The following is a 72,089-nucleotide window of genomic DNA, read 5'->3' as shown; positions in this document are numbered from 1 at the left end:
ACCATGACTAAAAATAGAACATGGGGGTAAAATGTAGATTTTGGCTTGTATCTTGGCTACATATGGATTTTAAATCGGTTCAAAAACCAGCTTGGCTGAAATTTTCGGAAAACATGTTGTTAGGTTGCTGCCCCTTAATTGGTAATTTCCAGGAAATTTTGCAGTTTTTGGTTATTATCTTGAATTTTGATTATACATAGAGATGAACTGTAAACAACAATAATGATCAGCAAAGTAAGATCTACAAATACGTCAACATTGTGAAAATGTTCAATTGACCTCTTAATAGATAGATATAGGAAGATGTGGTCTGAATGCCAATGAGACAACTCTCCATCCAAATTGTCATTTATAGTACATTTTTGACAATTTTTTGCAATCTTACAAAGATCTTCTCCTCTGAAACAACTATGCCAAATTTAACCAAATTTGGTCACAGTCATTAATAGGGTATCTTTTTAAAAAAAAAATGTGTCCGATGATCCTGCCTGCCAACCAACATGGCCAACACGGCTACAATAGAACATAGGGGTAAAATGCAGTTTTTGGCTTATATCTCCGAAATTAAGCATTTAGAGCGACTAGGTTAAAATCTTTATGTCCTGAAATTTTCATACGAATCAGACAAGCCGTTGTTGGTTTCTGCCCGTGAAATAATAATTTAGAGGAAATTTTGCGGTTTTTGGTTATTATCTTGAATATTATTATAGATAGAGATAAACTGTAAACGGCAAAACTATTCAGCATAGTTAGATTTACAAATAAGCCAACATGACTAAAATGGTCATTGGAAACCATAAGGGGTTATTGCCTTTTAAAGTCAATTCTAACAATTTTCGTAATATTTTGTAATCTTTTACAAAAGTCTTCTCCTGAAATAACCAAGACAAATTAAACCAAACTTGGCCGCAATCCGCATTAGGGTAGCTAGTTACAAAAAATATGTCTAATGACCCTGCCTACCAACCATCATTGCAGAAATGGCTAAAAATAGAACTTAGGGGGAAATGCAGTTTTTGATTTATATCTCTGAAACCAAAGCAAAAGTATATATGGTTGCATAATTTCATAAGTCAATTGTAAATAGGAATATCAGGTGAGAGAAACAGACTTCTTTAGAGCCTTTAGTTTTCTAGCCTGTTTGTACTCCAAATGAAAGCTGTTCTGTGTTCGTCTTTTCGTCAAACGATCATGCCCAGGGATGACAAATATATATTTCCATCACGTGAACCAGATCAAGATTCAACGTTTGGAGTCGATGAGTTTAGTGAACGATAATCAACACAACACCTTAAATTGAAATTCAGTTAATTTTTTATTCCGGTTAATATCGTTTGAAAAAATATGTCGAACGTCACCAAACTTATCATGGGAAAAACCAAGACCTCCAACCGATGTATTGGTCAGTAATTCACAGGTCAATACTTATTTTGCATCATTAAACATAAATCGTCAACAGACGCTTGTCTCAATAACCAAAGCAAAATTTGCCAGACTAAAAACGTTTCCTTTCAATACATAAAAAATGCCAACTCACTCGACTGGATGGTTCTCGATTTTTCAAACCAGAATGACCACTGCCAACTAACATAGTTGTTATTGAACACTAAGATTTATAGAGGTTTGCTTAAATACAAACCACACAAAAATTGGCTTAAATAGCAGGAGTTACTTAGAAATTTAGAAATGCATACTAGTACTGTGAAGTCGTGATTTAATTATAAAATTGAAAATGGAAACGGTAAATTGACAAAGAGACAACAACCCGACCAAAGGACAGAAAACAGCCGAAGGCTTCCAATAGGTCGTCAACTGTTTAATTGATAATATCACCTCCTTATTAAAATAAAGGCAACAGTAGTATACCGCTGTACAAACTCATAAATCCATGGACAAAAAACAAAATCGGGGTAACAAACTAAAACTGAGGGAAACGCATTAAATATAAGAGGAGAACAACGACACAACATTACAATGTAACACACACAGAAACAGACCAAGCATCAGACAAAATCCCACGAGAATAACAAATATAACATCAAAACCAAATACATGAATTTGGGATAGACAAGTACCGTGACACGTCATATCGCAATTTACACTCAAAAATAATTTACACTAAAAAAAAAAGAAAAAATAACCGACGCAACGTTAAAATGTAACACACACAGAAACGAACTATAATATAACAATGGCCATATTCCTGATTTGGTACAGGACATTTTTAAAGGAAAAAATGGTGGGTTGAACCTGGGTTTGTGGCATGCCAAACCTCCCTCTTTTATAGCCATGTGAAACATAACATTAAAATGACAACTCAACACCACAGGAGTACAATATATATAAATTGGAGAACACAATTGACAAAGAAACACAAGAACAACAGCCAACAAAAGGCAACAAGTTCAAAATTTTAATACGCCAGGACCTGAAGGCATAAAACTTTGCTCAGTGCTCGGAGCACAAAAATCATGCTCGAAACATGAAATCAAGCAATTTGATTGGTTGATTTTCGAGTCCGAGTACAAAAATCATGCTCGAAAGTTTTATGACCGTGAGGCCAGAAGTGCATTTTGTCCACACAAGATCTACTAGTGACGCCCAGATACAAAAGTTTGAAAGCCGAAACAAGCACAAAGTCGAACAGCATCGAGGACCAAAGGATAAAAAAAAGTTGAGCCAAAAACGGCCAGGGTTTTCTTTTAGTTACCAGAACACCCCTATTATTTAAAATAATTTATACTTTTGCAAACAGTAAATTTATAAAATTACTATACAAAAGATGTACATGATAAAACTGAAGTATTAACTAATTACAGGAAACAACTGAAATACATTACATAACCAGACATTTGCAACACAAAATGTAGACACATCCGAATAAGTTTAAACCTATACGCCAAGTGACGTCATATTTGAAATTGTAAAAAATGACAAAAAATGACGTCATTTGAATTTGTAAAACAGATCATCAAAAAATGAAAAATGACGTCACATTTGAATGGATAAGATATAATTAGGATTGATTTAAGATTATATGTGAACTAAATACTGATATTGCATTTAATAACAATGCACATTTTAATACTTAATAATAGCAAACTAAGGTAGCAATTAACTATATTATAAAGCTATGTCCGGTTTGTTTTGAATCTAACTTCATACGTAAAATATCGTACCGATTACGTTGAACAAAATCAAATCTAATAAATGAATGCGGTGTTTAATTTTCTTTACCATAACGCATAAATATAATAGAAAAGACGTTAACACATTTGACAAAATCCGATGAGAATTACAAATATAACGTTAAACATTTAAACTAAATACATGAATTTGGGATAGACAAGTACCGTAACACGTCTTATAGTAATGCGAATTCACACTCAGCAAAACAGTCACAATCGGGAACAAGTCACGTTTGGTATTTAAAAGATTAGACGACATAATGACAAACCACAATCTACCATGTGGTAAAAATGTCCTTAGCTAGTTTGGTCAAAGACACATCGTATGGATCCACCAATTCGTGATGGTGTCCATAAAATTTACGGAGTGTCAATTTTAATCTGTCCTCCTCATAACTTTGTTGGAGCAGTTTCTGCCTAAGGAGCACACTCCTGTATATGAAGTCCGTATAGTGTGAACAAGCACGAGAATAACGTATCAATTGTGATATGTAAACACCATACGAAGGGGCAGAGGGTATGTTACTGCTGAGAAATGGGAAATTGATAATTGGGAAGCTGAAATCGTCCCGTTTATCATAGATTTTCGTGTGAAGTCGTCCATCTACGTCAATATTGAGGAAAAGATCAAGGTATGAAGCAGTCCTTCTAGTATCAGTAGTATCCTTAATTTCAAGTTCACTTGGATATATGAGATGTAGGTATTGGCTGAAATATGGGTTATTCAATGATACAACATCATCAATATATCGGAAAGTAAAATTAAAGAATTTCGCAAGGTGCTTTTTCTTTTTGTCTTTTAGAAGGTTCTGAATGAATTCTGCTTCAAACGAGTACAAAAACAAATCAGCCAGCAGGGGTGCACAATTAGTTCCCATTGGAATACCGACTGTCTGTTGAAATATAAATCCTTCAAACTCAACAAATATATTGTCGATCAAAAAGCATTTTGATAATATCATCTTCAGTATATTTTCTGGAAGATTCAGTGTGATTCTTCACAAAATATGAATTATTGTAACCCAAAACAAGAAATTTGTATCTACGATTCCTATTTTTATAGAAAAAGCTGTTTTATGAGATGGTGAAGTCGATCTTTCAACTGAGCATTGTAGTATATAGCGTAGAAAAATCAAAAGTTTTTATGTTGCTGCAAAATTGCAAAGATTGTGATCGAAGATTAAGCAGTAGATCTTTCGATTTTTTGAGAATCCACATCTGGTTAACACCACTGGTAGAATATATCTCCTCACAATATTTTTGAAGCCCATCTTTAACTGTAGAAAGAATAGTAGTCAGTACTTTAGAAAATGTTTAGTCGAACATTTTGAAGACCCAGCTATGTATCGTTCTTTATATGGAGTTTTGTATAATTTAGGTATCCAGTATAATGAAGGCAAGTTTTCTTCGTTTTCTTTGATGTTGATACCAAAAGAAAGAAGGACAGATTTATGATTTATTAAGTGTAAGCACATAGCTCCTTCTATAGTTATCAACACACAGCCTGAAAATTTCACAGAAAGATTGCACATGCACATATATAAAGTGGTGCATCATTTATTATGAAATTGTTGAGAATAGTCCTTTATTTCACCAGACATAAAATTTTTATAGCGTTATTTCCTCATTAATCTTATATCTTTCTTAAGGATTTCAGATTTTAAATTGGTGAAAGGCCTTGGCAATAAACTTCTTTGTCTTTGCTTGTTTGTGTGTGTCCATCTGTATAAGGTCATTGTGAAAGTAATTCCTCTCACTATGTTTTGTGTTTTAATGCAAAATATACTCAATCTAAATAATCAATTAATTTGAAGAGTTGGACATTTCACGACTGAGTAGCAATTTTGTTTCGATTTATATGCTCTTCAAGTCAGAGATATTCCAGAACATTTGGTCATACTTTGAACAGTTTGTAGTGGTATTTCTGTACTTGTAGTTCTACTTGGATGTAGTTTTCACAAGTGGAACATGTCCGTAGATATCTGTGACACAGGTATTGAAAATATGTCAAACAAATCATGATATCATCCATAAAACTTAAATACAGAAGTAAACTTAAAACCTCTAGTCTGTTAACATTTGATTTTAGAAACACCTGAAGTGTGTGCTAACTAACTGACGCAACTGTTGCTTAAACTGCTTTGATAAAAATACCAATGATTTAATTTTATTACATAAATATAATAATCTCATCACAAATAATCATTACAAAACATAATATGAACATACAGCATTTTAAAAAAGAGGTTGGCCATTTTTACATTTACGAAGTTAAAATACACTTCAAACAAACTACTTTGTACATCATAACAAGGAATTCAGAAATTTTAAAATATTTTTGCCCTTTAATTAAGCATGGTAATTGTTCAATGTTTAACATTTACGTTCCACCTAGGGGACAATTCTATACTGTTAAAGGATGTTTGTGGCATTGTAAATAACATTTCCCAATCAGCATCATATTAATGGCAATTACTTATATCAAGTACTTTATAAATAAAAAACTTAAAATTTAAAAGAGAAGAATTAAACCAGATGTATATACATGCATTATTTAAATTATAAAACAGATACAACTACAAGTACACAATACATTTTTTAATCACAAAAACTTTTCAAATAAAATCAATTATTTTATTTTCTCTTCAATACCTTTCAGTGATGATTTGCATGGGAATTATATTTCTTTTCCTAAAAAAAACCCAATCTTTCTTGAGCTTCACACCACAATAAATTAACAAATGCTTAGGGAAAGATTGTTGATCTATAAAAACAGTTATGCAAACATCTAACAATGCCCTTGCTACTATTGAAAAAGTTATTGCTTTAACATTAGTACCCTAATCAGAGACATTTGATCATGCGTGAGCTTTATCAAATATGAATGACTGTTATGTTTATGATATCATAGTTTATTATTTAATTGCACATAGAATTAAAAGATAATAATAACAAAACATTTAGTATAAAAAATCAAATAACACATAGCTGAGAGGGTAATAGAGCAGATTGTTACCCCTAAAGAAAACATTGTCAACCTTGGCTAACATGACAATGTTTTTTTTTCTGGGTAATAATCTGCTCTATCACCCTTGTTCGCTTTCAATTTGTAAAAAAAAACACCAAAAAACAGGAAGGAATCGAGGAAGTGGGAGGGGGTCCTTGCAAGCAAATGTTTGAAGTGATACTTGATAGTTCTATGCAATTTTAATATATGAAGTTCCATAAGTAGGCCTGCCACCCTACTAAATCTACATTTGCAACCTATGTGAATAAAAGCAACCAATGAACATAGAATTTTAAAAAGCTACACCCACCTAATAAATAAACACTATATTATACATTGTTCATATATACTTTGTGCAAACTGTTATTTTTTAAACAATTACATTTTTTATTAATTTTAAAAAGTAATTGACATTATATTTATTGTAAATCATTGAATAATTGATAGAAATATGTTACAATAAATTATCATCCCATGATATACATGTATAATAATAAATATTTTACAAGCTATCGATTTTGAAATCAAGAATCTACATGTAAATTTCAGATTAATGAGGTGTGATTGATTTCACATGGAATGATACATGACCGTTTTTATCTAACTAGACAATTCTAGCCTAAGTTTTTTTATTAAAATTTCACTTTCAGATTCAAAATGTATTAAAATAACATATATATTTTACAAAGACCTACCAATTTAAAAATTGAGTGCTGTATTTTTAAAAATTTAAACAAAATGAAATCAAGTGACAATCACATGTTAGCAAGAAGTGCTTCATTTGCACAGTGCATGATATAATGTTATAGGTTAGAGTATATAAATTGGTGATAAAAATTAAAAAAATATTATACCAACTTTAAAAATCAAATCTGGACATTTCCAGACAGTTCTTTCATTAAACCTGACTTTCAATTATTATTGAAACACTGCATTTATTAGATGGTTACATTAATTTTACAATTAAGTTTCCACATAACATACGAATATTATGACAAGACTGGCTGCCAGACTATAAATATTAATGGTATACTGGACACTAAATAACATGTCAATGATTGTGGTATTCAATCCAGATTTGGTAACTTTCATATTTAAACAACAAGGATATTAGTTAATTTTTGTTGTTGCTTCAAAGAATAGAACTCAATTGTATTATTTAGTTTTTGGGAAGTCAATTGGTCATGTTACAATAAATTAGTCCTGTAACAGATTTCTATGAGATTTTTCATACACCTTCAGCATATTAAACTGAATTATTTTTGCATCATTTAAACAAAAATAAACTATTTTTAGTTAATCTGTGGTCTTGCTTTTCCGAATTTGTTTTTTTTTCTACTTATTGGGACATTATCAGTATAGACTATTTTTTTATACTTTTCTCTTATTGAATGAATTATGTGAAAAGGCTCAAGAAAATTTAAATAATAATTTGTGTATACCTTCCAACAATCAATAAGACAAATTTTTGTTTATACAAAATAAAATTAGTATCATAAAAATAACATATGCATAAAAAATGGATAAAAACAAGCAATCAAAAGCTCTGACACTTTTAGTATTATTACTGTTAGTTCAGAAGCATTTTAATTATTATATAAAATTTCAATGGAATAGATTCTCCAAAACATACAAACTCACATTTTGAGTTTTTACGTTATTGTTAAGTATCATTTCCTGAAACCCCTATAATCAAACTTAAAATTGAGAATGGAAATGGCGAATGTGTCAAAGAGACAACAACCCAACCATAGAGCAGACCATAGCAGAAGGTCACCAACAAGTCTTCAATGCAGGGTCCTTCAGCTGGCCCCTAAACAAATATATATACTAGTTCAGTGATAATGAACGCCATATTTTGTGTTACTTGTTTAACAATTGAAATACATTGTACCAGTAATTAATGCACACCACATTTTTTTTAATTTGCAGTATAATTAATTAAATGAACTATCAATAAAAAATAAAAAGTCTACTGGGTAATCAAACCTGTTTTACAAGTTCTATACATTATAGTATGCAATCACATTATCTTTGACATTACAAAATAAAATAATAATAATTGAGCACCATTCAATATTTTTAGCAGTATTTAATAATATGCCAAAAATAAACACATGTATGTGTTAATCATAATTTCACAACCTTATAATTAGTTTTGAAAAAGTAAATAAAAAACTGTTTTTTTCTCCTTTAATTTATTGGACCTTTGCCAACTGGTGATGAAAATCTTGAATATTGATGAGGAATAAAAACAGTGTGTTTCTTAATACAGATAATAGCAACAATAACAGCCAATACAAAGACAGTCCCTGCAAGTGTGCAAATAACAATAACCATATAACGGGGCACATGTGCTTTAGGTCGTGGGGTAGTATGGGGATGGGAATGTGGTTCTGGATTCAAGGTTGGGTTTGGTTTATTTAAACAATCATTGAAGTCACTCATCCTAAGTTCTGTTATAGAACAAACATGGACTCTCTTGCATGTTTCATTACAGTCAGGATTCAGGTTCTGGCTGACAGAATTATACTGAATGTACTTCTTGAAAAGTTTTGGATTATTCCTAAATGATTTAGCTGCCTTCATGAAATCTACTGGGGTTAAGCTTGTGAGTCCATAATCTTTCTTGGCATCATATTCCTTTTCCCATTTATCTTTATTGGTTGTAATAACTGCAGACAAGTTAAGGAAATACTGATGGTAGTCTAGTATTTCTCCAGTGTCTCTGTTATATTCATAAAGTCTTATTGATGGGTTGTTGGAACCCACACCTGGTAGAGTACTCTTCCATGGAGTTACTGCTGGACTTAGAAACAACATTCCTGAAGGCGTTCCTAGAAATAAAGAGGTATGTTTCAATTAGATAATAGATCTCTGTTTTGGTTTTATTATGTTGTCCTTTTGCTGTTTAATTGACAAACATCCCTATTAGAGCTTGCAATAAGGCATTCATTATTGGCATCATTGTGGTGATTTTATAAAATGTTGCATATATTTGCTCCACTTTGTTTAAAATGACATACTAGGTATGTGAAAAAGATTTGCTGTACCTTTTTTTATAAAGATATATGTGAAAAAAGATTTGCTTCACCTTTTTTCAATGTAAATTTAACTGTCCTGAGTGTCCCAAGAAAGGTGCAGTGTCAGTAGTTGTTCTTTATTTTCAATTTTTATTTTATGAAACTGAGTGCCACTTGATGGCAGATCTTTAGTAGTCTCAGCTAATCTGATAAAAAATGTTCTAAAAACTGAGAGATTTAGAGTTTATTAAGCAAAAATGATATGATATGACAAATCTAAATTTCAAGTTAAGGCTACAAGATTAGAAGATGCCACTTTACCACTGCTGTCTTTAAGGATCCTAAAGCTATCTGTATGTTCATGTCCATATATTTGTGCTGCTATAATCCCACTGTACTGGGATACTAAGTGGACATATTTCTCATTGAAATTATTACTGAACCACATTAATCCTGACGACAACTCAAATAAACCTGGTGGAATGTGAGATATTATAATCACCTGAAATAAACAATTTATCACTGAAATAAACCTGGAGGAATGTGAGATATTATAATCACCTGAAATAAACCAATTATCACTGAAATAAATAAATTATCACTGAAATAATCCAATTATCATTGAAATAATCCAACTATCACTGAAATAAATAAATGATCACTGAAAAAATCAAATTTTCACTGAAAAAATCAAATTATCACTGAAATAAACAAATTATCACTATCACTGAAATAAACAAAATCACTGAAACAAACAAATTATCACTGAAACAAACCAATTATCACTGAAATAAACCAATTGTCATTGAAACAAACTTGTCACATAAAATCGCAAAAATTAAATAATGTGTTTATTAAAATATTGTCATATAAAGTTTGCACACACAAATTGATAAACATTGATATGAATAAAAAGGGATATGGAATGTAGCACTTCAAATTTTAAGAGTTATTTCAAATCATTTTTTGATTCTGATGAAAATGAAAGATGTATGGAAGTTCATCTTCAATAATGTAATTGAACAGAAACAAAGAGTCTAAGTAATTTAGAAGCAGATTTAATAGTTTGGTTTAAACGACATTAATAAATGATATATCAAATTTAATTGTTGAAGTGTTTAAAGAAAATAGCACAGTTTAATTTAACAGTGAATCTATAGTCCATTTTCTGAAAATGTAAGTTTCAGTGAGTATCTTATACAAATGACGCAAAAAAGCATTTCAAACGCTAGTAAATGTAATGTCATTTTACAAATTTTATGGGAGATTCAAATATTTTAAACTATTTTATTACTTTTAATCCTAATTTACTGAGAAAAAATTACGAATTCTTCTTTCAAAACTTTCTCTGTTAATAAAATCATGGACCAGTCAATCAAACAGATAAAATAGCATATTAGTAGAAACAGATATGTTTACTTAGCAAATATCACCCAATATCATTAATAGGATGATAATCATCTAAACAACATTAGCTAATTTCACAAATTTTATTGTTTATGACATTTAAAATAATTGCTTGATACTAAATATAAAAATATTAAATCAAATAGTACAGTTGTAATATTTATGAAAGGCTATAACACTGTAATGACTATACTATTTAATAGGCTTTATAAAGAATCTATTTGAGTGATAATAAGGAAAGGTGTTATAACTACAAATTAGCATGACTATTATAAACTGTATAGTCTTCTAGGTGATATATGCTAAAATAAACAAATCCTTAAAAACCAAGGGTACCTCATATCAAACATGCTACTGAAATTTGTCACTTCAAAAAAAATCTAAATAAATACTTGAAATGTTTATGCAAAGAGCATGTAAATTCTACAAATCTACAAGTAAATCTAACAAAACTTGCAAGCTCCACATGTACATTTAAAAGAAGGTGCACAAAGGCATAATATGGTGAAGATTTGGAGGAGCAGGGAGAAGAAATATATACTAGATGATTTAAAATTTAATATTTACTACAGTAAACTGCAAAAACAATTCTGATAAAGAGCAAAACAAAAGTTGCATAATGAAAATATATGGTTAAGAACTTTAAATTGTGAGAAAGTTTGAAGAATCGAGAAAAATAGGACAGAATGAAGAATAAACAGACTAGGGGAAAACTTAAACTGCCAGCTTTAGAAAGCTGGGAATAATAATGGCTTATTATATGTTTGTAAGTCATTGCACAAATTCTACTGAGAAGATAAGCTATTTTTGGGGAGAGTAAGATTTCTCCTTAACATTTCAAGAAAATAACAGATGTATAATGTTACCTTTTTTTGACTGATCTGAGCTTGTTTTAACTGTTTCTCTAACCATTTTAATTGACCAGAAGGATCAGTACTATTTTGAGTCAGTGGATTAAAGCCATAGTACAAGTTGGTGTTAAGTCCCAGGACTAATAAGTTTGGATTTAAGGAACTGCTATAGTATCCACCTGTAAGTAAAGAAATTACAAGAAGAATGTAAATGATATATTGAGTTTTACTGTAAATTTAGAAATTATTGCGTGCATTAATAATTACATTAGATGTAAGTTTCATTGTAATACGCTATTCTGATTGGCTAACTAGCAATTTCGTGATATTCCTTAATCAATTGCATTACACAATGCAACTTTTCATTCATGATGACACGAGGTCCCACAATAAAGTGCATAGGTAAATGAAATAAAAACTTGATAAAAGGCGTGTTTTCATGATCCCATAGGTAAAAATGTAATTATAAGTATTGAATGCCTTTTTTATAACTTTATAGGGTTGTAAAAGCGTTGACCGTGCGCACATTTTTAGTATGAAGCGCTTCCGCGCTTCATACAAAATGTACTTCGGTCAACGCTTTTACACCCCAATAAATTTACAAAAAAGAGCATTTAAGTCATTTTAGACAACATTTCATGTGGTTTTAATTTTTGTGTTATTGAGAAAAATCCTGTTTAATGCATATAACCAATTTCATATTCTAGTTTAAATTATTGTGATTATCATGATTATAACCCTATTGCATTTTTTGCAATAATTAAAACATCCAATAATTTCTGAATTTACAGTAGTATGATATGAATAAATATCATATATATTAAGGAGAGCAATTCTAATGTAGAAGAATCCTACAAATCTAAATAAATGTGGTGTTAGTTTTAACTTTACAAGAACATTGTCAAACAAAAAACAGAATATTTTTTTTTGGCTAACTTGAATTTGAATGTACAATGTTTTTATCACAAACTACCTATATCATACATTTTTTGAGTAATATCCTCCAGATATTCAGAGTAAGTTGAATATCAGTAATAATATCTCTGAAGTGTGTTGCTTCAAAGGACTACAGACTTTATTCATATCAGGAGAAAACTGCTAAAATTACCTCATTTCATAACTTTTCATTTATATTTACATATTATTGAGCATGATAAGCAAAAACCTTTTCTAAAAAGAAAAACTTTTCTTAAAAGATATCTATTAAGTTTCTTGTACATTTATCAAGATGTCAACATGAGTGAAGCATAGGTCCTTTGATTTTCATTTTCCCCATGTGTGTGAAGTGATTTTGTGCCATGAGTTAATAGATATAGTGCCACCAAACTCTTCCTTTTCCATTTTATTCATAAAAAAAATATTTGTAATGTCTATCTTCAAAATGTCTGTACCAAGTCAGGAATATGAGGTTGTTATCCATTGTTTTATGTGTTCGAGCTTTCCATTTTGCCATTTGGTTAGGGACTTTCTTCAGAGTTTGGTATTTCTGTTAGTTTACTTCTCCTATAACTTAGAATGTTTTACCATTCCCTTAGTATAAATCCTCTTTTTCTTACTTCACTATCTACTGTTTACCTGTTTTAAATACTGTTGACTCATTCTCTCCGAGTAGTTTCGACCACTGACTTACAGACAGTATATTTGAGTAGTAAGATGTGGCACCAGGTGGGAAGGCATCTTTGGGGTACTCATCATGGTTCCCTAAAACTGGGTATATAGATGTATTTGGAAATACCTTCATCAACTTTTCAGTCACATTACCAATGTTGTAGTATATTTTAGTCTGGTCAAGGTCAGTGTCGTTTACATGAGGAACACTGTCACTTTAATTAAATAATAAATCTTTAATTAATTCTGAAATATTTAACTACATGAACTTAGGACACATTCATATATCAAAATTTAATAAAGATCAAAATATCAAATGAATTATAAGTAATCTTAATGTGTCTATTTCCTACATACTATTTAGTACATTTTGTGCTGACTAGTTTGTTTTTTTTATCTTTCATTCAACTTTAGTTTTTAAGCTGCATTTGAACCATGAAAATCAGTTCATGGACAATAGACATATGCCAAATGAAATATTTAGAACACCAGGGCAGGCATCTGTTTATAAGATAAATAAGTATCCAGGTGCTTTAAACTTTAAACAAAAAGCTAACATCAGTGTCGCTTCTAGATGTCAGACTTTAAATAAAAAGCTAACGCCAGTGTCAACGAATAAGGATCCTGGTTTTTCTCATTCAGCAACATTTGTCCTAGCTAGACAAGACAAAATAAATCAACTACAGTCAGCCAAAAGCAAAACCATGGTAAGAAGGGGAGATAATTACCACACAAATTTTTATATGTATTCTATAAAATTTCTATTCTTTTTACATTCTTTATGTTAAAATTTCACAAAAAAATTACAACTAAGATTGATTGTAGTGTAATGGTGGTCACTTTGTTTGCTTGTCTATATTCTATTTATATGGGGAAATAGGTTAATGTTCATATTGCTTATACTAGTTCGGTAACTCTATCTCCTGAGACTGGCCATGTAATTATTGTTGTCTGGACTTCCTGCTTCTTGCACATGCCTGACATCCGGCCGGGCTGGGCTCGTTGTCCCTGGGAACTATAAGTATGACGTCACTCACCAGGTTCGTGCAGTCTACACTTCGGATTTGAAATGAGCAGATGCTCATACAATTTGGCTTGCAAAGATGGAACTTTATAAGGATAAGTAGACTAGCCACTAGTTTTTGTGAAACTGACTCCTGTATTGTAAAAAATAATTTGGGATGATCATGTGTTTTAAATAAGTATATATAAAATATTATACAAAACCCATCTTTATTAGAATTCAAATAAACCTACCCAGTCCAAAAAATAAAATCTGGATTCGGATGAATGCTCTGCATTGCATTGATAGCTGAAATAATGAGTTTCATTGGTGAATCACAGAGATAGTTTCCATAGATACTGTTGCTATGACTTTTGCCTCTATCAGAATGGCACATTGTATTTGGATCTCCATTTGTACTATAGTTAGCATCATAATGGAAGTCTGTCACTTGCCAAAAGTAACCTGAAATAAACACTGCAGATAAAAGGTACACATGATACTGCAGAAAAAGCAATATCTTAACTGTCTTTGTAAATGCTGTCTAGTACGCGTTATGATCAGTTTCACATTTTGAAGATGAATATATGAGTACTGTTGATTTTAAATGTTCAGCGGCAAGTCAAACATATAGTTCTACAGAATGGCCATTTTATTAACTACATTGGTAAAGGCTGACTAAGTACACCATTCAGTTTGATATACTGATGGTGAATAAGCGTAATTTCAAGGATTGACTATTGTTTCTTCATGTCCAGTTGCAATTATTACAATTAATTTTGTAGAAATACTAATGAATATATTGAAATAAACAAAAATGTTAACTGATCCTTCTTAAAAGTTTTAATAGTTTTTTTAATCCAACATAACTATTGGCGTTATTAATTCTGCTTTAAATATGTGCTGTTAGTTTTAGGTCCTTTGGAAAAAAAATCCAAGCAAACAAGATCCTTTCCTTGTTCATCTCATCTTCATAACTGATGTTCTTATCAAAATTTCAATTTGCCCTTCTTGATACATACCTTTCTTCACGACGCTGCCGTCACTGCTGCAGATGAAAGCAAAGAAAGCAAGATAAATGATTAGGATCTGCATGGTCACATCAGGAAATATTTCTTTGTTCAGGAAGTTATTTGCTTTTTAACTTTTTTAACTGTAGTTTCACTTTCTCTTTCTCAAAGTCCAAAACAAACGACGTTTATTGACTTCATTTGTAAAATTGAAACAAGGGGAGATAAAAAAAAAAGTTATAGTATTGTCGTACCCTAACTGTTTCGTACCCTGGCAATAACCATTTTGTACCCTGATATTTCGTATCTTGATACTTAAAACATTGGAAACTATAGCAGTGTTCTGTTCATAGTTACATAGTCCTATGTGTGTTTCTTAGGATTTATATACAATATAAATGTTATTTTAAAATTATTAGTAGAGTTTACTACCGCATCTGTTAAAATAAACTATACTGCAATGTCTTATGTATCATGTTTCTCATTTCTTTATTATGTGACCAAGCTTAAAGATGTTACTCGCATCATTTTGGACTTCAGCTTAAAATTCAAAATTTTGACTTTTTTTTATCAAATCATTTGTTTTTATAATTTCTTTGATATTGAGGTTTCTCGATATTACATATTAAAATATGTTTTGAGGTGCTCATTTGAAATCCTCAGTTTGGACATCGAGTGACATGTTTTACACCGTAAACATAATTAGCGACAATTGACCTGTATTTATAACTGTATGTTCTTAATTATTGTAATCCGCGATTATCAATTCGCATTTATTCTTTCAATTTCTAAAAAAAAAGTATAATCTTTGACAATGAAATATATCACTCAATTAGATTGTCATTTGTTAGGATTATTCTTGTCAATTTAATTTTGTATGAATACCACATCTTCTTACTCTTGTGTTGTTTGCCGGAAATTTTTTATACAGAAGATTGGACCCGAGATTGAAGAATGTAAAAAAAGAAGTCACTTGAACGGACAGAAGTTATAGGACCAAAAAGTCACATTATGGTTTTGAAATTATTTTTCTTGGAATCAAAAAACTCTAATTTTTGAAAACTTTTTGTATTTTTCTTGACATAAGAAAACATTTATTTAAGGATTATGTACCCTTGTGTTGATTCAATGCTAAACATATGGAAATTTTATAGAAAATCCACACCCTTTGTCCTTGTATTCTTATATTTGACAATTTGATGACTGATAGATATAGGATTATTGCATGCAGTGCTAGCATTGATTTCATTAAAACAAGTATTTTAATGTAGTTATTGGTTAAAACAAATAAAAATATGGACCAAATCAAGTACACCTTTCAGGGTGCGCTCGACTTTAGTGACTCAGCACGAGGTATTTTGGTATTTACAGGTTGGTTAGAACTTTTTGTAGAAAATAAACACTAGCACATCATAGAAAAGCAAGTTATAAATCTATGCTTCAAATTTTATAACAAAATTCTCTGTATTAAAGGCTGTGGATTTTCTATAAAAATCTTGGTTTATTTGCCACAAAGTACTATTTTTCTAGTAAATGCAACGATGGTATATGTACTAAATGGCATATCTCTATTATTCATTATATCTGTAGTTTTGATACAATTGAAGTTTGAAAAATTCGTACAAAAATGGCTACAGAAGGGGTCATAAACCCTAAAAAAAAATGTGTTTGTCTTGAATTAAAAAAACACTTATTTTTTAAAACATTTTCGTATTTTTCTTAAACTTTCATAAATCAATCAACTTTGTAAACGAAATTCATTTTAAAAATAACAATGACCAAATTGTTGTAGAGGAAACTAGTTTAAGGTTCATGTGGACCCTATGGCTAAAACTTTTCCAGATGCACAGGTTTGCCTGTACTCAGAGAAAATTTTGAGGTGAAAATACGGCCATTTTAGCCATAGGGTCCACATGAACCTTAAATTGGCCTAGCTGGTACTGAAATAGCTTCATGGTGCCGAAATTAAATATCCTTTGCATGATTAAAATTTGAATTAACATTTTCTTACATATTGGACCAAGTGTATAAACATATCATTTGTGAATGTCTGTCCCATTAAGTTGGGAACTTTTGTGATATTTTGTCCTGCGAACTTCTGTCCGCTTATAAACCACACTGAACATTTCACCCGTAATAAACGTATATTCCGTGCTGGATTATTGATTTAATCATCACGTGTTCCAGAGTCTCCAGTGTTAGTTTACTCCAGAATTTATTATAACAATTATTTAGAGTTCTGGGCACCCGACTCAGTCAACGCCTCTCCGTAGAAAAAAAAGAGGACTACTGGAATTGGGAACTGCGACACCCTATGGTTACAATGACATAATTGATGGTATAGGTATTCTATTTAGTCCTTCCTTTAGCTCGGTGAATATGAATATTTTCAACTCTTCTCCTCGACGTAGACACAGTCATGTAGTCATCGTCATTATACATCCACAAACTCTGCATGATGTCTCTATTAATGACGTGTTGCCATTTATTAAAAAAAAAGCTGTTAGGTATTCATCCCATTCGCTCGAAACTTTATTCGTTACCCCTTCCAAAACTTCATTCTCTGTTCAATTTATGTTTGGAAACCACTGTTACAAACCCTAGTGTAAGCTGGCCAATACAAACTTATAGCTATCATTTCGGATATTGAATGTAAGACACAGACTTTTCAAACCAGTTCGCATTGGAAAAGATGAAAAAGGAAAAAGATCAATACTAAGGCTTTTCTACCTCAGGCATAGATTACCTTAGCTGTATTTGGCAAAACTTTTAAGAATTTTGGTCCTCAATGCTCTTCAACTTCGTACTTAATTTGGCCTTTTGAACTTTTTTTGGATTCGAGCGTCACTGATGAGTCTTTTGTAGACGAAATGCGCGTCAGGCGTATATACTAAATTTAGTCCTAGTATCCATGATGAGTTTATTCTTAACCTTTCCTTTGCCAACAAAGGTCTCGATGGCGTCAACTTGAGCAATATCCTTCATCCCTGTTTTAGCGATCAGTCTGTACCAATCATTTCTTATACCTATACCAAACCAATTGCAACTAAAATTTTAAATTCGAAACACGTTTTGCAGGATCTGATCAATTCTGACGACTTCAAGTATAAACCTCCTAATTGCACCTATGCTAGTTCCCAGTTCACATACATTCCGACTGGCCACGTTATTACCGGTGACCTCAACATTGTCAATAACACTTCCCTAAAAAAAATGTGTTATCCAAAGCTCAGAAATATCCTGAGCCAAGATCCGTCAATTAGAAAGACAACTTCAAAATACTGATGGATTCAGTCGAGAATTGTGCCAGGCAATGGGATAAACTCGAGAAAGAAGACGTGAGGCTGTGAGGTCGTTGATATAAATCAGAATTAAGAAATTGAATGGATATACCAATACCCATGCTAGGTCAATCTTTTAAGACCTAAATGTTACAAAAAGACTTGTCCTACCTCCATGACAAATGTGTTGTTGTCCCCGCAGATAAATCCCCAAACAACATAGTTTTTGTGTGTTAATTTCATTACATAAACTGCTTGATAAATGAAACAGGTTTTGATAATTCACTTGGAAACTCAACATATACCCTCACGACACTTACCTAAGAGGAAATCCTTGATAATCATGTTACTTTAGAATTTCAACCAAAAATGAAGAACTTGATCTTCTATCACTGTATACGGATACCTAAGCTACATACGTGTCCTTGCAAACAACTGTATTGGTCGGTCTTCCAACTGTTCCACTTGTTTAATAATCAGCAATCAAAGCCGGGCTTCAAAGTTATCGTGAAACTGCCTATTCTAGAGGTGGTGTGAATCAGATGTGGATTCTGAAAAAATTCAAAGATCTGTTCGAGAACATACGATCTAATATATCATTTTGCAATAGTATTAAAACATTTGACTTTTCTACACTTTACACAAGTATTCCCCATTCCAAACAAAAAAAAAAAAACAAATTGAAAGATTTGGTATTGCTTTAAATTTGTTTCATAAAAAAGAATGACCAACGTAAATACAAATATCTTGTCTTAGGGAGAGATAAATCCTACTTTGCAAAAAATCACTCTGATTCTAACAAAAATCTCTAAAACTGACAGTATCAAGATACTTGATTTCTTGATTGTCATCATATTTGTTACGGTTGTAGGACGTGTTTTTCAACAAACTATCGACATTCCCGTGGGAACCAATTGTGCCCCATCTTCTTGTCGACTTGTTCTTTTATTCTTATGAGGCTGGCTTTATACAGGAACTTCTGAGAAAGAAGTAAGCAGTATCCCTTAATTTTATTTTCCGCTATATAGATGTTGATGACTATGATGATAGCATCAATCCTATCGATCTAGAGATAAAAGATACAGTTAAGTCTGCCTCATATCTTGACCTTACTTCTAGAAATTGACAATAAGGGTCGGATGAAAACAAGACTTTACGACAAAAGAAATAATAACAAGAATAACGTATCAATTGAAATCCTGAATAATCATAGGTCTGTTCTATGTTGTTCAAAAAGTTCAACAAAAGATGAAGAACTGGACATTCTTTCATTGTAAATGCATACCTAACTAAAACAAGTGTCCTTACACACAACGTTATATTGCTGTGTCTCCATTTGCTCCTCGAAAACTATATATCAATTGTTGACATCAGATGTATCAGTAATCAAAACCGGGGTTAAACAACCTATTATAGAAGCAGCGTGAATAAGAAGGGAATACTAAACACATCCAAAGCTCTGTTCGAGTACATACAATCTAAGGCTCTTTCATCTCCCAATAGTATCAAAACAATTGACTTTTTACACCACCTTGCAAAAGCATTCCTCATTCTAAACTAAAAGGCACATTGAAAAAGTTGGTCCTGCTAGGTTACATAAAAAAGAATGGCAAAACGTAAATACTATCTTGTTTTAGAATGAGATCAATCGTACTTTGTAAAATCATGACTGATTCAAATAAGAATTCTCTGAATGACCAAGATACATTATTTCTTAAATGACAACATGTTTGTTATCTTTGGATGGCGTGTTTTTTTTAACATAGACTCGGCATTCCTTTGGCAACTAACTGTACCCCTCTTCTTGCTGACTCGTTCCTTAATTCATTTATTCATACGAGGCTGAACTCGCTCAGAAGCTTCTTATGAGGAATGCAAAGAAGCTAGCAGTATCCTTTGTCCACTTTCCGCTATATAGATGATGTCCTCCAACTAAAAATTTCAAAGTTGGGTGACTTTGTCAAACGCATCTATCCCATTGAACCTGAAATACCAGCTACAGCATAGTCTGCCTCTTATCTTGACTTGCATCTAGAAATAGCTTGAGAAAAAAGACTTCACAAGAGATATGGATTATATATCTCCCATTTGAAATCACATCTAGGGCTAGCATTTCCTACCATGATTCCATTGATAAACGTTATTCATACGAGGCTGAACTTGCTCAGAAGCTTCTTATGAGGAATCAAAGAAGCTAGCAGTATCCTTTGTCCACTTTCCGCTATATAGATGATGTCCTCCAACTAAAAATTTCAAAGTTGGGTGACTTTGTCAAACGCATTTTTCCCATTTAACCTGAAATACCAGATACAGCATAGTCTGCCTCTTATCTTGACTTGCATCTAGAAATTGCTTGAGAAAAAAACTAAACAAGAGATATGGATTATATATCTCCCATTTGAAATCATATCTAGGGCTAGCATTTCCTACCATGATTCCATTGATAAAGGATTTATGCTAACGAAAGTTATCAATCCAAAAGTTCCATGTGGTGATATGAAGTTAACTCTTCGCATATTTCACAAACGCAATCACAAGTTGTTTGACCCTTACGGAATGTCTGATTCACAGATGACAACGAATATGTTCAAATCAATGTAATCAAAATCATAGCTTTCTTTTCTCTGAATGTGACCTACTGAATTAGACTTATTACCAGGTTTGTACTTACATGAGCAACACAACTGGTACTACATATCAAACAGGATCTGGTAACCTATCCAGAGCAACACAGCTGGTACTACATATCAAACAGGATCTGGTAACCTATCCAGAGCAACACAACTGGTACTACATATCAAACAGGATCTGGTTACCTATCCAGAGCAACACAACTGGTATAACATATCAAACAGGATCTGGTTACCTATCCAGAGCAACACAACTGGTACTACATATCAAACAGGATCTGGTTACCTATCCAGAGCAACACAACTGGTACTACATATCAAACAGGATCTGGTTACCTATCCAGAGCAACACAACTGGTACTACAAATGAAACAAGATCTGATTACCTATCCAGAGCAACACAACTGGTACTACATATCAAACAGGATCTGGTTACCTATCCAGAGCAACACAACTGGTACTACATATCAAACAGGATCTGATTACCTATCCAGAGCAACACAACTGGTACTACATATCAAACAGGATCTGATTACCTATCCAGAGCAACACAACTGGTACTACAAATGAAACAGGATCTGATTACCTATCCAGAGCAACACAACTGGTACTACATATCAAACAGGATCTGATTACCTATCCAGAGCAACACAACTGGTACTACATATCAAACAGGATCTGATTACCTATCCAGAGTAACACAACTGGTACTACATATCAAACAAGATCTGACTACCTATCCAGAGCAACACAACTGGTACTACATATCAAACAAGATCTGATTACCTATCCAGAGCAACACAACTGGTACTACATATCAAACAAGATCTGATTACCTATCCAGAGCAACACAACTGGTACTACATATCAAACAGGATCTGATTACCTATCCAGAGCAACACAACTGGTACTACATATCAAACAGGATCTGATTACCTATCCAGAGCAACACAACTGGTACTACATATCAAACAGGATCTGATTACCTATCCAGAGCAACACAACTGGTACTACATATGAAACAAGATCTGATTACCTATCCAGAGCAACACAACTGGTACTATATATGAAACAGGATCTGGTTACCTATCCAGAGCAACACAACTGGTACTACATATCAAACAGGATCTGATTACCTATCCAGAGCAACACAACTGGTACTACATATCAAACAGGATCTGATTACCTATCCAGAGCAACACAACTGGTACTACATATCAAACAGGATCTGGTTACCTATCCATAGCAACACAACTGGTACTACAAATGAAACAAGATCTGATTACCTATCCAGAGCAACACAACTGGTACTACATATCAAACAGGATCTGGTTACCTATCCAGAGCAACACAACTGGTACTACATATCAAACAGGATCTGATTACCTATCCAGAGCAACACAACTGGTACTACATATCAAACAGGATCTGATTACCTATCCAGAGCAACACAACTGGTACTACAAATGAAACAGGATCTGATTACCTATCCAGAGCAACACAACTGGTACTACATATCAAACAGGATCTGATTACCTATCCAGAGCAACACAACTGGTACTACATATCAAACAGGATCTGATTACCTATCCAGAGTAACACAACTGGTACTACATATCAAACAAGATCTGACTACCTATCCAGAGCAACACAACTGGTACTACATATCAAACAAGATCTGATTACCTATCCAGAGCAACACAACTGGTACTACATATCAAACAAGATCTGATTACCTATCCAGAGCAACACAACTGGTACTACATATCAAACAGGATCTGATTACCTATCCAGAGCAACACAACTGGTACTACATATCAAACAGGATCTGATTACCTATCCAGAGCAACACAACTGGTACTACATATCAAACAGGATCTGATTACCTATCCAGAGCAACACAACTGGTACTACATATGAAACAAGATCTGATTACCTATCCAGAGCAACACAACTGGTACTATATATGAAACAGGATCTGGTTACCTATCCAGAGCAACACAACTGGTACTACATATCAAACAGGATCTGATTACCTATCCAGAGCAACACAACTGGTACTACATATCAAACAGGATCTGATTACCTATCCAGAGCAACACAACTGGTACTACATATCAAACAGGATCTGATTACCTATCCAGAGCAACACAACTGGTACTACATATCAAACAGGACCTGATTACCTATCCAGAGCAACACAACTGGTACTACATATGAAACAAGATCTGATTACCTATCCAGAGCAACACAACTGGTACTATATATGAAACAGGATCTGGTTACCTATCCAGAGCAACACAACTGGTTCTACATATGAAACAGGATCTGATTACCTATCCAGAGCAACACAACTGGTACTATATATGAAACAGGATCTGGTTACCTATCCAGAGCAACACAACTGGTACTAAATATGAAACAGGATCCGATTACCTATCCAGAGCAACACAACTGGTACTACATATGAAACAGGATCTGGTTACCTATCCAGAGCAACACAACTGGTACTACATATCAAACAGGATCTGATTACCTATTCAGAGCAACACAACTGGTACTACATATCAAACAGGATCTGATTACCTATCCAGAGCAACACAACTGGTACTACATATCAAACAGGATCTGATTACCTATCCAGAGCAGCACAACTGGTACTACATATCAAACAGGATCTGATTACTATCCAGCGCAACACAACTCGTACTTCATATGAAACATGATCTGGTTACCTATCCAGAGTAACTAGTCTCCCTCCCAGGTTTTGTTGGGTTTGTGTTTCTCTGCTCAGTAATTATTTTTCTATGTTTGTCTATTGGTCTTTTTCTTTTATTGCCATGGCGTTTTAAGTTTATTTTCAACTTATGAGTTTGGATGTCAAAATTGTATGTTTGCCTCTCTTTTGTATATAGTAAGACGAAGTTCCATTTATTAATCTTACAATTTTTGTCACCAAATACTGGTAAAGTCATGCATCAACTTCTGGCTTTATATTTATTAAAGACTGATGATGTCTTCATCAAGAGATTTCTAACACCATATCTTATTTATAGGGTTCTCTAGTCTGGAGGTAAAAATTTCTTCTTACTATAAGATCATCAAACAAAGTAAAAATACATTTTAGTTCTATACTATGAACATAAAACATGAACAAAAATAAAAAGACTGAAAAAAGTAACATATTTTATTGTAATTGTGCTTGATGTAAAGAGTTCTTCATATAAAAAATGAGAGAGAAAATAAACTTAACAAGAAAATACAGTATAAGCAAATAACAATATATCTAAAACAAAAAGTGAACAGAAAGTAAGAACAATGAATGTATCACTGATCTAGCTATTTCATAAAAATATCTATGATGGTCTGTATTTGCTTGATATAAAATCTGATATAACTTGTATACTAGAATATTTTAGTTCATTTATATGTTTTAGAGTTTTATATGACATCTATTTTCATTGAACAAGTACACATTTCGTGCATGCTGATGCCAGCCTCTGTGTGTGGGATTTTCTTGCTGTGTGTTGCAAATCCATTGGTGGCCTTTGACTGTTTTCTGCATTTTGGTCAGGGTGTTGTCACTTTGACACATTTCCCCATTCTCAATTTTAGAAAGACAAATCATTGTATGGAAATGAATATCTTATCAACAGAAAAGGACACAAGCCTCATACCGTGAATTGACAAGATAAATCTGCCGTCATACAAATACTGGTTGCATTGATGACTCACAATGAGTTGGAACAATTATTATTAATCCAAGTCATTCTTCTGAGGCTATATCAAGAAAATGGTCAAGATATGAAGCAGACCTTTTAGTTTCAGTTATTATTAATTATAAGTTAATTGGATATATTAAATGAAAAAACTTGGGGGGAAAAAAGGGGGGGCTAAATAAGTAAATTTAATAAAAGCAATTAAACCACATTAAAACTGGTGGTGAACTTAGATGCATTAGAAAGCTAAATAGTTTCTGCTCCACTGTTGACAGCTGTCATGATGCTCATTAAAGTCAAAATCTGCTGATTAATAATTGTAAACTGTTGTATTTAAACAACTTTAGATTAACTTTAAAGTGTTCAATAGAATATATATATAACATATAAAACAATTGATATTGTTAACAATATCATAATATGATAATAGAAAAGATTAACAAGTATCTGAGGTATAAATCTTGCAGAAAAAATCATAAAGTTTATAGTGAACTGTTACATAGTAAAAATAAAATAACAAAGTAATATAGAAAAAAAAAGACAAATTGTAAATCAAGTATAAAATAAAAGTGTAAAAACATTTTACTAAAAACAGAAATAAAATATAAAATGACTTTTACAAATGAACTGACCATTCTAAAAACTTTTTTGATCACTAATTTTTATTTCCACTTATTAATAAACCCTAGAGAAATAAAATAATACTATAAAAATACCCGTCTGGCAGAAACACTTTGTTTGAAAAAATAATAAAGATCAACAAATATGTGGCCTATCCTATAAAATAGCACAAACTGAACACTTGCTAACATGAACTTGTTGAGATTGTTGTTGAACACGGATATCATTATCTAATGCATTGTCCACTGGTTGTGGTATGACTGGAGGAAGATATGCTCTAGTCAAATTCAAATTTCTAGCACTAAATCTTTCTGCGATATCTTGTAACAACCGTTCGTGCGAGTCTCGTGAGTAACGACTCTGTGTATCTTCTTCCTCATCGGGACTGTATATAACAGGTTGTTCATTTTCAAAGTATTTATTTAAATCTGGTTGAGCAAACATCATGACTTTGTGTATAATTTCCCTGTACTTATCATTTAAATCAGCATGAATTCCTGTTCCTCCATGGCCGCCCACTCCTGTAAAGGGGATATCAAAGTTTTGGATTTATATATTTATACAGATTGATTGATTGTTTGTTACTTAACATCCAGTGGCAAATATTTCATGCATATTCAGGACGATATCTTTATAGAGTAAATATTTGTAAACCATGTAATTTTTTAGAGCAATTTATTTTTACAACTTTCAAGAATGGAAATAACTTGAATTTGAATAGTCAGGAACATGTCAAACTTAGATCTTCCCTTATATAAATATATCAAGAAAATAAATTGCTATGACGTTGACTAGAGAGATCAATAAGAGAAATAAAGTATGTGCAAAAATAAGTTTGTTTACACAAAGTTTGATTTGTGGTTTACCAATTCATAATTTCTGTGGCTCTTTGGTGGTCTTCAATTATTAAATTTATATAAGGAAATATATTCCCATCTTTCTGTAACAAAAATACCAGTGCAACAATCTGGTATTCAGACACAGTCTACATATATTTTCAAAAATTAAAAAGGACACTTTTGTTTAGAGTAAAATTATTTCAAATGTGTTCATGTAATCCATTGGTCAATATCTAGTCTTGTTACATAAAAAGAAAATTATTATTTAAGCCTAATTATTCACAAAGGTTCTGTAACATGTTTAACTCCATTAACAAACTTAATCCATACAGTTGTTAATTTCGGTGTCATTTGGTCTCTTGCAATTAGTTGTCTCACTGGCAAACATATAGTTTATTATTATTTATATCCAAAATTGCTTATACCTTTCATCTGTATATAGACGAGCTGTGAGAAGATCAGAGACATGCCACCAGGTGGCGGCCAAGATACAGACTCAAACATGATTGGTATGACAGGTTTCTTCAATAAGTCGGCAAGACTAAGTTCTCTGTTACAGTGATGTGATATGATATACTTAGGAGTCAGACATGACAAAAATATCTGAAAATAAAGGTGAAAGATATAAATTTATGAATTGAAAAAAATGCTTCTTTAACCAGAATTAAACTCTGCTCGTACTACAATGTATTGTTTGTTTTGGAAAAGTTTTTAATCATATGAATAAGTACAAATGGAACATGAATATAATATGGCTTTAAGCTAATGATTTTGAAAATATGTATAAATACCTTGCAGTGTCTAACGCCTGCATCAATTTTAGTACTAAGCTGATCGCCTCCTCCCATCTGACCAATGTCCATCCAACATGAGAATCCAGATTTCTCCAGTTTGTCACGTAACAGACTCACTTCATCTTGTATATCCCATTGGTAGCTGATGAATACTTGAGGGGGTTCCTGGATGGAATCAGCTATAAAATGAAATGAAGGTACCAGATTATTAACAGTAAATTTTGAACAATACAATTTACAATATCATAATATAACAGATACCTCTATAATTAAATTTATTATGATATAATAATACAAAATTAGGATAAAAACATTAAATTTTACAAAGTTGATAAATATGATAGCTATCAAACTTTTGACATTGAATTTCAAGAAACAGTTTATACTGTGGGAAAGAAATAACATAAGGGAGACAATTCATTCTTAACAATTATACAACACATTTTTTTATTTGTAAACAAGAATGTGTCCATAGCAGAGATGCCCATCTCTCACTATCATTTTCTATGTTCAGTGAACCTTGAAATTGTGGCCAAAACTCTAATTTGGCATTAAAATTAGAAAGATCATATCATAGGGAACAGGGGGTACTAGAATTCAAGTTGATAGGACTTTACCTTCATCAGAAACTACTTTGACCAAAAAAAAACTTTAACCTGAAGGGGGACAGAATGACTAATGGACGGATGGACAAACGGATGCACAGACCGAAAAACATAATGACCCTAGGCAGGGTATAAAAACCTTATTCTTAAGGCAAAGAAAGTAAAGTTTTAAAATTTTATAGAATTTTGAGTCCACTTGTAACTTGTTCAGCTACATCTGATTATCCAAAATTAATATGTGCAGAGACTTCAACTTTGATTCTGCAATTTACACTGTTAAAACTCATCTTTCTAAATTGTGGTAGAAAAGAAACTGATTTAAAAGCAAATAATTGTTATTACCCCTTCCAGTGTTAATAACATCAATGACATCATCTCTATTTAGCTTCTCCAGGTACCCTATCAACATATCTACTGCTAATCCAGTATTGCCACCTGCATGAATCCAGTCAGCCAGGAGTGCTAAAGCTGGATTGATGTTATCCATTAAATTGTCTCTTTGTTCCTCTTTATAGCCTAAAAATAGACATAGCATTTAATCTCTAATATAGCCACAAAATTTGCCAAAGTTTTTATAAATGTTTTTGTTGCTGTTTGAAATGCACATACCTTACATCTGAATTTAAGTAAAAAGTCACAGTTGTCCAGAATGACTAGCATCTCTATATCCAACAACCAAGACAAGAGTATTATTGAAATGCATACATCAAAGGATGTTCTACAATATTCTGTGAACCACAGAGTTTGAATTTGGCAAATATTTCCATACATTATATCAAATTAGTTTACATTGTAATAAACATATATTCTAAGTTTCAATTTGCTGTGAAAAAAAACATAATGGCTAACTACCCTAAAACAAACCTTAAACCATATTCCAGATAGACTGACAGAAAAATAAGCATGGATGTACGCACAGAAAGAAAACCTTAAGACTCCTACAATAGTATAAAAACAATGACCTCACAGCCAAAGTCAAATGTACTTTATTCAACAACTGTACCTAGGCCTTATTTGAGGTCACTGCCTTTGGTACAAAACAAACAAAACAAAAGACGTTTAATATATTTACCCATAAGTTTGGACAAAGCTATCCAGTCTTGGTTTTCTTCTCCAGAACTGAGAAGTTTTGCAGCACCCTTTATCCAGACTGGTAGCTGATTATTGTATTTTTCTATATTTCCCTTTTCAATGTCTATTTGAGGTAGAATGTTTCCCTGTAGTCCCAGGGGCAATGGTTGTGGGAAAAAGTTCTGTATGTTGTTTGTCTTTACTCTTCTATAATCACAGCATACAACCTGTACATTAAAAGAAGTCACTAAATAGTTATATGCTATCAGTAAATAAGGAGCCTTAAATTTATTTTAGTCTTTTGGTAGATTGTAAGACAAACAAATATCTAAGAGCTACTGAAATTCTTTTTAGTTTTTCCTCATTTTTATTGTTTCAAAAAAAATAGTTAAATGAAAACATCTAAACTTCAAGAAAATATGCCAAAAAAAAATCAGAATTAACCATTATGAAATGAATAGCTAGTAAAATATAGCTATTGTTTTATATTATTTGTAGAATGTGTTCAACAAATTAAACTCTCTGCATTTGTTTGCACCTGTCCATTGTCAGAAACAATAAATTGTGTTATTCAGTAAAATATAGCTATTGTTTTATATTATTTGTAGAATGTGTTCAACAAATTAAACTCGCTGCATTTGTTTGCACCTGTCCATTGTCAGAAACAATAAATTGTGTTATTCAGCAGTTGTGGTTTGTTGATGTGGTTCATCAGTGTTTCTTGTTTTTATATAGATTAGACAGTTAGTTTTCCTGTTTGGATTGCTTTACACTATATGTAGTCATTTTTGGGGACCTTTATAGCTTGCTGTTCAGTGTAAACCAAGGCTCCCTGTTAAAGGTTGTACTTTGACCTATAATGGTTTATTTTTACAAATTGTGACTTCTATCTATTAAAGACGAGTTACATAACATACAGGAGTAACCACAAAGCTAGAAAGAAATGTTTACCTTTGATGTAAGGCACTCATCAAGATTCAAGAAATGTAAACAGTTTACATCCTGGCATTTTTGGTTTCCATGGAGACTACATGATTTATCACACGGACACTGTACACAAGTAGAATATATCATTCTCTTCAACCATATCTCTTTCAATTCAAACAAAGTACTTTCTAAATAGTTTCTTAACTGAAACAAATATATATATATATATATAATAAATAAATCTTAAATTAATGAAAATATGATATTCAGCAACACTTTGTGGATTTTCAACATTATAATCATTCTTGACAATTGTGCCAGGCTTAAAGCAATAAGTATTATTATAAATCCACAATTTTTTGAAATTATGATCTAGTTACCGCTATGTATATTATTTAAGGGATTTTTAACAAAAGCACACACATTTTGTATAGAATTTCACTAAAAAAAATGGCATTGTATTCAGGAGTCGGTAACAAAAAGCACTCTTATGTCTTACGAACGTCTAAGGATTTAAAAATGTAACAAGACCAAACCTCATGCCTATCTTAGAATGATTGACAGCCCTTAATGTTTTGAAAAAGTGCATGATTTAAGAACGATTCTTACGTCTACCTTAAAGCGATTTTACTAATTCCGGTAACACAAAATCATTCTTAAATTTTGGTCAGTTATTAAGTGTTCTTATAACAAACTTAGCAACTTAGGGGTGTACCAAGAACAATTTGCAATAGATTCACTTGATATTGTTTGTAAGAGTGGTCCTCTTAGCTGTACATTCACTTGTTAATAATAGAAAAAGTTGCTTAAAAAAAGTTAATACGTAAACCTTAGAACTTTTTTATTCTAATTATTAATTCATCTGAATAGGAAATTATATATCAGTGTTTTCTTGGTCATGTGTGTGGAGGATGGTAGTTTCTCTTTATGGTACATCATTTCAATTTTGGTTTGTTGAGAGAAGTGTTAAATATAAATCAAGGAGAAATTTGTGACCTTTTTTAATTTTAAACCAAAAGTTCCAAATGGTGAAGTTTAAATCGTCACTTCTTAAATTTTACAGAAGCCATTATGAGTTGCTTGACCGTTATGGAATATCCGTTATACAGTTGATATCAGATATGTTCATTATGTCTTAACTCCAGTCCCATTCCTTTTTCACGAATGTGACCTAACGAATTATACTATTTACCGGCTTCGTAATATAATGAGCAACATGATGGGCGCCACACGTGGAGTAGGATCTGCTTACCCTTCCGGATCATCTGTATTTCATCCCCAGTTTTTAGTGGGTTTCGTGTTGCTGATATACACCTATTTTTGACATTATTGCCTAAACTGTCTGTTTTCTTCACTCCGGGCATCATTATCAATATAATGGAATTTGATAAGACTGTCATACAAGTGGGAGGTTCAGCTCTATAAACCAGGTTCAATCTAAACATTTTTTACACTTTGAAAATGCCTGTAACAAGTCAGGAATATGACAAGTGTCGTCCATTCGTTTGATGTGTTTTATCAATTAATTTTGCCATTTGGTTAAGGACTTCCCGTTTTCAATTTTTCTCGGAGTTAAGTAATTTTGTGATTTTATTTTTTGTAAGAAGACTTTTAAAATCTGGAAAAAAAATATTGTTTAAAGTGAAAAGATATAGGAAGATGTGGTATCATGAGTGTCAATGAGGCAGCTCTGAATCCAAATAACAATCTATAAAAGTAAACCATTATAGTAGTGGTTTGACCAAAATGAAAGTAGGATAGAAAAATAAGCCTACATAATTTACACAAGATTCAAATCCTACCATTGGCCTGGTGAATAATAGGGCATTCAAAAGAAAAAGCACTGAAAGATTGTCCTGAGACAAGTATATTTTTATCTAAATAATAATGGTCTATAAGCAGTTTAATTAATTTGAAGAGCGGTGCAAATTTTTTAATTCAATTTGACTTCTATAAAAAAAAAAAAAAACTTGTAGCAAAGAGGAAGAATAATGGTGGTCTGAGGCCAGAATTGTTTTTCTTAGGTTAAATAGGTAGTTGATTGTTATGCGCATTTCATTAAAATGTTTTTATGATTCATTTAAGGTGATTCTAATTTCTTTGCAAGGAACCAAAAACGGAGAGGCCAGAAAACTATTAAGAACACATAACTTGAAAACTATTATGATGCAATTTAAGGGGGAAATACGACCGATCTACGAATAACCTGAGGGATCTTTGATTTACACTCTTTGAATAATCTTAGAATTATCTTATAATTACATTAGATGTATGTTTCATTACAATACTTTATTCTGATTGGCTAACTGCACATCACGTGTTATTCCGTAAGCAATTGCATCACTCAATAAAACTTTTCATTCATGATAACACGTGGTCCCACAATAAAGTGCACAGGTGAATTAAATAAAAACAATATATAAAATTCGTGTTTTCTTGATCATAGCTAAAAAAATGTAATTATAAGTATTGAATGCTTCTTTTTGTAACTTCATAGGGTTACCGGCCCCAGACTATCATCTAATTTCTGAACTTTGAAAACAAAAGGTTTCAGACTTTGAAATGGAAAAGTTTCATATTAAAGTTTAAATCTTTAAATTTCGTTTTGTTAGTTTTGAGCAGTTACTAATTTTTTCATTTTTTTTCAAATCAAAACTAGATTTGTCTGTATCTCATGAATTATCTGTCTGCATCCAATTGAAAAAAAGTCATGTCAACTAAAACAAAACCCAAACATATTAAACATTCATATGCATCCTACAGATTTTCAAGCTTTGCATCAAATTAAGATAAGTGCAATTTTCATGAAATTTTCAATATCCAAATAGCCAGTAAATTTAACCTACCTTGGCACATACAGATATGTTGGGTACATATACTTTTTCCTCACTTTCTTCATCTTCTGGTTCAGAATCTGGCAGTTCATTCAGATCTGTCACTCTAATTAGTACCACCTTAGAAATTAAAAAAAAGTTAAGATTGTGTTATTTTTATAATTGAAATTTTAGTTAATTATTAAAGTAATTGTCTGATGATTTATAAACTACTGGCGTTTTTAAAAGACAACATTTACTTTAAATTTCTTTGTAAATCCTAATGCTAGTTCATTTGAATTTCCTGCTGCTGTTGCCTCTGCAATTTTTGAGTTAGCATGGTGCTCAAAATCTTGTTTTGCCTGGTTTTGTGAACATAAACACCTATAAATTGCATACAATGACCTGATCATTTTAAATGCGCATTTGATAAATCAATATATAAAAGAAAAGTCAATGGTTATTTTTGGAGACCTGTTTAGCAAGCAAAAAACTGATCAAATCCTTGATGATCACAAATCCTTGTTTAAGCAGCCAGGGATAAATCTATCTGTTTTTGATATTTCAAATTGTATATTTCCCTGATTGTAACTAACAAATCACTATAGCATTTGAATTTGATGAAACATTGTATACTCATGTTTGGTATCAGCTTGCAAAGAGTACTCTTGTTTTGTTGGTTTGAACAGGGACTATTAAAAGGATTGGGTGCAATAAAAAAGTAAATAACAAAATTACTGAACTAGGATGAAAATTTTTAACAGAAAGCCATTAGCAACTGGCAAAACCATTAGCTCAAACCCATCAAATGAATGGATAACAATTGTCATATTCCTGACTTGGTAAAAACATTTTCTTATGTAGAAAATGGTGGATTAAACCTGGGTTTATTGCTATCTTAACCTCTCACTTGTATGAAATTGAGAACCAAAGAGATAGTTTTGTGATTGGCAATACATATATCTTCAGCTTTTGCCGAATTCACAATAATTAAACTCAGATATTTGTCTTATTTTCAAAAATTGCAATAATATTGGAATTTACAGTGTAAAGAATCCACTTCTTACCTTAATACTATACAGTTTCCTTGGGAGCAACTCTAAAACAAAGTCATGTTCTGGATCAAGATAAAATCTGACAGCATCTTTGGTCATACTGTGAGGTTCTTTACCAGTGCTATCTTGGCACCAGCGAATGGTTCTTGTAATGAGCCTGTGATACAGCCCCTCTGCAAAAGTGGTAGGAGAATTTTAAAAATACTATATATTTACCATTTTTTGGACAATATATGTTTCTCGTTTCTTGTTTTTATATATAGATTAGACTGTTGTTTTTCCGGTTTGTATGGTTTTACACGTCATTTTTGAGGCCCTTTATAGCTTGCTCTTCAGTGTGGACCAAGGCTCTGTGTTGAAGGCCTATAATGGTTTACTTTAACAAATTGTGACTTGGATGAAGAGTTGTCTCATTGACACTCATACCATATCTTCTTATATCTATATATGTAGGTCAATGTTAATATTTTTTATGAAGAATAAATTGTTCATGCAACTTGGTTTTTGAATTCATTCATAATTTTGTGTTATTGTATAAAATATCATTCTACATACTTTCATCAGACCATTCACTTATGATTTATAAGCATTGAAGAATTATATTAAAATATATTCTACAATTATACAAATATATGTTTTAGTACATCAATGACTTCATTTGAAAAATATTTAAAATATTACCTGGTAGATATTTATTGAAATTGAAGGAAAATACAGCATGGTTGGGATGTGGTTTGTACAAGGTTTGATCAGGACTATGATGTGGACCATTCACTAATCTCGATGGAATGTAGAATAGTCTGGACTTTGTTTTCCCGGTACATCCAACCTAAAATGAAATTTAAAAAAATACTGAGGATTCATTAATGTTTGTGATTAGAGATTTAAATTTTGTCACAGCTCATTTGTGTTGAATTGTTTTTGTAAATATATCTGTTAAGATACTTTGGGAACATTTAAAGCTCATAAGTAGAAGAGAAACTTACAATGCCAAGGAAAAAATTAAAAAAAACATTGTTTATAAAAAATCAAAGACTAAGATTATCATTATTTTAACTATAAATACAGTGTTCTCCCCAGAAATTTTGGATAGCATCACATTTTGCGTAAACAAATTTTTTTAATGTCATTTGTCGCGTCGCGTTGTTGCTCTATTTCCTTTATATGTTTTAGTTTATATTGTTAAATTCATAACTGAGAATACAATTAAACTATAACAACAAAAACAGTTGTTTCAGTTTATGTTTTCTTTATTCATTTATAGTTACAGAATTATTTTTTTCCTCTTGTGCCAAATAAAAATAAAATATGTGCTTTCAGTTACCCAACAATAAGTCAAATGAATGAATGGTTCATTATAGTGCAACCTGTATACAAAACTGAATATCTAGTACACAAAATTAACTATTTTTTTATATTTTATATTAAGTAAAGATAAAGTAGCAAAAGTAGCAAAATAAATATCAATTTAAAAACTTTTTTTTATCATGTTTATGAAATTCATTGTTTCATGGCACTGAATGAATTAGTCCCTGTTGTTTCTTATCTTTACATCAAAATGATACGTACTTTTAACAAAGTTATCTAACAAATAGTCTATTAATGCGTAGTTTTCTCTATTGGTATATTTTTTCTGTCAACCGTCCGTCTGTTGTCATTATCGTGAAAATGCGGATTTTTGTCATATCTGGTCCCGTTCCGATCCGTAGTTTACACAAAAATGTGCAATGGCGGCGTAGAAAAATGTACGAAAATGATTCTGAGAATAAACATTGTTTGACTAGAGATTGTGAATGAATAAAATGAATTAAACATAAACTTAAGCCAATTATGATCACTTTTTAAAGAAGTATGTATAAAAGCTCAAAACCAAAATTCTCGCTCTCGTAATTTACCGGAAGAGAAAGAAAGTATTTTTTGGAGATTTGCACAAATAAACGACCTTTCAACAACAAAAAAAACGTTTTAATCTTTGAAATTTCGTAATACAAAACATAGATTTCGAATTGTTTTTGTGATTGCATTTTTCCATGTCGAAATTGGTGATTGCAGACACGTGGTATTAGTCATGTCACAAGTGTCAGCTTGGGATATTCGCATCAAAACAGTTATCACCCTGAGGGCAATTAACACCTGGCTATCTCTTAATTGCCTTTAGTGTCCGACTTAAAGGGATTACAATTAAAGGTGATATAATTTTTATGATCATAATCGATAATAGATGAAAGTTCAAAATTGAGGACAAGTAAAATAGCATCTTCAAAATAATTATAGCGTCACCGGAATTATTATAGCATCACGGTGAAAAAATATAGCGTCGCGGTACCGTGACGCTAAAACGGCCTGGGGAGAACACTGTAAATATATATGCACCATATACGAGGGCCCTCATGGGGTTTTTGATTATGTGATTACTTGGCCGTTTTTTTAATGATTATTTGATTATTAAGCCAAATATTTCATGATTATTTGATTACCTAGGACTGTATTTTTAGTTTATGATTATTTGATTACTAAAGATAAGCAAATATTTAATGATTATGTGATTATATTGGCAAAAAAATGGTGATTATGTGATTACTAGGACCCCCCCATGAGGGGCCTCATATACTCTAAAAATCTGCTTCCACACAAGTTGAATTATAAAAAGAAATAAGGGTAAACAAATCTTAATATCTTTTACATGTTTGTTGTTCTATGAAGCATACCTCACTTGTTATTTAAACTATCTGAAAACTGTCACCCTGCAGACTAATTATGAAGTCACCTGAGAAAAGTGTGACAAAAATATTGCTGGAAGAATCTCTACTTATTGTTTGGCTTCTTGTGAATATTTTTCTAATTGGCAATCAGACAGCTTCTTTTTTATAAAGACAGGGAAAAGGGGAATACAAATAACCCTAACACTAAAGTGTCTTCTTCAGCCCTAATAATATTACCTCTGACTCTATGGTTAGACATTCACAAATTATGTCAAACTTCTCCATTAGCCCTAACAATAATGGTTTGTCATCAATTACATCCTTCCACAGACTGTCTATCAAAGATTCATCTAGTTTGCCTTTCTCATTAAGTGTCTTCCATTTGTCCTTTGATAAACTCCACTATACATATGTAAAGAATATTGCAAATTGTCATTTAGTCACACCAGGAATCACAACAGGCAAATATTTATGGTTGGAGATTATAATGTAGTTCTTTTGCAATACTATATTTATCATATGAACCAAAATGTATGTATTCCAGTTATATAACAACAAATTAAAACATATATGTAGCCTTTGGAAAATGTTTTGTGATTCAGAATTATTTTTTTCAAATTTAAGTTGAACAAAAAAGGGAGGTGCTGGAAATCTAAAAGATTGATAAAAAATTCCAAAGATGGAGTAACTCCACTCTTATAAAGGCTGTGGTGAACCCTAAAAAATTAAACTTTTTTGAAGAATTAATTTGTATTACAGCCATGCAATTTTCAAGAGAATGAAATGAAAAATGCCTCAGTAACTGTTGGGTTGATATCATGAAAGGGATGTTGGTTCTTCACACTTTTACACCCTATATACTACAAAAAGAAACATAGGATTCTTAATTATAAAATAAAATTTAGTAAGTTAACTACCTTATCATTAGGAGGCTTTGCAGTGACAATTCTTTTGAACATATCCACCAGCCATTGTGGTTTTAGAATTATGGTATTGCACAATAAACTGTCTAATGACCCAGATCCTCCATAATAAAGTATCACACCCAAATCATGAAAGAATTCCAACATTGTTTCGAATTCCCTCTTTGTAATTATTCCAATGGTATTGGCTACTTCCATAACCTTAAAAAGAAAATATTTTTATAAAGTGAAAGGTGGTACTAATTGTTTCCAATTTAAATATAATACTTTCCGCTATGTTCTTTTTTATTATGGTTAAAATTGTATAATGTCTATCATGGTCATATACAAATTTAAAAAAAATCTTAATATATAATATATATTGTTATCAAGTATATATATTAATGTTCCTGGAGAATCAAGCTACATAACCAAAACCTGTTTAAAAGTTATAAAAAAAAATAAAAAAAAAATAAAGTTGGTGGATTATGAATTGTAGGTCCTTTCAACTGTTTTACTGTATGCCTTTCTAAATCAAGGACCTAGTTATATACTTTCATTATATGATTCTTGCTCATTTTTTTTATCTTGTCTCATCTGAGATATAAACTTGATAGTCAGTGAATTTAAAAAGTTCTAGCAGCCACTGTAACTATCTCATTAATTTTGTCTCATGTACATCTATAATTTTCAATCAAACATATTTGATCTTAATTCATCCAGGCTGCTGTCATGTCTATTTAAAAATAAAGTTTTTGTCATCCTTTAAGTGGGATTCAAAGAATAGATTTAGACTTATACAAATGTACCTGGTCAAAAGATGCATAACTGGTTCCTTGTTCTACCAGTTTTAGCACTTCCTGTTCAAACTTCAGCCATTTTAGTGGTATTGTTTCTCCCATATAAGATTCATCACCAGCTACTTCTTGAATTTTTTGTTTCAGGAAATCAATCTGCAAATAAATTTTAGTCATTATTTTCCATCTACATGGTTATTTTTAAATTTTGATTTTTTTCATTTTGAAATCAATAATTTTAAGTTAGCTCTTGTCTGTTAAACGATTGCATCTTACATGCTACAACTCTGTTATTCTTTAAGATGCTTTAAAATATTGAGCATAATCAAGAATTAAGTGAATTACACAGAAACAAGAAATATTTCAATTTAAAAAAAAAAAATGCCTGAAAATTACCTTATATACAATATTTAAATCCCATTTAAGTATTTCTATCATTTGGAAGCAAGCTGGACATGACTTCGATAGAAGTTTACTCCCTTGAACCCCCCGCCCTTATTTTTTGAACAGTTGCCACAATCACAGTAAATGTAAGTAATGAGCATTGATATTTTATACATTCAAAGTTCAACATAAGAACAGGAATAGGAATCTTGTAACTTCTCCTAGTAAAACCTGCTTGACATTTTTTTTTATTTCATCAGTACATTGTCACATCTCTACTCAATGGATTAAATAATTTATTTTTTTATTCTGATATCGTTATTTACACAACAAATATTTCTAAGTTTTATTGATCACTGGGCTAAGTCCATCTCTTCATTATTAATTAATTACCATCACAATTAAACAACAAATGCATCATCATAAATTTCTTGATTATAAGTGATTTTTTTTCTGATAGAATATCAAGTAGTTAAAAATCATTTGTAAAATGACTTGCTCTTAAGACCACGGCCAAATTAATATAAACTAATGAACCTATTTTTTTTTATTTCAGGAGCTTTTAATGGCTTTCTCTGTACAATGGCCTTTAGTTGGTGACATCAACCTGACTTGGATTTTGGTGCAAAGTTGTCTCATTGGCAGATCATACAAAATCTTCTTTCTTTTATATACTGTGGAATTGTGGATTCATTATTATACATTGGATTTTCGTGGGGTTTGGGGTACAGGCGAACCATGAAATTAAATATTAAAAAAACCAACAAAGTTTCTACAGGCTTGTATGCAGACTTCAGCAAAACCACAAAATTCAATAGCCAAAAACCTGAAAGTTTTCCTTAATCCACAAAAATTGGTAAAATAAATGAATCCCCAGTATCTTATGACTAGAAAACTAACCTGATCATCAATTCCAGTATCTAAATTATTCTCTACAGCAATGAATGGTGTAATTATATGTTGAGTGTATGGTTTGTCTGCCAAAAACTCCTGGATCATACTAAACTTCTCCTCAATCTGCAATCAGACAATGGAAATATTTCATACTACAATGTAACAATAAAATATATCAAAACACATTTAAAGAATTAAACATAAAAAAAATATTGAAATAAGTATAGTTGAATTATAATGTAGCATATTTTTGAAAATCAATATTTGAAAAATGTTATTTAGTGACAATTGTTCTCCTTGTCAAATGTAAATAGTTATCAAAGGTACCAGGATTATAATTTATTACGCCAGACGCATGTTTCGTCTACATAAGACTCATCAGTGATGCTCAGATCAAAATAGTTGTAATGCCAAACAAGTACAAAGTTGAAGAGCATTAAGGACCCAAAATTCCAAAAAAGTTGTGCCAAATATGGCTAAGGTAATCTATTCCTGGGATAAATAAATTTTTAGTTTTTCAAAAAAAAAATCAAAGTTTTGTAACAGAATTTTTTTTGAAATGATCACATAATTGATATTCATGTCAACACCGAAGTGCTGACTACTGGGCTGGTGATACCCTCGGGGACGAAATGTCCACCAGCAGTGGCAAACTGTATTTAAGAATAGCAGATGTATGTACTTTTACCACAGAAAATACCTTTACTGACTATTATATCACAAAAATATGTATCTATCTTTAATTTATTTATTTTCTTTGGTTCAAGTTTCATGTTTTATGGATAGATAATGTATTTTTTAAGGGTACTTTTATTCATCGTTTTGACAAATTATGCATTTTAGCAGATTAGAAATTTGCATTTCTTTGAAAACTTGCAAATGTAGTAATTATGAATTAAAGTCTTTTATACCATCATTTCTTGTATTTCCTGATCTGAAGCCAGACTGTTTCTGTGAGTTCCAACTATAAATACAGGGGGAGATAATCTTGTATTATCCACCTGAGATCTAGTGTTGTCAGAGATTTGAGCATGGATAGTCTTCAACCAATAGTCCATATAGTCTAAAGTACTCATATCATTATCACCCTGTCATAATAAATATTGATACATATATAAACATTATGTTATGAGCCTAAAACTATGTTTAATTTAAGGAAATCAAAGAAATTACAATACTCAACATATTCATAAGTTTTGCATATAAGTCATGCTTTTAGACTGCTTCTGCATTCTCTTCACTAAATCCCTTGGAGGTGCATTGGTTGATATTTAATTCTGGTAAAGTAAATATAGCCTGCTAGCTGATATTCATTTCAGTATGAACTGATTAGCCAAGCCATTGGCAGAACCAGGGGGGGTTCCGGGGGTAGGAACCCCCTTTTTTTTTGGTAGATCAATGCATTTGAATGGGGACATATAGTTGGAATCCCCCTTTGTCCTGGGTTGGGAATCCCTCCTTTTTAAAATGGCTGGATCCGCCCCTGCAAGACCTTTTCAAATTAAGTTTGCCACCATGCATGATCCTCGGCTAAGCACTCATGAAAATATTAAAACCCTCCTTGTTCCCTACTTCACAATCAGGAACTTGTATTCCCGAGGTATGATTACTGTCTGTCATTATTTGTTTTTCTTTTAAAATTGAATGATGAGTGATAAATTTAACTGTCATGACAAATATGAAAACTGCCAATGTCCAAAAAGAGCTTGTCTTCATTAACAGACAACAGAAAATCATAATGTTCTGTCTTTCAATTACAATTTCTGTGGGCATTCTGAAGCAAATATTATTTAATGCATATATTCATTATGGAAAGGTATGACAATTAAAACCTTACCTGTGATGTACTGCTAGCATCGTTTAAATCAAGGCACAGATTGAACACAATTATGTAAACAGCTCTAAATGTTAAGAAAACCTGTAAAATAAGAAAGAAAAAATTCTAGAAGATTTTTTAATAAACACTCAATACATGTTAATCCTTTAAAACAAATGAAATCTCCTTATATAGAGCACTTATCAAAATGTGTGTGCTGTCCAATGCCTTTAAATGTAGATGTCATTTTACATACTGAACAAAACTAAACCTATTTTTAAAAGACTGAGACATACTGTGTTGGAGTACCAATTAAGACAGGTTTGCATTCATGTTCAATTGTTCCTGCAAGAAATTGTATGCCTATCCTTATCTACGTTGCTTGAAAATTGATACGTGTACCAGTACTCTTCAAAATTCATCATATTTTGATAATAAACAGCTGCGCCATGAGCGCATGATACGCCCGACGTCTTGTGTGGAAGTTTTATGCAATTATCATAAATAGTTTCTGAGAAAGTTTTAAGCAATTACCATTTATTGCTTTTGAGACACGGCGGGACATGTGAAACCCCCCCCACCCTGTTTTCTTATTACAAATATCACTAAAATAAAATTTTGAATCAAACCAAAAAGTATACAGATCTTTAGATTAATATAACAAAGAAGTGTGTACAGTTTCAAGCAATAATCATAAATTGTTTTTGAGATACGGTGTGACATGTAAAAAAAAACCTCCCCTTTTTTACAAAATACTCAATAACTCAAAAATAAAATTTTGAGTCATCACCAAAAAGTATACAGATCTTTAGAATAATATAACAAAGAAGTGTGTAAAGTTTTAAGCAATAATCATAAATCGTTTTTGAGATACGGCACGACATGTAAAAACCCCCTCCCCCTTTTTTACAAAATACTCAATACCTCAAAAATGAAATTTTGAATCATCACCAAAAAGTATACAGATCTTAAGATTAATATAACAAAGAAGTGTGTAAAGTTTTAAGCAATAATCATAAATCATTTTTGAGATACGGCGCGACATGTAAAAAACCCTCCCCCTTTTTTACAAAATACTCAATAACTCAAAAATGAAATTTTGAATCATCACCAAAAAGTATACAGATATTAAGATTAATATAACTAAGAAGTGTGTAAAGTTTTAAGCAATAATCAAGAATCGTTTTTGAGATACGGTGCGACATGTGAAAAAAAAACACACCCCTGTTTTAGTTACAAAGTGCCGTAACTCAAAAAGTTTAAATCTTATTTTCACCAAAAAGTATACAGATCATTTGACCATCATAAAAAACAACTATATTAAGTTTCATGAAATTTAGATAAGTCGTTCTCAAGTTACGGTGCGACATGTTTACGCCGGACAGACAGACGGACGGACGGACACCGGACATTTGTATACCATAATACGTCCCGTCAAAATTTTGACGGGCGTATAAAAACTACAGATTGAACATTTTTTAACTTCAAATTAGTCAGCATCTTTATAATCAAGCAAAATCAAAAAAATATTAGTGTGTTTGTAAATGGACAATGACAATATACAAACCCCTCAATGCAACAGTTCATATTTATAGAAAAATACCTGATGTGCTGTGTAATAGGCACTTTGACCTGCAAAGTCCCAAATATTCAAGGTCACTTTTTGTACTGCTTCCTTTTTAGCAACAGGTTCTTCAGGTGTCCCTACTTTGGAATCTTTGCCATTTTTGTGATTTTTCCCAGAAGGTAAACATGCTTCTTGTTGGTCTAACATTTCCTGAAGAAGTTCTATAACTCTTTCTGGAACATCATTAATTGTCTCATTTAAGATAGGATGATCACTATTGGATGAGGGCGTGTTCCTAATATTTTGTTTTTCTTTATCATTCTGAAATGGAATTTAAAATAAAAAAAATATTTACATGTATATAATTAACAGCATAATAGAAACATTTCTCTAATTTCCAACACAAAAAGTCAATAACTCAATAACAATCATATAACGTAAAATAATAATGACAGATATATTTTAAGGTGGTACCCAACACTTTAACTAAAATTAATTTGGCTCGTTTAATTTTCTTAAAATTTTGACAAACTATTTACTTTGACCCTTTTACAAAAATATAAAAATTTCAAAAAATTTGAACCAACCGTTTTATCAGAAAAATTACACTGGTTATATAGCAGTTTGACAAACACTTATTTTGATCATTGAGAAGCTTAATACTCCCTTAACAACACAACATAATTAAAATGTTTAGCTGATTTTACAGAGTTATCTCCCTGTAGTGTTCGGTACCACCTTATGAGATGTGAGATTGATTTTATCATTGAACTAGATTATTTATTACTCAACACTGTGCAAACTCACTAAAAACCATCTATGGATTAACAAAGTAAGAAAGTCTAATAACTTATAATATTAAGTACATGTAGTAACTTTCCTTACTTTTCTACCAAGAGATAAAATTCTTAGACTGTCACGACTAGATACTTTAGATCTATTGGTTGTTTTCTGTTTGGCCATTTCTTTAATGATATTTTCAGCTAATCCATGGTTATATTCTTCTTCTATAGAATCATATTCTCCTGTAAAAACAACATATAAAATGTAATCAATGTACATCTCTATGAATAATGCATTTTCTTGTGGAATTATTGAGGGTAAATAACACATTGCATAACATGGATAAAATATACAAAAATTACAAATTACAAATTTTACTAAAGATAGATGATTAAATCTAAATTGTTTTTCCAGTGGAAGAAAAAAACAAAACCAAAATGCCATAAGTTTAGTAGTTTACTCTTTGTATTGGTAATTATGGATAGTTCTATTTAGCAATTTTGTTATAGACAGTCTCACAAATCATTAAGGAGCTTACCTATACTATCTGACTGGTTCCTGTTCTGCAGCTCTAGGTTGATTTGGTTGCCAGATATTGCTGATTTCCATTCTGACTTTTGTGACAGATTAAATGAGCAAGAAAATGATAGATCTATGCCATCTGTAGCCTCTTCTTTGGTATTGTGTCTAAAATCGTAAGAAAAATATTATCTCTCAAACAGAACCTGTATTTAATTCTTTCTGACAATATAAAAACGAAGATGTGGTATGATTGCCAATGAGACAACTTTTCACAAGAGACCAAATGACACAGAAATTAACAGCTGTATGTTACTGTACAGCCTTCAACAATGAGCATAGCCTATACTGCTTTAATTTCAGATGAAAATCAAATTATAAATTGTTGATTGACAGATGGACAACAGTCAGCTTAGACTGCTAAGACAGAGTTGAGCACTTATTGGGCTGAGAGATAAGTCTTTAAAAAATTATATATCAAAGATTTGTAAACCAATTTCAAGTACTCAAATATGTTCACTTGGATGACTTATTCCCATTCTGAGAAATTTCAGATTTTTTGCTACAATTTTTTTATGTAGTAACAATAAGGTATAGTAGTTTTTGACGGTCTGAAAAATACATATAAAAAGCTAAATTTTAAAAACTAGTTTGATACACTTTTTTTTTTTTTTTTAATTTCTCCAAGATCTGTACTCTTCCTTGTAACTTGAAAATTAAAATGAGTGTATGAGAACTAAGTTGAATATAAAAAGGAGACGTGGTATGATTTCCAATGTGGCAAATCTCCATAAGAGACTGAAGTCACTGAAAGACACAGAAATTAACAACTATAGGTCACTGTGTGGCCTTCAACAATGAGCAAATTCAATACCGTATAGTCAGCTATAAACGACCCCTAAATAACAAATGTATAAACAATTTGAAATAAAAGTTTATCTTAAGCATTGTCACAAGATGGTGTTGTTAAAAATAATTAAGCTTCTTCGTAATTATAATTACCACTTTCCACGTTATGTCGTCAAATGTAAAAGTTGCAGATTTTTTGTGTGAAAAATATCATACTACTATAGTTATTAGTAAAACATGAAATCAATAAACTGGCATAACAACAATAACAGTAATTTCCTTTTCAATTGTGCTAATAGGGCATATAAAATAATTCACATCTGTTAATTGTATATAATATTCACTAGTTTTTACATCATTATTTCATAACAAATTGATTTTCCAAAAGTACATGAAAGAAAAACATAAACATTTACTTTACCTTTCAAATGTTATTCTCTATAGGGATTTGAATTATTAATAACAGATTAAAACTCTTATTTCAAATTTCCCTTTTAACAAAGACAAATTTGATGTACAAATTAACGACTAATAACAAAATATTTTATTTTGCATTTGAAAGATTATATGGTCCTCCCATTGCTTTCTATTCATATCTTTGGCTTTTCTGATTGAGTCAACTTTTCTTCAAACTCATCTTATAAAACACTTACTCTAGGCCAATTAAGGATTTTTTAAGGCTTGTTTTGCCAACTCTGTCTTGACCAACTAACATAAGCCTACTGCGGTAGATAACTTTGGTCCCTGAGGTACAAGCCTCATCATAGGCCATAACAGCATCTGGTCCTCTGGCAAGAATTTCTTTTGGTGCTTCATCTACAAATAAACATAATTTTAGATTTAAATTCTTTTAAATGTTTAGTAACAAATAGTTTTAATAAAAATTTCTATTTGTATCTTAATAAAAGACTAATGACTTTGCATTATCATATTACATGTGCCCTTTATAGCTTGCTGTTCGGTGTGAGCCAATGCTCCATGTTGAAGGCCGTACTTTGACCTATTATGGTTTACTTTTTACAAATTGTTATATGGATGGAGAGTTGTCTCTTTTGCACTCATACCACATCTTCTTATACCTGATTAATAAGTAAAATGTAAATTGCTAAAGAACTTCAAGTATCACTAAACAAAAGTTTAACAAGTAAATATTTAACAAGTAAAAAACCTGTAATTAATATTGATATATTTCATAAAAAAAAGTTGTCATAAGTCTTTTTGTTAGTTGATTCAAGTTTTATCCTATAACAAGTAAACAAGATGTACAGCATGTACAGTAAATTCAGAAATGTGTGCATGCATTTATCATTGTGATTTTAACAGAACAGACCATAATGTGAAAATAATTATTGCGATTACAATCTACATGTTTTAGCTGCACAAAAATATACAGTATATGCATCAGATTTTCTGAATGCAAGCTTTTATTGTGATATATACACATTTAATTGAATTGTTCACATCATTTCTGAATTTATTGTAAAATATTTGAATACAGACCTGGTTTGACAAGCTTGGCCCCAGTTGTATTCCCGTAGATATCCACAACAAGCCACAACTGTTTATCTGTAGGTATGTTGGTTACCCATGCTCCTTTGTAATCCCCATCTATAAATAACTGAAGGGCTCCTGAAGAACTTAGATAAACAATTAACTTTGACTTTTCCTTGATCCATTTTTCTGCAACTGCTCTTATCCAGTAACCATCCTTCTCCACTAAATTACGAAAAGCAAACCTAGGCAATTCTGATTGGTTTATTTTAGATGGATTATTTGTGGTTAGTCCGATACCTAGGGCACCACTCCATGATGTTGAGGTTGATAATTCTACACATACTTTTTGATTGACTTTGACCTGCTGATCACCAAAGGTCATCCCATTGCAAAATATTCCCTCAGCTCGGTTTGCTTGTGTTTTGTTCCCCGACAGAGTTACCGATATGCCATGAGTAGAATGGAACTTCATGACACTGCTCTTCTACAATGCTTCATTTATCTTTTGTATACACCTGTACGTAAGCATTGTACCAAGTTATGTACCTGAAATTATAACATAATCTTGTATTATAAATAGCATAGTGTCCCTACAGGTGATAATTAGATGCATTAAAATACAAAGCTGGTATTGATTTTCGGTCTCATTACCATTATATTTGAAAGAAGTTTGTTTTTATCTTTAGAATTGATTATAATACCAAGCAGCATTAAAAGAAAAGGAAACAAAAGTATTCCCCTTATAATTATAATTGGTAAAATTGATTTTACTTTCATATATGATTAAAGGTAAATGAAATGTAGCATATTGATCCTTTCTTAAGGTGTAAAGGCTAATTATTAACTTGTATTTCTTGACTGTTCTATAAATATGTTTACTTAGACAAATTTTATGCTTTGTAATGTAGACAAAAAATTATTAATTTGACTTCATCAGTGACACTATCCATTTAGACTAATCTAGACTGATTTTATCTAGGTTTTTACACTTAAGATAAAGTTTAATAGCATAGAAAAACAAAGAATATGGGGTATTTATCCACGACAAAAAATCAGTACATGCACAGCTAAAAACACATAAAAAGCAAAAGAATTGAGCTTTTATTGCTGTTCTTCATCTAAAAGTCTAAGTGAGGCCTTCAACGCAGAGCCAAAAAAACCACTCTCACTTCACTGCAAGTTTAAGACTGCACTGACTAGAGTGGATTACTGTCACTACGCTGGATAAAATCATACTTCTGTAAAATTGAAAAGACACCAATAATGAATACAATGGAATATATATCCAGACTCTCAGTAAGTATGATTGTTAATGTGATACATGTAGTATAAGCCATTAAAATCAATAGCTTTATACCAATACAAATACCTGTTATACAAATCCTCAAACAATAAATTTAAGGAAGATGAGCACAAGTTGTCAAATCAATATAGAATTATATCAGCGCATGGTTAGCAATGTGTTAACTACCTGTAATTACTAACAGGTGATTTCTCACGTTTTCTGCAGCTTTATTTGGTTTTATCTTGTATTCTATAATTTAACCTTAATGGAAATGAGATTAATGTAGAAAAGACTAATGCTTGTAATCATAAGGCCTTGTATTTAATATTCAGGGGAAATATTGATGCAGATATATAATTTATTTCAAAGCATCTGAGTTGTCATCTTCCAGATTACTCAAAGAGTAAACCCGCCACATTCTGTATTTTTTTGCCTGTCCCAAGTCAGGCACCTATAATTCAGTGGTTGTAGTTGTTGATGTGTCACATTCGTTCATTTTTTGTACATAAATTAGGCCGTTATTTTTCTCGTTTGAATTGTTTTACATTGGTCATTTCGGGGCCTGTTATAGCTGACTATGAGGTATGGGCTTTGCTCATTGTTTAAGACTGTACTGTGACCTATAGTTGTTGATTTCTGTTTCATTTAGTCTCTCTTGTAAAGAGTTGTCTCATTGGCAATCATACCACATCTCCTTTTTTATATATAAACTCAGAAATTATTGTGTGCATTTATTATTGCAATTATTGAGGAATAAACAAACATGTGGGTTTAATTATTGCAATTTCAGGAAAATCTGCAAACAGATACATGTATATGACAAAATGTGAGATCTTATTATAGCAATACTCACCCAGTCAAATTATTTACATTAATAAACAAGAATGTGTCCCAAGTACACGGATGCCCCATCATTTTCTATGTTCAGTGGACCGGGGTGATTTGATAGTTAAAATCAAACATTTTCAATTTTCCTCTGCCTTTAAAAAAATACCGTTGAAATCCAATACCAGAATAAAGATCAACATTTCTTGAGGCGAATCTTTTTCAGATTAGGGTTGAATATGTTACTATCGTCCCTTAAAAATGTTTTTCGACAAGCGAAAAGTGATGAAAACTTGAACTATGAGCACTAATTGGTAATCAGATTATAAAGTATTAGTGGTACATGTATTTTGAAATGTGAAGTAAAAGTTGTCAAATCTTACAGTTCTAGTTTGTGTGGACCATAAATTATTGCATTGTACACCTGGCAGAAATAAATAGAAAGTGGTATTTGTTTCCTGATAAAATATTGGTATCATACATATTACATTGGTAAATTTCATAAAGTTGCTTTCTTTGTTGATAACTTTTTATAAACACTAGGCAATATAGGAAAGGTGTACTGACATAAGAAGTCTCTAAAAACATTAACTCCAAATGGAGCTTTCGTTAGTAGAAGCCATATTAACTATGTGTATCAGTGAGAGAAATGTGAAAGCATAAAAATATAGTATATATACCAATACACATAATTAACAGCGCCTGGTGATGTTTCATAGCCTGACCGGTTTCGGTCCAAAAAGGACCTTCATCAGAGGCAGAATCAGAATCTGCCTCTGATGAAGGTCCTTTTTGGACCGAAACCGGTATGTGTATTGGTATATATACTATATTTTTAAACTTTTTATAAACACATTGACATAAATATTTACACATAAGATTTAGAATCTGATTAAAAAGGAAAAAAAAACAAGGAAAATTAAATAGCAAAATGCTGACTTTGCTTTTTTTTCCTTCTAAATTCTGATTTTTACCTACTTAGAGAATTACTCATTGACCAGATACCAAATGATGTTGGACAGTGTTTAAATAACCTTATCACCTACTATTAATTCTGGTTTATTTCAGTAAACTTAGTCAATGCTTAGACATAAACAGTCTTGAAATTATGTAATATGGAAAGAATTGACTTGGTTTCCCATTGTTTTTTATCTGTTGCACAAATAAAGAAATTTGAAACATGTCAAAAAATGGGAGAAAAACTGAATTTAACAAAATAGTGAAATCCATGGTGAATGGGAGGTAACTCCATGTTCAATCATAAAATAAAAAGCATTGGTTTCACAGAATAAAACTGTACATGTAGCATATGTAGGGCAGCATAAAAATTCCAATGTTTTCACAACTTTTCCCCTGAACATTTAAGCTAACTTTTTAAGTGAAAAAAAATGTTGGAAATAAATTAAAAACATGGCAGACCTAAAAGTGTCTTTGAGCTGTTCCCTTTTTTTTTCAGTTTTGTCCATTGCAGGTATAGATTTTGTACTGTCAGCCATAGAAATAAAATGTTATATTTTTAAAAACTTGGTCCTAGTGTTGAAGCTTGAATCAAGATAATTTCTTAGAAATATTACATATATATTACTTACAATGTAGTAAACTTCTGATCTTAATAATACAGTGTTCAATTTACTATGACAATGTCATTTTAGAAATTATAAAATGACGTGGTATGTTTTCTCTTAATTTTGAGTGTAAATTCACATTGCGATAAGACGTGTCACGGTACTTGTCTATCCCAAATTCATGTATTTTGTTTTTGATGTTGTATTTGTTTTTCTCGTGGGATTTTGTCTGATTCTTGGTCTGTTTCTGTGTGTGTTACATTGTAGTGTTGTGTCGTTGTTCTCTTATATTTAATGCGTTTCCCTCAGTTTTAGTTTGTTACCCAGATTTTGTTTTTTGTCCATGGATTTATGAGTTTGAACAGCGGTATACAACAGTTGCCTTTCTTTATCTGATCATATTAAACATGCTAAAGCACCTTTCTCTTTTAAGTTCATTTAGACCAATAGGCCATTAAAGCTATATTTACTGTACAATTAGACAAAACAATAGTTTCCATCATCATAATTATCTGTTAACTTTAAACTTTTCATTTTCACATTATCCATTTCAATGGCCTTCAATACATCATTCCTGCAAATTTTGTTAAAATCGGATAATGTGATATTCATTTAGCATAATTTGTACAGAATGAATGAAAAATGTGTCTGCAATGAACTATCTTTGATTCTTGTAGATTGATGATTTACAGACACTTTTGATCCTCCTTCATTGATTGTTACCATGCTTACATCATATAAATTCTGTCTTTTTCTCGGACATTATTAACTAGTGAAGTATTAACCATACCTGTTAACCTATGAAAATGAAAATTCAGGTGATCACACGTATGTACAAACTATTTTTCGAGCTGAATTTAAGTATTTAGGGGACATTTTGTTATAATTCAATCAAAGTTTCCCAAACATGTTCACATGGTTAAGTCAATTTAAGTGTAAAGACTGAAAACAATTTAAAACTTAACATATAACAGGTTATTATTTGAACTTGGAATTATTTTTAATTATGGAATTTGCTTGATTTCTTGCTATTGAATTTTTTAATAAATTCCATGTTTATTCTGTACTGAAATGTTCTGTGCTGCGCACAACACTTTCTATAACAAAGAAAATAGTATATTTTCAATAGAATGTACTGTGCCGCGCCCAACACTATCTAACCAAAATACATTTTATGAAAAGTGTTATTAATCACTGAAAAGATTATAATACCAAATTAACATGGAATTTATTAAAAAAAATTAAACACAAGAAATTCTGCAAATTCCATAATTAAAAATAATTCCAAGTTCAAATAATAGCCTGTTATATTTATATTTCATAATATTTGAATGGAATTGATAAGTTTATGTTATGCTGCCATAACACCTTCTCTTGGTCATTCTTCTGTATGTTACAAGCCACAGGACATTGTGCAAGATAATCCCTTTCAATACAACCATGGAATTGATGCATGATGAATTTTAACAATCTTGTTTGGCTAAACGTCCTGTTAATAACGACTTTGACTTGATATACAACCCTTGCAGGGTCAGACTTTCACATATAAAGTTGTTGTTATTTTGTTAGACAAATTAACTTGAGTTGATGTTTTATGAATAAAAAAGGTTAAACGATTAAAGGAGGTAAAGATGGGAAAAATAATTTTTTTATTTTTTTATTTGTTCTGAGGTGTAAAATGATTAAAAGTAATATTCTGATATGTAGTTACATTCAATTAATGTTAGATACAAGCTTTTTATAAAAGAAAAAATAACATAAGTTTAAGGAGTATATTGCAACAGGTGAATGAAAAAGGGAAAGTAACTCAAATTGTAAAACAACTTAAATACACATGCAAACATTCCTATTATAAAGCTAAGGTAATTGGTGTTAATTAATAGTGTGTTTGACACAAAAGCTGGCAAGTGATGCTATGAACTTAATGAGTCACTTAATTTGACAGTTTAAGGTCTTAGACGGTTAATTTAAAATTTTGCTGTGACGCCCCAAGAATTAATAGTTATTTGAACTAGTGCCTCCATAAAGCATTTTAAGAAATAAACAAATATATAATCAAACAAATTATAGGCCCATAAAGGGCATGTTAGTGTAGCTATTTGTATTCATTATATGTAAGTTACATATAATAAATACAAATAGATACAGTCATAGTAGCTGTGGAACCGTAGCTCTTAGGTCCTTATGTTATTTTTCAAAAAATGTCCGCAAATAGTCAAAAAATAACATAAGGAACTAAGAGCTACGGTTCCGCAGCTACAGTCATAGGTACATGTAAGTAAAGAAACCATGATGTCAATGTTCATGTGTATACATGGAACTGGCTTAAGATATTAATTTAAATGGAAATTCATCTATTCATTGTTCAAATATACATACATCTGTAAACTAAGTTATCAAATCGTTGGTGTGGTCCCAGTGGTTGTCGGTCGATTAGGACAGTTGATTAGGAAAACAAACAAGATCGACGTCAATTCAGCGCTTGATATTTTCCTTATGAAATTAAACACTCTAATAACTTAGATAAATTAAAATTCTGACGCGGACCTCCGAGAAGACACACAGGACATTGGACAACTCGCCTCACAGCTTCTTTTATAACTTTGTATTATGGAACACCTTTTGTAATACAGGTACCTATCTACTATTAACAACCACTAAAGGTTTTTACCGGAAGAATGAATAAAAGAAGATTTTGGGTATACGTTAAGAAACAGCAACCCAACGACAAAAACATCAAAATTGGAGTGCGACATGCATTTTTCAAAAATAGAAAAGTGTATAAATCAATTGTTAATAAATTTAACAGAAACAGTAAAAATTCAACCATCCCAATCACCATATTTTCGAAATAACAAGAAATGGTACTCTGCATGCCATCTGCCGACGAGGTTCCTGAATTATGAAATGCGATGAGGTTAGTATTTTGTAGATCTAAACCTTACCCTTTTTTTTTTAATTTTTATTAGATTATATAGCAGACTGCCTAAGAATACACAATAAACACCCGTGAGTACAGGGAAAACTATGGAACGCCATGACTGCCTCATGTTAATGATCAGCCTTAATAATATATGCAGTGCTCACAACATTATATGCAGTGCTCCAAACATTATATGAAGTGCTCACAACATTATATGAAGTGCTCACAACATTATACGCAGTGGTTCAAACATTATATGCCGAGTGGTCACAACATTATATGAAGTGCTCACAACATTATACGTTTTTTGTTGATGAAGGTGATCAGTGTTCGATGATGGTGATGATGATGTTTGATGTATGATGAGATTGATGTATGATGAGATGGTAGTGGTTCAGATTCGGTAAACTTCGGGGGGTTTTATCGGAAATTTCCGAATACAGTCATAATTGATAGTGCCCCACAAACAAATTGACTAAACAGTTGTTGAAGTCATGTTATGATCTGTTATCAAGGCAATTCGATTGAAAACTATATCAGAAAAAAAATAACGCCTGCTATTGTCTGCAATTGGTCAGATATGATTTTATTAATTTATTGGAAGTTCATTCTGAGGAAAAGATGAAACTAAGAGGCGAATAAATGAACTAGTTATGTTCATCGTAAGAAATACGCATGGCATAATGTAAGTTAAATAATGAACATTTTAGTTAATGAAATATCTAAGGAAAATTTGTATGATAATTATATGCCTTGAGTTCATTTCCTACTGAAGAACTTTAGCAAGGTGCCACTTTATAGTCAGTACTCAGTTTTAAAAAGCTTAATTACCTTTTAAATAAAATAGTCGGCTTTCTATAACAACTAAGTGCCATATTACGCTAGCTTATATATGATATATCATGATAGAGTCATTATTGGCATCGATTTTCAGAATTTGGCATTTTTACATGAATAAGTATTTAAATGATATGGAAAATGCAGTTTAAAGCATTTCATTGTAGGTGTTTAACATAACTTTACATCAATTATTCCAATTTTTTACAAGCCTTTTTGCACGCCTTCTAAATATGACCAGCAGTCTTACATAGAGATATAAACTTTCATAAGAAATATTTACCTTTTCAAGACAAAGTTTAACATTTTCATTTATAGTTATAATCTCTTGACGAACCAACACCTTACCGAACACAACAGAAGAAACATTTAACATTTAGCCTGTACGACTCATGACCGAAGTTTCCTTTCAACGAAAATGTCTCGAAATTAAGGTAGGGTAGAATCCTAAATTTTCACATGGACATACTTCCTGCAAATTTTGCCGTTCTTAAAAGGAACGGCGTGCTTCGCAGTATCAAGCATTTACATCAGTTTTATTTTTTGTGGTCACCCCACCAAAAAAAACCCACATTTTTTATTGGTTTTGAGAAGTATTTATTAAGTATTTTTGTTCTTCAATGTCGTGATTATTTTTATTTGGATTTTGGCTTAAAGGTGTGTTAAAAACTGGAATTTTATGGTAAAGAAAACCTTCTGTGAACTACATTTGATCGCAGAGTGTTGAAATACTAAATTGTTTGGTACAATTTAGACATACGTGAAGCCAAATCAAGGAAATGCAGACTTTTCCAGGGAAGTCAATACATTTTAGAAAATCAAGTAGAATACAACTTTTCTGGTTTTGATACGATAAAAATACATGTTCACAAGTTATTATATCTAGCGTTATCGCTATTTTACGAAAATTTTCCTTTGATCTTGCCTGACTGATAATTTCCTTTCTTAGCGGGGTCGAGTGATATGAAAAATTATCGCTAAAAACTAAAGGGGCACGTGGCGTTGTCAATGAAATTGACATGATTCATTTACATGAAATTGACAACGTCATCATCACTGTGCTTAAACGGCTGTGGGTAACTTAAGTTACCCACAGCCCAAGATGGAGCCGCCTTGCGTCGGTTAGATACTTTTTTCTATAGAATAACAATACCACGAATGCATCAATTAAACAACTGAATTTAAAAGTTGTATTAATCGTTTAGGGAAACCCCTAAACTGGAAAGGTGATTAAATTCTACAAAATAAACGATCACAGCACGATTTTAAAAAACACTTAGGCTGTCCGTAACTTCAAAACAACTTGTCCGTAACTTTTTTCATCATACCAATAGAGATGTCCGTAACTTTCAAAGAATCGACATACGCGGATGTAATGTTTAAACTGATGATAGAGATTGCATCGAATACATATTCACAAAACGAAGTAGATGTCTAGTATGATATAATTCGTTGTATCGATGGAAGACAAAATTGGGAAAAATATGAAAAAATCACAATAAATCCGCAAAACTCGGGTCTCATTTTGTATAACGTCGGGGTACCCGAATCGCCTAGTTCGGAGGGTTGTTTACGATCATAGCAGATAAACTGTTGAAACATCATTGCTCGTTTTTATTTTTGAACAAGTAGACTACACTAGTATTTTTTACACATACATGTAGCATGTATATATATACTTACTGATTTTCTGCCAGCAACGACAAGGGTAGCGAGAATCCGGGATTTTGGAGGGGAACCCAAATTGCCCAGGCATGCAGTGGATAGACTATACGAGACTTAGTGCACAAATTTTTTCCGTCTTTTTGAAAAAGCCGAAAACACTTTCTCTCATCCCCACAAAAACAAATCCCATCAGCATTGACAGTAAAATAAAAGGGGTGTCAATCTGGACACACTGGGACGTTGCGCGCGGTGATATTGCGGCACCCTGGCCAAGATTTACAGTAAATGGGAAAACTTTAAAAAGGACATTTTGTATAAATGAATAAACCTAGTTTTACAGCTATAGCTGCATATTTCATTTGTATGCAAGTTGCATTAAATCTCAATTAACTGAATAAAACTAAAAGACACAATAGGTAAAAGTCAGTGACAATAAAAGGAAAAGAGCAGTCAACATTGTGTAACAATTCGACATAGTATATAAAAATATAAATAACTACGTAGGACAACAGGGTAATTTATTAGTCTAACAACCCCTGATAACATACAAAGAGAGAAAAAAAATATACTAGGAAACATATTCAAAAAAAGATATCTAACTGGTGGGATGTATAAATACCGAGCCGCGTCAAAGAGTATTCATCAAAATACACATAGAAAGAAACAGAGGTGAAGGTAAACCGCAAACATATAATTAAACTCAAAACATTAAAGAGTATGGAAAAGCCTTGGTCTGACAAGCGAAAAACGTCGATAAGACGCACATCAGTAAATAAAAGTTCAAACCATAACCAGGATGGAGTACCACAAACCCCACATAAAACTTCTGTGGTGTAAGTATGATGCGTTAATAAAATCACATTTGGTGGTGAATGAGTAGTATAAACGGCCGCGAAGGTTACAAATATGATGTTAATTGTCTTCTAATTGTTGAAATTATAATTCTTAAAAGTTTAAATCAAAAGTTACCCACATCTAAAAATAAAGTTACGGACAGTCTGCTTAGTTTCGATCAAAAAGTTACGGACATCATATGCATTTTTTAAAGTTGACCTTGCGCTTTAGTGAACTCTATATTAACAAATTAATGGTAATTGTTAGTCATTTCTTTATTCAATAATCCTATAAATATTTACATTATGCATGAAAAACGTCGCAAAAGGTGCATTTTGTATGAATTAAATATCAACGAGTTTAGAGTCCGCCATCTTGGGCTGTTGGTAACTTCAGTTACCCACAGCCGTTTAAGCACAGTGATCATAGGTAAAATAGCGATAATTTGACAGATTATCACTGGTCAATCTCAACTCGATCGCTTTTCTCACTTTCGCCGTTACGGCTCAAGTGAGAAAATCAATCTCGTTAAGATGGTCAAAGATAATCTAAAAGTAAAGTTCAGTGCGTTTGATACAAAAAATAAGCAGCCAGTTTGTGTTGTTCGTATAAAGAAATCTGATTAAAATTCAGATCTATCGGATCTTCTATTTGTCGTTTCCTTAAAGAAGTTATAATTATTGGGAAAAATGGTTTGCTATATTTGAAAACTCTACAATTACATTTGAGATAAAAAAAAAATAAAAATAAAAAATCATAACCTGAATTGTTCTATAGGAAAATCAATAAAAATTTCCTGAATTTTCAATATGTTTATTCTTTCGCATGAGAGAAATGCACTATGAAAGAGTTACATTTGGATTTTTTTTTTTAATTCTACTATTATTTTACCAATAGCAATTAAAAGTAGCAATCAAAAGTATTCTGAAGAGGACTCCATATATAGTCATTATTTAAAGGATATGGAACCAGACGTCTCCTATTACTTGGTGTAGTACCGGAGGAAGAGTTGATGAATGTCTATTTCTCCTTTATAGTTGCCGAGAAGTCCTGTTGACTACAGCTTAACGTCAAATATACTTGGTATAGTGGGGAAACAAATTTAGTAGTTATTCATGGAAAGGATAATCTGGCAGAATTCTGGACAGCAGGTTCATAATCAAGGACAAAAGCAATGATACGCTACCTCGGTTACTTTGTCAAAACATTTGGTGATTATTAGATCTATTTTCTATTTTTGTTTAGACAATAATGCGTATATGGAACCGTTCTATACAACGCAGTCTTGTCTTTTTTCTATGCCGTCATGTTTAGTCTAGAGTAGATGCCAGTTGTTTTGATAGAAAAACAATTCAAGTTCCAGTATTGTGGACTTTAGCTGCGTTTTGGACTTTAGATGATTTGCGGACTTTAAGGAGGTACACCACTAATTCATGGCCCCATTGCTTTCTATGTTAAATTCCTCCATTTCAAACAGGCACGCCTCCTTTATTTTAAATTCGAATAAAGTTGCAATCATTGCATGTCGAAGCAACACTTTATGGTGTCTTGTACTGAAAAAAATCAGCATACCTTTAATGGCATATAAGAAAGAACTGGTCCCCGGAACTTCGATTGTACCAAAACAGGTACTTCAGATCTGACAAACAGACAAAATGTACCCTCTTTTTAAAATTTGGTGCAGTGCAGTTATTTTAATATTCAAATTTACAAGTCAAAAAGTGTTCTACCAAAATTACCATTCCTTCAGCTTTCGTTTGATACCAAAAATACCCAAATATTCTACATATTTTGAAAGTTACACTCATGCGTAGGAACTATTTTGTGTTAAATATGTACTCCTTCTGGTATGTGCTTTCTGGCCGGGCCCGAATTAGTGGTGTTACACCTTAAATGTGCCACAAGCCATTTACATTCTTTATAAAATTTGCAGGAATATGAAGAGTACTTTCAGTTAATAAACATTTGTTTTACTAAAATACTTCAAATACAAATAAATCCAATTCAAATAGTACAAAAAGTATACACAGTTGATCATAGTTCTATATTTACCAGACCAGAAGTCCATTACTAGACTTCTGACCAGACCTATAAAATAACAACACTCGTCAATTTAATAACAGAGATTCTCGTTGTGAATAAAATAACAATATTGAGTCAATTGTTTATAAATTTATATTAAAATTCTGAAATGAAGCAATAACATTATCACAGCATTATCTATATCACACACTTTCTATCACAGACATTGAAATATTAACTCTACAGGTGGATAAACGTTTATAAAACTTTTGCTTTTACTAAATGTTGTTGGTGCAGTACCGACTGAAACATCATTTCAGTTCAGTCTATTTTTAAAGAATATATCATTTCTGATTTCTGTTTTCTTCTTAAAAATACCAAGTGCATGCATGACACACCAATGTGTATGGTCACTTAAAATGCTGCGTTTTTCTTTTCGTCAACCTTCCGAAATAACACATATATACCGAGAGAGTATGAAAATCTTTCCACAATTTACCGACAGAGTATTTTTAATGCAAATTTAAATGTAAAAACGACTAGTCTATGTATAAGTTAAAACAAAAAATAAGCAATCGTGGTATTTAAGTCAATTCGCCCGTTACACGGAGAGATGTCTATATGTTAATGAAACTGAACACGAATTTTAAGTAAATGCAACACACCTATAACTATTACAGAAGTTTTGCAAATACGTTTACTGTACAGTCGTACAAAAATGAAAGTGTGATGGCAATTGCACCCTTGATAAATAATGCAAGCGGGGAAAAATACAATAATGTGTACATATGTTAGGAACATAAATAAAGATAGATTCCTCATGTATGAACACAAGAATTGGCACAATAAAATCACAATCGCATTAAGAAACATCACTTGTCTGGTCGTCTGAGCTTTGCAGACATATTCATAGAACGTCTCGCACCTGCTGGAATCCATTTTGAACCAGCCGGTTGTTCATTTTCTAATGGAGGTAAATTACTTGAGTTTTTACTAGCACCTTTATTTATTTTCATATTAGGCATAGAAGAACGAACTGCTGGCTTCGGACTTCTTGGTGCCATAGGCAACCGATTAATGTCTAACGACTCTCGTTTTGTCGTACTTTCCCTAGAGTTAAGTAAGAGGTCTTTTATGTCCCGTACATCACTAAAAATTTCGTTATTTTGAGCTCTCAAGTTTTTCATCTCTTCGTATTGTTGTTTCATAACCTCACGCATGCGTTCGACTTCAAGACGCATAGCACGTGATGCCTTCTCTAAGTCGTCTCGGAACCGTGAGTTCATTTCTCCCTTTTCATATTCAAGATTTTTAATTTTAGTGTTTTGTTGTTCTATAATATGTCTAGCACGAGTCAATTCATTTTGCATAGAAACTAGTTTGTCTTTCACGGAATGAAGTTCATGTTTTAGTTTCTTTATTTCATCACTCTGAGATTTGTACAATGTATCTGATTCAAGGTGTCTTTTTTCTTCCCTAAGTTTTGATACCTTTTTATTTAAATCTTTCGCGTAATCTTCAGTTTGTTCAACAAGCGATTTCAATTCAGTAATCTCATCAATTTTCTCTAGTAGCTGTTGACTCTGCTCTTCCTTTTCTTTATTTAAATGTTTAATCCTATAATCTCGAACAGAAATTGATTCCGTTAGTTCACTAATTTCATGATCTTTTACTTTAAGAGCTCGGTCTTTTTCGTGAACAACTTTCTTTTTTTCTGTCTCTTGGTTTTTCTGTTCAACGTCAATTCGTAATCTCAAAGCCACTACTTGCTCCTCGAGGTCTTTGTTGACTTGCATCACATTCTGTAAAAGTTCCATAGCTTCAGTTGGTAGTTGAAAACTACCTATTGGCTCGCCCAGTTCTCCAATGTCTTCTGAATTACTTGTGGTTCCTGATAACGGCCTGGAAGAAGACTGAGGTGATGACACATTACTAGCGCCCTGATCTGCCTGTCGGTCTGTACTATAACCTTTTCCTGTTATCTTAAATCCGTTTTTATCGTCCTGAAATAACATGCAAACAATTCTAGCATTTACTATTGTTCTGGTATTTGACAAAGAGCACCATTGTTGTTCCTTATAGATTCGTTTTATTTGATAGTATTATAAAGTTTGCTGGTGTCCAATTTGTTCTGTGTCATAGTGTGTTTCTTTAATGGTTTTTAGAAAAAAATCTATCCTGTATGAACTATTTACTACAATCTCCTTTTAAGCTTTACCACAAATAACAACATTGTGTTCTAATATAGGATTGAACTAAGGTTTTGTAAGACGTAGCCGCTGCCATATTTATATGAATTGAAATTAAAAAAAATCATAAAATAATTTTATCCAAAATTAAATCATGCCATACTCTTTATGTGCCGGTCCTTTGTCAGGAGCCTATAATTTTGTGGTAGTCTTTGGTTGCTGTCTGTAATGTTCCTTTTACGTTATTTGTTTTATCATTAATAAGACCGTGGATCTTCTCGTTTGAATTATTTTACATTTGTTATTTTGGGAATTTATAGTTTACATTGAGGTATAGGTTTTACCCGCATGTTGACTTGTTGAAGTCCGTGCGGTGCTTTGTAGTTGCTTGCTTCCACTTTAGTTGGTCCCTGGTTGATAGTCGTATCATTGGCAATCATACCACAGCTATTTGCTTTTATAAAACAAACCATTTTCGTGTCTTTCTTTGGTCTGTGTGGTGCAATTGTCCCACCTCCAGTCGCCATCACTGATTGCTTGACCTAAAAAAAAAAAAGAATTATTGTTCTTTAATGTCTCAAAATAATCGCTATACGTCCTTATATCTTCAAGAAGATCAGTTTTATTGTGTATTTGAAAATATTTCATTCATATTTCAATCAATTTCAAAAAGAGTTCTCCATTTGTAACCACTCTTTTATTACTTTTTTCAAATAATTAAGTATGATAACTCTTGAACGGTTCAAGCGAAAAAAAACGAGAACCGCACTAAACCTAGGCCTGTCTTCATTGGACCAGAACATTTAATTAAAATTTCAATTAATTCCAAAAAGAGTTTCTCAATTTATAATTCGGAAACCAAATTATTATTATTATTTTCCCAACAATCAAGCACCATGACTCTGACTCGGTATAAACAACGAAAATCGAACTGTAGATCTGATTACATGTCTTAAATGGTCAAAAACATTTCAACAAAATGTCAGTTTATTGAAGAAAAAAAAGGTTCTCTATTTATTATCTGGAAACCAAAGTCACTATAACGGACTATCAGCTAGAAACACAGGCGGACGGATGGACGATCATGGACTGAGACATGATGATTCCTACATATGATACCACCGACTGCTGAGCGATGGCATTTAAAAAAAAGGATAAAACGGAGCGATGAAAATTCATTACAAATTAAGTCAAATGAATTAAAGTTGAACTTATCACCTTATCACTATCACCTACAATAATATGGAAGTGGTTAACTTTCCATCGTGTCAATTTCATTGTTATTTAAATTACATTTAATAAACATACAAATCAATGTTGAAATTGAAAATTATAAATTGATAAAAGAAACGCTTAGAAAAAGCAGTGTAATCTTTAAATATTTAAATATCTACAATGAATAAAAATCATTCGTATTTGTAAAGTACTTGGTATTTAATTATTATTGATAAAATCTCAGATTGGACAGCAGATAAATGCATATCTTTGTCCATGTAAAGTCGGCCGTGTTCTTCTTTTCATGAGAACGAAATAAATGACTGACGTGAATGTAGGGATGACGACGCACCCTCGAAGTATTTTGTATTTTCTGTGTAATGTTTGGTAGAATGTAAGATTGTTTACAGTTACTGGTTTTATTTGAAAGAACAAATAGTTTGAATAAATATTGAGTATCTAAAAACTCTCTCGAAACCGTCGTCAACTTGTTCCGCTGAGCATATATGCTTTATCAGTATGTAGTAGATTGAAACTTTGTGTTTGATTTAAGTAATGGCATGTAATTAAGATTGATATTGCATGTTTTTATAATTGTTTGACTAGTATTTGGGTTTGTTATAATGCCCAAATACGGTATTGTACTTTTTACAGCCTGTCCATCCGTCCGTCCGTCGACAAAGTTGTCGTGGTCGTCAGCTTGAGACCTCAGTTCATTTTTACGTGAAATTTTTAACTAATACATAAATCATATTACTTTATTGACCTTGATTTCAAAGTTTTGATATATATAATGGTCATATGATGGTGCTACCGGGTTATGGTATTCTATGACACGGCGACGCATTCTGGTTTTTCTCTATTATAACATAACTTTAGAGTCCTTTCTCTGTATATTTTTTTTAACGAGGCTGCTACTACAAAGACATGAAAACCCTTCTTTAAGTAATAAGTTAAGGAATAGTTGTGTCTCATTGGCACTCGTACCACATCTTCTTATATCTATATACTTCTTGATAAAACACGCGAGAATTGCTGACATGATCGTTTCATCTTTTTAATATTTTCTCTCTTTCTGATAACATTTTAATATTTCTTGCTATTTAAATGTAAGTTTTACATGGCAAATACATTTATTGGGTGACTTAAACCTTGAATTGATAAGAATACAATAAGACAAGCATGTTACCTCACGTCTGACACTCTTTATCCTTTAAATTGTATGTAATTGTATATCTAAACGGATTTAAATATCAACATAAAAATCAAACTTTTGAATAAATCTTAAATTTTGTATTGTCACCATGTAGTTGTAAAAAATCATTAATAATAAGAGAGAGTTAAAATAACAGTTTTCAATTTTAACAATTTTTTTCTTCAATATACGTTTATATACGCTAGAGTTTTTAAGGCGTATATTAAAGTAGGCTGCACTTAAATTATTTTAATAGCCAAGCCTTATATCAAAGTACATATACAGAATGACACAATAATGGTGAATTTGTGTTATAAATGCAGATGCATTGTTTTAAAATATCCTACCTCTTCTTCAAAGTTTACATCTTTATCCAAATATGTACTCTTTTCGGACGGTTTACATATCAATATCCGCCATTATGAACCAGTCTCGATTTCAGTTTCGGGATATTCCGAGCAGTAATCGATTCGGAATCATTCCTTTATCGTTGATGTAGTCTTGGACACCAAAGCTTACTTTGTTAAGTGACTAAGATTAATCTTTACCTGAGTTATCGAGCAATTCTTTATGAAATTTAAATGTATGTAAATAAATATTGTGTAAACATTTTGAGAACAAAGAAGCAGAAAATTATCAATATTAATAGCTAGGCAAGGGTAAATGACAAAAACTTTAAAAAGACTAAAAGATTAATGAAGTATGAATTTAAAAAGCTATTGAATTCATAAAAGAATAAATAGGGACTTTTTTACAACTTTGCATCCTATGTTTAGAATGCGCAAATGGTTTTGTTGTATTAGTTACGCTATACATGTACGTTTACAAATTACTTGACTGACTATTTCAGCGGAAAGTTAGTACATGAGCAGACAAGTACACTGATAGCATTTATGTGATGACGTCACATGAAGATCATTATTGTGTTTCTGGCATATAATGCTATCTTTCATTGATAATTTTTCATTTTATGTCAATTATGATAGGATAAAATAAGAAGTATATATATGTTTTCAGTACGAAAAGGAGGCATATTTGCAACATGCAGCCTAACATATAATTTACATGTAGTTTGCAACCTATAGAACGAAAGCATTAGGGTATATGGATGCTAAAGTTGGTACTTCAATAAACTATTGGACATATTCAGGACGAATTAATATCAATATTCTAAAAAATGAATCACAAACACTGCAGGAAATTGATTATTATATTTACCTATACCTAGAACCTTATGTAGCATGGTTTATAAGGTCCCAGAAAAAAAATACTAAAAACTACTAAAGACTAAATCTTAAGATGTTATAATTAACTTCATACAATAAACACAAAAGCAGGTTGTTGTGCAACGGTGATGCCATTTGGTCCTGTTTGTGTTGAATTTGGTAGAATAAATTTATGCCAATTTTGACGTCCGTAAAAAACGAGTATACCCTAAAAATATATTTGTTGTCTAGTCCCTTTCTTAATACAACACCTTATGATAACAACCATTCAAGTTTGTTTGAAATTTTAGCTGGAACTTATTTGGAATACGAATGTAGGATTGGTTATATTCTTGATGTCCCCCTCTTTATTACTGTAGAAAATTACGTTTTGATAGATTACTTAGGAATTATTTAGAAACGAAAATTTAATCCTGCAATCAAAGTTTACCTTAAATGAATTTGGTTTTTATTTTAAGGTCCTGCTGATCACATAGCTTCTAATGTGTGTGGCTTTCATGTGCAATGTTTGAGCGTACTGCATGGTTATAACTCAAGATACTCGATTCGGAGACACTGAATTTATGAAAGTTTTTTTTCATCATCTATACAGACTATTTTTGCTCTTACCTTGTCTGGATACATACTTCTGAGATCATTTCTGTTGAAAGACATATCAGAAATATCTTTCATTGTTGATGTTTAACTAAATATATAGTCTTTCCCTTGATGCTGTGTCTATGCTACTTGTAAATTTTGAAGGATACTGCAAACTAACTTTTTCTGTGACATTTATACTACTTTGATATATAAATACCCTAATCAAAATTACCTAACCATACAATTTGTCAGATCATTCCTTAGTTAAAGAGTCAAAGTCAACATGTTCTATTGACACTTTGTTATATCAATTTCTCATAAACAAAGAAAACCAGTCTGCAATAAAGTAACGTCTGGTGAGGGTTTCATTTAATATTCATAGTTTGACACTAGTATATTTAAAATCCAGTCAATTAATAATACATTACGACATAAAATATATCTATCTATAAAGTTAACTTAGTGTGAAACTAAAGAAGAAAGAAGTAACCAAATGGTCATTCCTCTCGACCTATATCTTATTTATAGGTTAATATAGTTATTGGCTCTTGCAGGTATCGTTTATATCGCTATTTGGAAATAAAATAAAAGTCCTTCAGCTGGATCTCTTAGTGCGAAAAGGCTCTCAACGGATCTCGTTGACACATACAAAATTACCACTGTGACATTTCTTTTTTCTTTTTTTTTTACATCGAATGTGACCTTGAGAGGTTATTCCGGTGTTATGTTGCCGCAGAAATCATCGTAGTTCTGCACACACCTGGCGCTTTAGACTGATAACAGAACGCATTTCGTATGGATACGCGGGTATAATCGAGGACAAAATCACATTTCTTATCGCTTGTAATACTCATGAACATATTTTTTAAGAACATAAATAAATAATATGAAAATGTTTTGTCGCCGTGAGAAATATATAATATATAATTATATATACAAATCATGAATAACTATGCACACGTACCAACTTTTGAAAATTGTGTTTGCGGAGGAATATGTCATGTATTGAATAATTGTACGATGTACCAGGGACATACATAGCCAAGATATTCTGTTCTCAGTGTGTACATATCTGTCTGGTAGTTTTCATATTACCATCTGTCATTTATTCATCGTCCAACAATGGTAACTTGCGGTCATCCGATGTTCAGTATTTCAGTACTTTGATTATAATCAGCATGCATGTAATGTCGTGTAATAAACGTTTTACGTTTTTATAAACGAGGCGGACACGACGTCTATCAATCAATCAATCAATCAATCAATCATCAACATTTAGCAGATATTTTTGCACACGTGACAATATAAATTCTATCTCGTTTTATAAATTATTTTTCAATTTCGACACATTTCTTTTTCAAATGGATGTGCGTGAAAGGACGTCAAATAGCCTAAAACGAAGTTCTATATAAAGATTTTGACTGATACTAATGTAAATCCGTTCAGAATCGATGATGATCAATAGTTTCTTTTATATTTATATTCTTTGAGTCCAACTTTCCAGCCTCCGGGTGCGGGATTTTCTGGCTGTTTTGAAGACACATTGGTGGCCTTCTGCTGTTTTCTGCTCTTTGATTGGATTGTTGTCTCTTTGACACATTCCTAATTTCCATTCTCAGTTTTAATATGTATTTTAAAATACCCTCTGAAGACAGTACAAGTTTATTAAGTTTATTCAAATAATTCTCTCGTCAAGACAAGACATACATTGTTCCGTTTTCTTTTTAAAATACTATCTTGTTATATGCGTGTACTGTATTGACTTTTTTTTGTTTATCGAAATTACTTACAGAATTCACTTTTAAATAAAGATAAAAACCAGTACCTAATTTTCTATTCAATGGTACACAAAATTTAAAGATTACATTTATTGGAACATATCCAAGTTGAACTAAATGATACATATATTAAAGTAAAATATACGTTACATCTACACAGACCTAGATGTAAACCTATCATTTAAAAAGTATTTGTTTGTGCGAAATCGATAACTTTTTTTTTTTTTTTTTTATTAATTAACTCCTTGAAACAAAGAATGGCAAACTTATGACAAAGGAATATTCCCACTAAAAAGGTGAGTTGCTGTATATTGATAAATATGAATTTTGTGTTTACTTATATTTTGTCAATGCAGGACGATCAATCAATTTTAAAGTTTTTTTATATTGAATTATGAAATAGATACTATAAATTTTTAAAGAGTATTACGGTTTTCTACGTTGTTATGAAAATGATTCTAACAAAATGAGACATCGTCACTTGAGATCAGTGCACCGGTTGGTCATTTTTGAATACAATTGTTAATATGTACTTTATAAATAACTTATATGTTTTCACAAAAGTCATTTTTAGTTTTAAAAGAAAGGCAAAAGATACCAGAGGAACATTCAAACTCATAGATCGAAAATTATCTGACAACACCATAGGGAAAAAAAAGCCAAACAGACAAATAATAGTACACAACTGAGACACAACATAGAGACCCAAAGACGAGCAATTTTTGACATTTTCTTTACATATATAATCGCAGAACTTTGGTTATTGTACATATAGTAATTTTATATTGTGTTATCATGTTTTGAAAACTTTTGCAATTCGATCTGTTTACATATATAAGTGTTCATTGAATCTCTTATTAGAGGAAATAAAGATATGAATGAAGGTTAAAAGGAAGTAAATATAGATCGCTGGCGCCACCTAGATTTTACATCCAAGATAATAGGTAGAAGTAAATTTATTTTCTGCTGCCTTGGTAATTAGAAATTAAAATTGAAATAGTGAGAAATGAGTGTTGGCCATTGGTGTAGAAATAGCGAGAAATTTAGAGAAAACTCTCTAAGACTAGCAAGATTTTCTGTGCCAAATTAAGCAAGGGGTGTTCTTCATTCATACTATTTCGAAAATTCCGGAACCGTTGAATACCCTTAAAAAATGCCATTTTTCTATCAAAAAAGCTGCGGCACCATATGTGTTTGACCATTGCAATTACACCCAAAGGTGTTGATAATTCAGAATTCGAAAAAAATTTTAATGGATCTTTGATAGTGAAAAGGCAGGACCAAATAAGGCTACCATTGTCGCCTATGTAAATAATTACTTCCTTGTAACCTGAATGAATCATCTGCGAAACGAATATTTCGTAGCGGTCAACCTATAAAAATGAACATTAATACGATACTAAAAGGCTGGATAAAAACAACGCTTCGACTATTATTGCAGAAAGCTGTACATTTTCAAATTTTCTAGGTAACTAAATAGGCGAGCGAAGTATGTCGTCAACAACTAAGAGAGAGGTAAGATCATAGGAAACTGCTAATTTCAATCTTATGCCGTTTTATTTCATCACTTTTACAAAAAAAATATTTCGGAAGGGGGTTTCAAATATAAACATAAGAAGATGTAGTATGATTGCCAATGAGACAACACTTAACAAGAAACCAAATGAAACTATGTGTCACCGTACTGCCGTCAACAAAGCCCTCACTGCACAGTCAGCTACAAAAGGCCCCGAATTGACAGATGTAAAGCAATTCAAACGAGAAAACTAACGGCAAAAAAATATATACAAAATAATTAACGAAAAAAAAAAAATGTTGCACAGCAACAAAAGACAACCACTGAATGACAGGCTTCTGACTTTGGACAAGAATACACAGAATGTGACGTGATTAAACAAGATTGAAGTGTTAACAAAAAAAAACCGATAGGAAAAAATGTAACAAATAGAAGTACAGCCCTCAAGATTGTGCTATAATCTGAATTACTATAAAATATCTATATCATGTATATGACGTCTGCTGAAAAATGACATTAGTGATTATACAAATTCCATTACTTTTTTTAAAAATAGATCAAAATGACTAGTAATCATTTGTAAAATTCGCATGTAAAAATTGTATTTACAGGAGCCACAAAAGTTATCAATTCAAGGGCTTTCTCTACCAAAACATGAAGAAAAATCTTTTAAGGACAGATTTGGGTCTTTTGTTGGATCGGAGGATGAATCCGATACAATTCAGCATTCTTTGATTGAGCAAATAGTCAACATGAACTTGGGACTCGAAAAACAAATAGAAACATTACGTTTAAGACTTGACTTTGGAAGAAAGCATCACCATGCTGCAAAGGAATCTGAAAAACTTTCTATGGAATCCGAAATTAAAGTAAAGACAATCAAAATTGATTCTCTGAAAACAGAGCTGAATAGCAAGGAAAGTTCTTTGTCACAGTTAGAAGAAGACACGGATGACAAACGTGGTAAATTGGCTGAAATTCAGACTCAGATTAGTGAAATGAAGCAGAATGTCGATGCTGCAACCACGTGGTTAACGGAAATTCAGAAAGAAATAGTTAACCTGGAATCCGAAAACAGACAGTTGGTGTCCGGTGAAGCTTTTGAGAAAGCTCAAAAAGACATTGTCATTTTAAAAAACGAAATTTATACTTTTCAACAAAATATAAAAGTAATGTCGAAAGAACTAAATCGGGCGCGAGAAGTTGTTGTTTCCCAAGGAAACAGTATGAAAATTCTTGAAACAGACAAACTTAATATACAGGTTAAATTTAAAGAAGATTTACAACGAATAACAATGTCTGTACGATTTGAGATAGAACGCATGCGTGATATTATGCAAAACCAATGGAGCGAGATGAAATATCTGAGAGAGCAAAATCATACTGTGCGACAAGATGTAAAGGAAATCAAAAATTTGTTGACACTTGCGCAAGCTCAACCAGATTCTAGCCGTCTTGCAAAGAGACAACCTGAATCAACTTTGTCATCTTTTCCACCAAGCCGAAATCCAACCCGGAAACCATCTCATCCTCCCTTGCCGGCATTGTCGCCAAAACGAACGTTCGTTCATAGAAAATGATATTGCATCTTATTGCCTGCTGTTTAAAAAAACTTTTCTAAGTACATCACTTGGCATCTGATAGTAACATGCGACTGAAACAACTTAGGAAACTGAGTTCTAAGAAGAGATTTCTCTTTCCTTGTTTCGAGTTTGTAACAAATACGCGAACCCTTGAATTTCATTTGATGATACTAATTGAACATGACCGAAATATTACTTTTGTAGTTTAGATTGCAGTTAAGTCAATTTGGTATACATTTTTTGCACATGGAACGTCCATAATGCCAGTCTTTCAAAGTTAAAATGTGTATCAAATATATATTGACTTTGCCCAATTGAAATGTTCAGACCAAAACCGAGATTGGTATTTCTTGGAATACATCAATTGCTTGGTCAATTTGTTATTCCAGATATATGAATTATGTTGGGTAAAAGTACAAATATTACTAATGGCCAATTGATCGCGTTTTTTTGGGAGATATCTTTGTTTTTTGTTTGTTTGTAAATGTATTTAAATCATATTAACTATTTGTCATAAACCATTAACTTGGAAAACTCAATATATACTCCGACAACACTTTTTAAGAAAGAAATGTTTACCGACCGTGCGAGGGCTAAAAAGCCAGTCAAGGTCGTTAAACACTTCCATATATAGAAATCTTATGAATTCATTGTTCTATTTATAGTCATTTGAATTTCAACAAAAGACTAGAAAATGTGTCTTTCTTCTCTCTTCTTGATAACAAAATTGTTCAAGTGTTCTTACAAAAAATGTTATATTGCTGAGTCGATTGATCCACGAAACCTCGGTCTAAATTATCAATAGCTATTTCGTCAGGGGGAAAATGGTAATTGTGTGTTACTCTATAATCAAACATAAAAAAAAAAAAATTTAGGACCTTTTATGCACTTTTTTTTCAGACGTTTTTCCTGTATACATGTGTACTCCCCCTACAATCCGACAATGGCTAGATTTTTGTTTAATTTTAAAATACCCATCAATATATAAGTTTCTAACAGAATTTTGTTGTTTTCTCGTAACTACCATCATTAGATACAGTAATATGTGATGTTAAAGTTTCACATCCAATTGAAATATGAAATCTCAAAATGGACCCATTACAAAGGCCCTTTTGTATATGGAACTTCGAAATATAGGCTCTGAAGTGATACCCCCCTTTCCCGGAACTTGAGCCTCCACATGGGATTTTTTTATTACTTGTCTTAACGCGTTGCAGGGGACAGAGATGACGGGCGTCCATCATGTGTTGCCAGATTTTTGTGAAATTTATATCATCAGCAATGTCTTTGAAACTCGCGAAAATAAGTCCTGATCAAATAATTTAACCAACTATGCCCCCTTTGAAATATAAATCATAATTGATATACCATTGCATTTGGCCAGAAGCTTTTATTTCTCTTTAGTTAATAAATAAAAAAAAAGAAAAAAAAAGAAAATGCTCTTTTTTAGTAACTGACCTTGTATATTAGAATAGATAAATATGTGCACTGACGGGGAATTTTGATTTTTTTTTTTTTTTTGAAAATAAATTAATATTCGACCAAGTTTGAAACGGGTATTTATTAGCCCAGAAATGATCACACTCCATAATAAACACTAGTCGTATTTAATGTCACAGGAAACGATATCAGACAATGATGTGTTCGTTGTTAACTTGTAAAGTTGATATGTAATCGCTCCGCTTGCTTCAATCTCAGACCAAACATGTCTGCAGGTCTACGTTTTATCATCCTCTGTCAAAATGATGTGGATGCTTGAGCATCTGAGCATACATGCAAGCTACGCCACTGACTGGTAAACGACTACGAGGGTCTAATGTCTACAAATTATAGTCTGGAACTTTATGACTACCGTCATTATTTGTCCAACAATCTAATTGTAAAAGAAACAATAAACCATCTGTAACAAACACAAAATTTTAGCTACTTCTTTACAAGCAGAACCAAATACAATGAAAGTCCCAACTATGTACTGGCTTCCGAAGCTACACAAAACACCTTACAAATATAGATTTATTTCATCTTCAAGCCATTGTTCCACTACTAAATTGTCTATTCTACTTACTAGTACATTTGGTACAATAAAAAACCTGATAATAAATTGTTCAATAAGGCCTTTGAAAATAGTGGAATTAATATTTTTGGAGTGTCAAAAACTCATTGGAAGTACTTGATAAATTGCATGCATATATTGTTGATCTGTTCTAAGTTATGATTTTTCTACCCTACATACCACTTTGCCTCATATTCTTATTAAGAAAAAATTCACATCCCTAATTAACTGGGCAATTAAAAAGTCAGAATGCGAGTACATATGTTCAAACTCTTTTAGGTCATTTTTTAGTAGTAATAAACAAAAGAACTATGTCAATTGGACATGCTTTGATACTATATATGCGCTTGAATTTTACTTGATAACATCTTTGTTCGCTTTGGAGATTCCGTATATCGTCAAGTTATTGGAATTCCAATGGGGACTAACTTTGCACCACTTATTGCGGACCTGTTTTTGTATTGTTATGAGTTACAATTTATGACTAAAATTAGGAAAGACCCATCGAAACAACATTTGATACAAAAATTTAACAATACTTTTAGACATTTGGATGATATATTGGCTCTTAATAATGACGACTTCAGTATGTGTACTAAAGAAATTTGTCCTGTTGAACTTACTTTAAATAAAGCTAATA

General features: G+C 31.8%; 4 protein-coding genes across 6 annotated transcripts; 1 reads left to right on the top strand and 3 right to left on the bottom strand.

Annotated features, from left to right (window-relative positions):
• Positions 1-5,339: 5,339 nt before the first annotated feature.
• On the bottom strand, positions 5,340-15,308 carry LOC139526920 (acid sphingomyelinase-like phosphodiesterase 3b). 2 transcript variants are annotated; one of them, XM_071322094.1, is made up of 7 exons: positions 15,110-15,302; positions 14,342-14,552; positions 13,052-13,299; positions 11,492-11,655; positions 9,752-9,779; positions 9,540-9,692; positions 5,340-9,032 (listed from the first exon to the last, which is right to left on the bottom strand). In XM_071322094.1, exons 1-7 carry the CDS (start codon positions 15,180-15,182, stop codon positions 8,389-8,391), a joined length of 1,521 nt encoding a protein of 506 aa, XP_071178195.1. In that variant the 5' UTR covers positions 15,183-15,302; the 3' UTR covers positions 5,340-8,388. The 2 variants fall into 2 exon arrangements, with proteins under 2 accessions (XP_071178195.1, XP_071178184.1); XM_071322083.1 differs by lacking the exon at positions 9,752-9,779 and having other exon boundaries at positions 9,540-9,720; positions 15,110-15,308.
• Positions 15,309-24,177: 8,869 nt separating this feature from the next.
• On the bottom strand, positions 24,178-52,363 carry LOC139526913 (uncharacterized). Its single transcript, XM_071322070.1, has 21 exons — positions 52,214-52,363; positions 46,166-46,705; positions 45,319-45,481; positions 43,836-43,984; positions 43,400-43,539; positions 42,551-42,835; positions 40,969-41,049; positions 40,043-40,219; positions 39,138-39,254; positions 37,866-38,009; positions 37,072-37,278; positions 36,392-36,556; positions 34,134-34,281; positions 33,465-33,625; positions 32,431-32,538; positions 29,609-29,788; positions 28,659-28,884; positions 27,929-28,102; positions 26,979-27,160; positions 26,613-26,790; positions 24,178-25,869 (listed from the first exon to the last, which is right to left on the bottom strand). The coding sequence occupies exons 2-21, from the start codon at positions 46,629-46,631 to the stop codon at positions 25,505-25,507; spliced, it is 3,816 nt and encodes a 1,271-aa protein (XP_071178171.1). The 5' UTR covers positions 46,632-46,705; positions 52,214-52,363; the 3' UTR covers positions 24,178-25,504.
• Positions 52,364-58,041: 5,678 nt separating this feature from the next.
• LOC139526898 (myosin heavy chain, clone 203-like) lies at positions 58,042-63,259 on the bottom strand. Of its 2 annotated transcripts, none has more exons than XM_071322059.1 (3): positions 63,062-63,259; positions 60,775-60,846; positions 58,042-60,118 (listed from the first exon to the last, which is right to left on the bottom strand). In XM_071322059.1, exons 2-3 carry the CDS (start codon positions 60,829-60,831, stop codon positions 58,988-58,990), a joined length of 1,188 nt encoding a protein of 395 aa, XP_071178160.1. In that variant the 5' UTR covers positions 60,832-60,846; positions 63,062-63,259; the 3' UTR covers positions 58,042-58,987. The 2 variants fall into 2 exon arrangements, with proteins under 2 accessions (XP_071178160.1, XP_071178152.1); XM_071322051.1 differs by having other exon boundaries at positions 60,649-60,846; positions 63,062-63,242.
• Positions 63,260-66,412: 3,153 nt separating this feature from the next.
• Positions 66,413-69,930, top strand: LOC139526890 (uncharacterized). The gene is made up of 3 exons (XM_071322040.1): positions 66,413-66,593; positions 67,766-67,812; positions 68,425-69,930. The coding sequence occupies exons 2-3, from the start codon at positions 67,789-67,791 to the stop codon at positions 69,391-69,393; spliced, it is 993 nt and encodes a 330-aa protein (XP_071178141.1). The 5' UTR covers positions 66,413-66,593; positions 67,766-67,788; the 3' UTR covers positions 69,394-69,930.
• Positions 69,931-72,089: the final 2,159 nt, after the last annotated feature.

Source organism: Mytilus edulis, chromosome 1 (assembly GCF_963676685.1).
Source record: "Mytilus edulis chromosome 1, xbMytEdul2.2, whole genome shotgun sequence".
Taxonomy (NCBI): domain Eukaryota; kingdom Metazoa; phylum Mollusca; class Bivalvia; order Mytilida; family Mytilidae; genus Mytilus; species Mytilus edulis.
This window is presented reverse-complemented; position numbering and strand designations above follow the sequence as displayed.

Bases quoted from the DNA above. Each gene is read 5' to 3' on its own strand.
- LOC139526920 (XM_071322083.1), bottom strand. From the start codon at position 15,182: ATGCAGATCCTAATCATTTATCTTGCTTTCTTTGCTTTCATCTGCAGC. The intron at 14,553-15,109 runs GTATGTATCAAG...TGTTTATTTCAG, and splicing joins CGGCAGCGTCGTGAAGAAAG to GTTACTTTTGGCAAGTGACA. The intron at 13,300-14,341 runs GTAGGTTTATTT...ATTTAATTAAAG, and splicing joins GATTTTATTTTTTGGACTGG to TGACAGTGTTCCTCATGTAA.
- LOC139526890 (XM_071322040.1), top strand. From the start codon at position 67,789: ATGTCGTCAACAACTAAGAGAGAG. The intron at 67,813-68,424 runs GTAAGATCATAG...TTGTATTTACAG, and splicing joins CGTCAACAACTAAGAGAGAG to GAGCCACAAAAGTTATCAAT.
- LOC139526913 (XM_071322070.1), bottom strand. From the start codon at position 46,631: ATGAAGTTCCATTCTACTCATGGCATATCGGTAACTCTGTCGGGGAAC. The intron at 36,557-37,071 runs GTAGTTAACTTA...ACATATGTATAG, and splicing joins CAAAGCCTCCTAATGATAAG to TGGAGTTTATCAAAGGACAA. The intron at 27,161-27,928 runs GTAATAACAATT...TTCATTTTATAG, and splicing joins TGTTATTAACACTGGAAGGG to CTGATTCCATCCAGGAACCC.
- LOC139526898 (XM_071322051.1), bottom strand. From the start codon at position 60,831: ATGGCGACTGGAGGTGGGACAATTGCACCACACAGACCAAAGAAAGAC. The intron at 60,119-60,648 runs GTAAAACCTATA...ATGTTATTTCAG, and splicing joins TTCAACAAGTCAACATGCGG to GACGATAAAAACGGATTTAA.